General features: G+C 47.0%; 2 protein-coding genes, 2 long non-coding RNA genes and 1 pseudogene across 4 annotated transcripts; 3 read left to right on the forward strand and 2 right to left on the reverse strand.

Annotated features, from left to right (window-relative positions):
- Positions 1-6,773: 6,773 nt before the first annotated feature.
- On the reverse strand, positions 6,774-8,408 carry LOC119819444. Its single transcript, XR_005286267.1, has 2 exons — positions 8,070-8,408; positions 6,774-7,516 (listed from the first exon to the last, which is right to left on the reverse strand). It is a non-coding gene; the product is annotated as an uncharacterized LOC119819444 (long non-coding RNA).
- A 2,368-nt stretch (positions 8,409-10,776) lies between these two features.
- LOC119819013 lies at positions 10,777-14,646 on the forward strand. Its single transcript, XR_005286208.2, has 2 exons — positions 10,777-12,895; positions 14,545-14,646. It is a non-coding gene; the product is annotated as an uncharacterized LOC119819013 (long non-coding RNA).
- On the reverse strand, positions 11,261-19,487 carry LOC119819009 (serine protease inhibitor A3N-like). The gene is made up of 5 exons (XM_038336973.1): positions 19,331-19,487; positions 16,843-17,496; positions 14,835-15,108; positions 13,743-13,893; positions 11,261-12,805 (listed from the first exon to the last, which is right to left on the reverse strand). The coding sequence occupies exons 2-5, from the start codon at positions 17,477-17,479 to the stop codon at positions 12,611-12,613; spliced, it is 1,257 nt and encodes a 418-aa protein (XP_038192901.1). The 5' UTR covers positions 17,480-17,496; positions 19,331-19,487; the 3' UTR covers positions 11,261-12,610.
- Positions 19,488-37,515: 18,028 nt separating this feature from the next.
- On the forward strand, positions 37,516-45,245 carry LOC119819010 (serine protease inhibitor A3N-like). The gene is made up of 4 exons (XM_038336974.1): positions 37,516-38,124; positions 40,349-40,622; positions 41,932-42,082; positions 45,045-45,245. The coding sequence occupies exons 1-4, from the start codon at positions 37,518-37,520 to the stop codon at positions 45,243-45,245; spliced, it is 1,233 nt and encodes a 410-aa protein (XP_038192902.1). The 5' UTR covers positions 37,516-37,517.
- Positions 45,246-52,124: 6,879 nt separating this feature from the next.
- On the forward strand, positions 52,125-60,593 carry LOC119819011 (annotated as a pseudogene).
- The last annotated feature ends 10,202 nt before the right edge of the window (positions 60,594-70,795 follow it).

Consider the following 70,795-nt stretch of genomic DNA (forward strand, 5'->3'; position numbering starts at 1 on the left):
TCTGGCTAGTCTAGCTGGCCAGCTTGCCTCAGTGACCCCAGTCTCTGCCTCACGCCTCCCCATCTTTCACACAGGTTTAGGGATCTGAATTCAGCCCCCCCCCCCACTTCATGGTAAGTGCTTTTTTTCACTGAGCCATATCTCCATTCCCTGTAGGTTTTAAAAGTTGTCATTAAGGAAGGAACATCCCCAAGTACACATATCTTATCTGGTCTTGCAGATATGTTAAAAGAAAATAAATCTGTTGACTTTGGCATGTTTAGCGTGTATCTGGCATGTTACCGAGCTCTTGGTTTTAAAAGTTTTTTGATTATTCCTCTGGGCTTTCTTGACATATCATTCTGTCTGAAAGCAACATGATTCCCTCACGCCCTCAGAAATTATTGCTTTTTTTTCTTTGCTTTGTTCAGAAATGAGGGGGATGAGAATTCCAGAACAGTGTGGCCAACATATGTCGTCCCTGCCATCCTTTCCTGTTCCCAGAGAAACTGCGATGTCTGTGGTTCTCAGAGTGAAATGTGGCGTTAAGCTTGAAATTCTGCTGCTTTTTCTAATTTGACATTTTTTTTTCCTCCTAGAAATTTGAACTAAGAGTGGATACCAACCCTCGTGAGGTACCGTTGTGGAATTTGTGGTATTAACAGATTAGCTGCTATTAAGCCCTCTGCCTTCCAAGTTTCCCTACGTAGTCCTGGAGAGTGTCATCATAAATGAACTGGGTACGTCAGTGTGCTAATGCATGCCTGTTTTCCCACTTGTATTTTATCCAAGTGAAGAGAATGCATGCAGATATGTGTGTTTGCATGAGCATGTGTGACCTAGGGTCTCTGTGAGGGCCCTGACATTTGCCAGCATAGGTTGAAGCTCTGAGTAGAGGTTCAGTGAGAAGAGCCAACCAAAACCCACACACCCTCTGCTTGAACACCCAGAAGCTGTGAGTCAATGAATGGATCGCTGGATGTGGTAGTAGGCTTTGTCTTTGAGACAGGGTCTTATGTAGTGCTGGCTAGTCTTGAACTCACCTTGTAGCTGAAGTGACCTTGAACTCCTCCTCCTGCCTCCACCTTCCAAGTTCCAGGATCACAGTTTTTTTTTTTTTTTTTTTTTTTTTTTTTGTTGTTGTTTTTGAGACAGGATCTTCCCCCACAGAACCCTGGCAGGCACGAAGTAGCTATGTAGACCAGGGTGGCTTCCAACTTGGAGTTATTCCCCTGTCTCCGCTTCCCAAGTGCTGGGATGATAGGCATGCATTACTATATCCAGCTTAAAAGCTGTGTTTTGAATAGGTCAAAATCTTCCCCTGTAGCAGAGCAGGACTCCCACTGTCCTCCTCCGGCCCCCGGAGCTCACTGTGTGCTGTCTTTTATCTTTCCCTTTTGTTTTTGCAATGCCAGGTGATGCTGCAATGACTATCCTTGCATTCTATCAGGAAGCACCTGCAACAGCTGTGTTTCTGTTGTAACGGCGGGCACCTCTTCCTGTTGCATCAGTGCTGTGGCATGCAGGGACCACGGCTGAGTCCAGCTGTGGGTGTCAATTCCCCTGTAGCAGTTTGCACAGCACCTTCTAACACTGTGAAAGTCTGCCAGTAGGAAGAGTGCTTCCAGAGCAGCCCCAGCTTGGCTCTCCATGACCTGTGCCAAGCCACTCAGTGTCTCTAAAGACAGAGATGTGCCATCTAGTTCTGGCATGCAATCAATAGCACTGGCAATAACTTTATGGTTTATGGGGCCTCGGGCCTCCCTGGACTGTAGCCCATTGGAAGGCAGTCCACTCCTGCCACTAGGAGTTTCATTAAACAAGCCTGTGGTTTCTTGGAGAGCCTTTGGTCATTCACATAGGGTACCTCTGTTTAATCCTTAATGACTGTCTTTACTGGTCTCCAAGATGCTATATAAGTCTTTAAGACACTCAGGTTAGCATTATATATAAAAACCCTTTTTAGAGACAGTGGGCAGGATCTCTGAAAATATACCATCAAACATCCCATGTAATTACCAGTTGGACTTAGATTGGTAGGACGGAGTGGCTGGGGGGATTGGCAAGGGGGTTTGGTTAATGGGGAGTGGCTAAGGGAATGGTGAAACAGAAGTGTTAGCAAGGTCCAACGCAACATGAAAGGAGCTCATCTCCTGCATCAGTTAGTCCTCAAAAGAACGATGTTGCGGGCACATGGCTACCCACGCTAGCCCTCTGCAGACCACTGTCGTTTTCCATGAATCCTCTGACCTCTTCCTGGCGTGCTGCTGTTGCAGTCCAGCCACGGTACGTTTCCCTACTCTTGATGGCTTCTGCAGTGCTGGCTAGCACAGCTTGGCCTGGAGCAAGTCCACGGCCTGCACTATACTTGGCTGTACATGCCCCTGGAGCCAGCTCCTTAGTTGTGATAGACTCCAGGCTGGCACTGTGGCCCTTGTCCTTCCATTAGCCACACCTGGCTTCTGAATGAGCCCTGGGTTCAGCAACTGTTCTCTACTCCATGTGTGCAGTCTTCCAGGGGACAACTGTACAGCCCGCACTCTTCGGGGAAGATTGCCCACCCTGGGTCAGACTTAACCCTTTCACCCGTCTTCTTTCAGGGTGTCTTCTGTGAACTAGCCCACAGTCGTAGCAGCCTTCTAGAAGCTCACTGCACGGCAGTTGGCTTTCTGTAAATTCTTCCCCAGGGACTCTGGCTCCCCACAGGTCCTGTGGGATTTGCCCTCAAGTGACCCAGACTGACCCCTTTGTCTTCATCGTCCTTCTCTCCTTGCTGCACCCCTTTAGGTACACAATTTACCCGTCAGCTTCTCATTCCGATCCTCCAAAGCTGCTTCTAACTCATACAGCACAACCCACCTCAAAGCTCCGCAGCTCTCCTGAGGTCCCTGCTGAACCCACCTCCTCCCACACTCTTCCATAAGCATGGTTCTGTGTGACTCAGAGAACAGGGCATCAAATGCCGCCCCTTTCCTCTCAAAAATCTCAGGCGTGCCTGTCCTTCCCTCTGTCATCTTACAGTCTCTGATGCTGATCGGGACCTCAGCCAGTGCTAACCAAGTGTCCCCAACAACTTGTATGAGCCAATTTCCTGCACACTGCCTTGTGTTACCCAGTCTTGTCCCCGGGGTGGGGGGGTTGGATTGCACTCCTCCTCAGTTTCTCTACTTCTACAGCACTTAGATTGATCCCATTTGCCTCCGTACCCCAAAGCCACACGAGCCACTCCGTGACAGGCCTTTCATTGTTTGTTTAAAAATCTTTCCCTTAGTACGGCAGGATGGCTCAGTGGGTAAAGGCGCTTGCCATCAAGCCTGATGATCCGAGTTCAATCCCTGGGACCCACAAGGTGAAAGGTGATTCACCCATACAAGTTGTTCTGACCCGCCGCCCCCACCTTGGTATATGCACATCTGTCCCCAGCCTAATAAAAATATGTAAAGCAAAATGTTAAAGTGTTTCCCACTCCAGGCAGTTCAGGTGCTGGGTATCCTCTGATTACAGTTTCTCATGCTTGGCCATGGCTGAGAACCTGTCTACTGATTCATGGATCCCCCTTCCTGTCTATAAAAGGATGGACCCGAGGGGCGTTTCCACGCTTGGCCATTGCTGAGAACCCGTCTACTGATTCATGGATCCCCCTTCCTGTCTATAAAAGGACGGACCCGAGGGGCATCTCCTATCATGTCTACTGTGCTCTCCTCCTCCTAGCTCTCTAATTCTTCCCATGGAGTCAAATGTGTGGATCCCAGGAAGGGCCCTTCAACACAGGTCGAACGTGTGCTCTCTCCCCTGTTTGACTCCTCAGCTGTAGGAAACAGCAACCCAGCACCTCTATCTCATTCTCTTTCCATCCAGTTTACCCACAAAAGCAGAGATGAGCCCAGAGGACGCTAGTCTCATGTACCTTTCCCATGGTAATGCTTCCCTTAAACGAGCAAGTTCCCTCTGAGCAGCCATCCCAGCCCCAGCTGCACACATTACACACAACAGTGGCCACGCAGCTGCAAGGGCAGCTTACTGATGATCCAGTTGCAAAGGTCAGACTCTCGGGTACCACAACACATTCCCTAGGCCTTCCACCATTTCAAGCTCAGTCGGTAGAGCATGAGACTCTTAATTTCAGGGTTACAGGTTTGTGTTCCAAGTTGGTCACCAGATGTAGTGTGAATTCTAATTAATCTTCACAATACAAACCCAGAGTCAGATGGTAGAAGGTGAAAGCAGAAAGATCAGAGAAGCAGAGCAGCCAGCCACTAGTTCTTACCTCTATGAAATCCTCACACTTAATGGGGTATCCTATCTCTACAAGTCCTCAGACTGAATCCTGAGTGCCTGTCTTCTCCCACCTTATATTCCTCCCTCTCAGCCCAGCCATATCCCCTTCCCATCTCTGCCTCCCTAGTGCTGGGACTAAAGGTGTGAGCCACCTTTGCCTGGCTCTTCTGGGAAGAGGTAGGAACTCTGGGAAAGAATCAGAGAGCCAGAGTTTCGCCAGCTAGATGCAGAGGAAGTGAGACTCAATACTGAGTAGAGATTACAAGCCACACAGCAGAACATAGATTAATATAAACCGGTTGCATTTTAAGAGCTAGTTGGGAACAAGCCTACATTAAGGCCAAGCTTTTATCACTAATAAAAAAAAAATTCCATGCCATTGCCTGAGAGCTGATGGCACAGAGAAAGACCAGCTATGTTCCCTATTGGTTCCTAATGGGCAGCTGGAGGGAGGGCTTCCAAAACGTCCACCTTCCCCAGGCAGCCTCAGCCTGTCCCAGGCTCCTTCCATTTTAAGCTCCTTTGGGATCAGAGCTCTGGCTCCTGCCACTTTTCTGTCCCCACTCGTCTTCCCTCCCTCCCTCCTGAGTCCCCATCCTCTATCTGTTCCTGGAACACACTCAGGTCCTTGGATTAGCCAGGCTGCTCCCTGTTCAGGACATATGGTGTTTCTTCCCCAGGGCACCCTCTCCCAGGCAGTGATTTCTGTCTTTCTCTGCCACAGCTCTGGTGCGGGAGGCAGGATGAACCTGATGGAGCACTCTCCCACCTGTTGTGAGAATCCAGACCAGGTCCCCTTTTCAGGCATCTCTTGTTGTCTTAATTACAGCGCCCTTCCCTTCTACTCTGGCTCCCAGAGAGGGCCATCCTTACCCAGCTTGTCACCAAGTCTGCAGGAGGGCCAGGATAAGACCGGATTCTAGGCTATTGGCCACACACTAATACCTTCAGAGGGGCTGGGGGTGGGGAGGACAAGGTTCAGCATGTTCTGGGCTCTGACAATGTCTTGGGAGTGACTGCATGCTAAGGATGGGTATGTCGGGAGGGTGACAAGACCCTGGGCAGTGATGGTACCCAGAGGATAGTAATGCTCTAAGGGTGACAATGACTGGGGCATGATAGAGCCATGATGATGAGCTACTAAGGTCACTGAGAGGTGACAGTAACCTAGGTGGTGACAGTACTCTGAGGAGTGATGGGTGACAGTGTGCTGGAGGCAACAGTCTCTGGAGAGTTGAGCCAGCAGGAATATCCTGCCTCAGGAGCTCTGTGGAGAGCAGACCCACTCAATCAGCATGTCTGATAGCAGCTCACCCTCCAGCTGCCTCATCTTGCCTGGCTCGGGGAAGACGAAGAAGGTGCTGTTGTTGTCTGCAGGCTTTGTCTGTGGCCGTCACTGTGCGCTGCAGCTGTGGGTCACGGAAGAAGCAGTAGTGAGCTGGTTGCTTCCTCATGGGGAACGGCACAGCAAGGTGTTCATCTACAAAGAACCCCTCAGGCTCGTGGCACTCAGGCCAAAGGGATGTGTCCACATGGCCACGGGAGAAAGAAACACCACCATTTACCTTTTGGAGAAGCATGAGGGTCCTGGTCACCCTCCTTGTAGGCAGCAAGGACGAAGGAAGGCGGCCTGGCAGTGGTTGCTGAGTACATGTCTGGACGTCAGCCTGGCAGGATGACTCATTTCTGACCTGTTCTTATGGCTCAGGGGACCCTGGGGCTGAGCTTCCCATGTTTCTGTCTCCTTGCTTAATTCAATTGGTTAGTGAGGAAAGCCTGGCCCAGCAGTGTAACAATGTTAAACAGACATTGACATGCGTATATGACAGTTTAGTCCCCGGGGTGGTGTTATTGGAAGATGGTGAGGTTGGGGGGAATTTTTCAAGTCACTGAGGTTGTGCCACAGAGGGAGGTTGTGGGGGGCCCCAGTCTTTCCCCCTTCTCGTTGCCTCCTGGCTATGAATGAGGATATATATATATATATATATATATATATATATATATATATATAAATTTGCCTGTGCTATAAGTGCTGCACCCAAGGGTCTGAAGCAACAGGGCCCACTGATCAGGGTGGAAATGTTCACCTATGAGCCACGGGAACCTTTGCTCCTTGCAAGTTAACTGTCCCGGTTATGTTTTAGAGCGACAGGAAGACACAGCAACGCCCTCCCACCACCACAGTGTCTCTGGGAGGTAGTGAACGCTCAGAAAATCATGCTGCCGTGGGGCCAGCTCCTCTGAAGCAGGTGTAGATGAGGTGAGGCTCCTAGGGCCCATTTGCCAGGCCCCAGTTCCCTCATCTTTCAGGTAGAAATAACACTCTCTACCTCTTTAGGCTCAAAGAGATAGATTTGCCAGGTGTAGCGGCACATGCCTTTAGACCCAGTACTCGGGAGGCAGAGGCAGGGAATCTCTGGGAGTTAAAGGCCAGCTGGGTTTGTATAGTGATTTCCGGACTAGCAGGACTGAGTAGTGAGACTGTCTAAAAATTAAATACCCACGGAGCCAGCATGTAAGAGTTTCACTGTGGATGTAGTTGCCGGTGTGAGCTTTCTTAAACATGAGTCCCATAATTACCCACAGGTGCATACTCAAGTGACGCTTGATAGAGCAAGTAAACTCCCTTTCTCGGTGTCTAAGATTCTGCATCCTAGTGCCGGAAAAATGGCTCAGTAGGAAAAAGTACTTGCTGCACAAGCTTGAAAGTCCGAGTTCGATCCCTGAAACCTCAAAATGCCTGGTGCTTCTTTAATTCTGGCACTTCCTGGACAAGATGGGGGTGGAGACAGGAGGATCTGCTGGAAGCTCTGGGCCAGAAAGCCTGGAGTACTGCATGCAGGGGCAGAAACAAGAGACCCAGCATGACAAGGTGGGTGGTGAGAGCTGACTTCAAAAGTTGTCCTCTGACTTCCTCATGTGCCATGACAGGTACATGTGTACACACACACACACACACACACACACACACACACACACACGTCTATTATTTTAAAAAGAAAAAATCTTTCTGGGCGTGGTGACTCGCACCTATAATCCATCTCTTAGAAGGCAGAGGCAGCAGCTTAGGTTGCAGCATCTCAGGGCCCTGTCTCAAAGCAGCAAGACAATAAAATATAATTCTCTCATCTGTGAGTTGGGGACACCATTGTCAGCCTTCTCTGCTGAGATGTGCATCGCTTCTCTTGGATGACAAGGTTGAAGACAGCGCTGAGTGACTGAGACCCATGCCTGCTCCTCTTGTAAGTATGGCTGGACCCTAAAGGAACAAATCAAGAAAAACCAACACCCGCCCACTGTCTTCTCCCAAATGGCCACTAGGGGGCCTGCGAGGCTGGCTGATGATCTCAAGCCAGGTGAGAGTGGAAACAGCAAGCCTGCTTCATGGAGGGACATCAGTTTTGCTTTCTGTCCAGTGGGTGTCCTCCTCTACTCCTCTATTTAGGACCCTTCCCATTTTCACACACCCTTCCCAGGTTTTCTGGAGGAAGGGAGTTGGCACTCTGTAACTCAGGGTCCTGGGGCTGTTTATACTCAAAGTGGCAGAAACACCTGAGGAAGCGGAGCCGATCTCCCAGTGCAGGGAGCTGGGTCCTGGACTTTCCCAGCCCCTGACGTAGAACCACCCAGGATTGGTGTGAGACTTGTCTTTCAAACAGGATCCCCTTCAGCACACGCTGAAGGTGGGGAATTTGTTCTCTGCACGCGAACTCAACAAGTAGCATAGGTGAGGAGTCACCTGCCAGTGCCACTGGAGGCCTTCAAACAGAGCATGGGGACACGGCCGCCACATTTCCCGAGTTCCTTCTTACCGTCACTCAGCACAGGAGCCTCCGTTTGCTGCAGGGAGTGAGACTGGGGCACGGTGGAGGCTGACGTCGGGATGACCTCTCACCTCTGAAGAACACGTGACCCACCACAGCTGCTGTAGTATCCTGGCTGAGAGTCTCACTCTGGGCCCAGCACCTCTCCTGGGTCTGCTTCTGCATGGCAACAGGTGATCGGGCCTCCCCCAGGTCCTGAGTGGTCTGGGTGCCCAAGCCATTGAGCTTGTGCTGGTCAGTAGTAAAAAATAGCTGGGAGTTCTTCTCTGGCAACTGAATCAGCAGATCATGTACCCAGCCTGGCCCTCAGCATCAGCACCATGCAGAGGCTGAGCTGTACTGGCTGCGTGGGGTGAGGAGGTGAGGGGTGCGGAGGGGGGGGGGTCTCCAGCCAAAGCGTGGCCAAGGCCAAGGAGATGCTGGCCAGAGAGAAGAGAATGTTTTCTCCTGGAGCAGGAAGGGCCAGCTTCCTGTAGTGGCTGAAGGCAAAGTCTATGTTGCTCACAGAGACTTTGTGGCAGGGCAGAGCCAGCCGGGGCAAAGGTCCATGACATCAGAAGCTCCTGGGTCAGCCAGGGCCGGACAGTGAGGCACAGCCGTGAGTGCAGTGGTCAGCGCTTCCTCCAACCTCCATGTTCCTTGGTCTTAAAGCAACAGTGGCCTGGAGACAACAATAATGACAAGTATACACGGGTTTTGTGGGCACTGGCTCTGGGCCAGGCCCTGTACCAATGTTTCCTGGGAGACCTCACCTAATCCTGCTGGGGAAGATGTTCTTCCATCTTGATTGCACAGATGAGAAAATGGAGGCTTGGGAAAGCAGGTTAGGGTCATTAAACTAAATAGGAGATGGGGGTGGAAGCTGGACTTGACCCCAGCCTGGTGAGGCAGGAAACAATCTGCTGGAAACACACACACACACACACACACACACACACACACACACACACACACACAGTGTCTGCTGGGAGTGCCCTGGGGTCAGAGTGCACCCAAGATTTGACTCTATGGGCCACCAGGGTGCTCATGCCTCCTCCATGTCTGTCCCTGGAGTTGAGAGTGGCTAAGTCCTCTGTAATTCTTTTCACGACCCAGAAGGGGCTCCCGCTGACGTGTCCTGGATCAAAGCGGGTGGAGGGTGTCTCCTCTGATGGCTCTAGTTCCTCTTCCAGGGGACCCTCCTGTGACTCCTGTCTTTATCTGATGCAATGTCAGACCTCTTCCTCTGCCTCAGGACTTTGGCATTTGCTGTCAGCTGCTTAGAGCCCAGGTTTGTGGCCATTTGCACAGCTCAGAGACTCATGTCCACTCTGCTCATCTGGAGCTGCCCCACTCTGGCACTGGCCTTCTCCCCCTGTTTGTTTTTCCTACATGCTTCTGGGATGCTGTCTCATGTTGGTCCAGCTTTCCCAGCAAGAAGTTAAGTTCACAGGGAGGTACTCTGCTGCCTCATACACTGCTTATTTCCCAGGGCTTGGTGTCGAGCATTGCAGATTTCCCAGATGGCTCACGCCACCCAACTTTGGGGACCTCATCCCAGAGATACGGACCCCCACCTCAGATCACAGATCCCTGACCTTTCTCTGTCTCCCACTGTGATAAACGATCTTCCTCTGCTCACTCTGGGTTTGGGTTAATTATTGGCAGGCTTTGTCATCATGCCACCACAGGCCATTTCCCCGTGTGACCTTGGACAATCTGGAACTTGAACTCCAGTTCAGTGCCTGTCAAGAGAACCCCCACGTTCCAGGAAGCTAAGCCTGCTGGGAAGCCTCTCGTCAGCAAAGCCTCCTCCATGAAGAGGACCTGAATGTTCCCTTCTGTGCATGCCCATCTGCCTTGGTGAACGTCCTGGCTTGCCGATAAGACCAAGGTTTCACTCCCCTTACGTCATACGTTCATCATACATGCATGCGTGCATTCTTTCACACATTCATGCATGCATTCCTTCACTGCTGCCGTGCATCAGGACTCGAATTGTATGCAGAGGATAGGCTATGGGCCACAGCTGCTGGCCTTGCGTCTGGGGGCTGGGGCAGACACCATGGAGACCGGGGTGGTGTAGTACCTACTAGGCCAGGCTGATGACAGACCATCTCAGGTCTGGTGTCCTGCCCAGCAGTTATATTCTCTTACTTCACTGAGTCTTGTTGGTAAGGGTTCTGGTTGTGGTCATTGCATTCTCCAAGGTCCCCCAACCTCAGAGCTGAACCTGCCTCATGCAGTGAAGAGCAGTGAAAGGTTGCTCAGCTCCCCACTGAGCCCCTCCTGCAGTGTGTCACCAGCAGGCAGGACTGGAGGCATGGTAGCCCGTGTCTTCCCGACCAGTTGCCTGACAGCTGCTTCAGGGCTGGAGGTGGCTGCTCAGCGCCCTGTGAGGGGAAGGCAAAGGCAGCTATCCTGAGAGAAGAGAGCAGAGGCATAGAGGGTGGGGGTTTCCAGCAGAGAAGGATCTGCTGAGAGGAGAGGAAGGAAAGGGGCGGGGCTTCAGAGGATGTGGTGCATGCTGGAGGCCTGCAGGCAGGTTGAGTCTGCATCACTGCCCCCACCTCCCCCACCTCTCACTACCTATGGTGTACCCTATGAGGGCTGCAGCCCTTACCGTGTGTGTGTGTGTGTGTGTGTGTGTGTGTGAGAGAGAGAGAGAGAGAGAGAGAGAGAGTGTGTGTGTGTGTGTGAGTGTGTGTGAGTGTTGCTAGAGTGTGAGTGTATGAAAGTGTGTGTGTGGGTGTGGGAGTGTGTGAAAGTGTGTGAGTGTGAGTATGTATGTGTGTGTACAGGAGTGTGAGTTGTGGTGCACTGGGTCATGATCAGCAAGCTGGCTGGGCAGACCGGGCCCCACATTCACTTAAGTGAATGTTGTCTATGATCCTGTTGGGAGCTTTCTCAGCTACAACACCTCCTTGCCAGCTCACTGGTTTTGCGTCTTCACAGTGAGGAGAGTTAGAAGTGCGTTTTAATATCATTTCATCTGCTCCTTCATTGGTGACCAAGGAGGACGTCTCTAATAATGAGTTCAAGGTCAATCAGGGCAACCCAGTGAGGCCTTGTGTCCAAGCAAATATGTAAAAAGAGAGCTGAGGTGACTCAGTGTGAAGGTGTTTTCTGAGGAAGTGTGGGGCTCTGAGTTCAAGTTCCAGTGCCCTCCCCAGAAAGGCAAGCCCATCTTCTGAAGACTGTTACATAATTAATGACATTTTATTGCTGCCGTTGGTATAACTTTTGGCTTTGCTCTCACTGACAAACACTTTTAGGGTTTTCTATTATTTGAGGAAAGGCCATTGCTTGGAAACCTAACCTGCTCCAGCTCCCTTCATAGCCAACAGCTGCACTGGGAACTCACGGAGCTAAATGCCACCACGTGCTACTTCAAAATGTCTGCTGTTATGTCACATGAGTCTATATGGTAGGGGAAAGGAAATATTCTAAGAAAAAAAGAATTGTAGAATTTACTTCAAAACATTCCAGAGGGGGAAAGATAAAGAGAAGCTTCTCTCTCTGTACATAGACATATAAGAATATATGAACGCATATGTATTGAATGAGTCTGCTGATAGGTGAAAGGGTGTTCATATAACTTTTAGGTTTGTACAAATATGGTTTTAACAAGGGGGCATTTGGTCTTGCTCCTAGGCCTTCACCACAAGCCCTTTGAAGTGCAATAAGCATATAGGCCAGAGGTTCATCACACGAGTCACACAATGTGACAACCTCTCCTACCCTGTTGTCACTGGAGGCCACACCCCTGCCAACAGGAGCTGAGTGAACACTTCCTGATCACTTTCTGCGCAGATATATATTTATTGATCATCTGCTTCAAGTGCTGCATTTTGGGTAAAGAAGGAGGTGGTGTCCATCTGCGATGTGAGGTTGGTCAGTGGGGAACCTAGAAACGGCTCCTCTGCCCTAAGTACGTACACTAGGGGTAAGGAGCTGAGTTGACCAACTGACCCCATGCAGCTGCGGGATTAGGTGCTGTAACACAGTGCCAGATGTGGGCAGGGCCAGGAGCCCCTGATGGGACAGTGGCTGGCCCAGCCTGGAAGAGGATAAATGTGAGGTTGGGCTTGGTACCAAGTGGTCCCAGATTCTGGAAATAGACCCAGGGCAGCAGGTTCTCTTCTCAGTTCAGAACCTGAGGTCAACATGCTTGACCTCTAAGTGCGCATAGTCTCATGAAGGCTGAGGAACATAAAGGCTGACATAACCAGAGCCTAGAAAGGAACTGAGTCTACCTACCAGGTCCCAAGGTTTGGGCAGAGGCACATAGAGGAGAGGCAGCAAGGAGGGGTCGCAAAGACAGAGTTCAGACTCAGGAACATGAGCTAGTGCTGCCAAGAGGATGGGAACCTGACATTGTCAGTCCGTAGGACCCTGTGCATACAGTCTTATAGTTAGTGACTGCCACTGTCCAATCCAGGCATGCCTCAGTTAATCAGAGCATGGAGGCCAAAATGCACATAGAGACCCACATACAGGTTTAACCCTGGCTCCCAGGAGGAGGCATCACCATTTGGGAAGTTCTAGTCTCACTTGGGATTCATGATCTTGGCCAAAAAGAGGGCAACTTGAGTATTTGTGTCAAGGATAATCATCAGGAATGGCCTGTCTAAACTCAAAATAAATGGGTTGAATCTTCCAGACAGTAATATGATTTTCGCTCCTGTGGCAGCTGCTGCTTCTGTGCCTGTCTCAGCCACGTCCAGCACAGCCTTGTGGACCACCTGTAGGAGAAAGACATCACTCACTGGAGACCAGGGAGGGCAGCAGAGGAGATTCCTGGAGCAAGCATCGACTGCTGACCTCAGACACTGGTAGAGCCATGAGCTCTACCCCTTGGGTTTCCAGGTCTCTGCTCAGGGTGTGAGATGAGGCATGCCCTGGGTCTGCTTAATCTGTGAGAATCTGTGTTGTCCTAAACCCACCACAAATTTGAGGATGGGTATAGGTAACTCCCACCTTACTCCACAGTCAGCTTCTGAGAGGACACACAGGGAATAGCCAGGGTGCTGGCAGCCAGTGCAGGTTTCAGCATCCCTCCTGCTCCAGCCTCCTTGATTCATACAATAGCAATGCACAGGGCATGGCTTCTCTTTCCAAGACTGCCATGGTCTGCTGCTACAGATCAGAGCCCAGGGCTCTGAGTGGGCACTGGAGAGAACACTAGGCATTGCCAGGCTGTGCATCTGGGGAGGTAGCGTGAGGTCTTAAGGTGTCTCCTCCCCTATTCTTAGGATTTTCACCACAACTGCCCTTCACCCCTTGTTATTTCCTTCACTGTTACTGGTCTCTGTGCTAATCAGGCAGTTTAGGGCCAGCTGTGCAGTGAAGAAGCTGAGGCTGGAAGTGCTTTTGCCAAGCAGTGGATTGCGGGTGGCATCTGCACCACAGCACTGGTTGGTACCAGTGATGGTTGACAACCAAGCACAGGCTCCTTCCCAACAAGGCTCCTGGGTGATGTTATGTTCCAGGGATAGAGGAGGAACTGGCTTCGTGGTATCCAGCAGGAGTGTATGTATCTAGGCTGTAATCTGCCTCTCCCAGGATGAAGGGAATCTCAGAAATGCAGGCTTTCTCACACATTTGCTGTCTTCTACACACTTGGCCTTCATCATTCACATTCAGGCACCAAGGGGAACCACCCAGTGTGTCTTGTCTTACCTGAGAGACTCTCAGGTCCTTAGCCCCTGTGACCCCAGACAGGTCAGCCTGTGTGGAGAAGACTTCCCTGATGCCCAGCTGTGGAAGGATTTTCTCCAAGCTGTAGTCCGTGGAGATGGAGAACTTGGGCATGTAGAACTCGTCAATCATCCTGAGAATGGAAAGAAATATTGTAAGAGTCACTGGACTCCACTGCCCTATCAACATACTTTGTATCTAGGGAACCAGAGGCAGCCCTCTGGGGGGCAGCCTTCTTTCCATGCATGCTAGACCACTTGAATTGCTCTTTGCAATGTGTTAATTATCCATCAGTGTCTAAGAGTGTTTGCAGGGGCAGGGAGTATGGCTTGGTAACAGCTTCCTCTCCTGAGAATGCTTTCCTCTAAGACCCATAAAATGCAATCCTTCTCCTGTTCTGTGAACCCTCAGACTTCATTTAATCACCCATCTATTTCAAATTCTCCACCCTATCTGACTCCAGCTTTCCTTAATCTTGGACCCTCCCCTTCTTAATCTCACCCCTTCTCACCTTTGAACAAATCAAATAATGATTGGTTGCATTTATGTCTCCGTACTCTCTGATCCGCAATTACGAGATGAGCCCACAAGGTTAAGAGACTTCATGCTTTAGTCTTTGATATACTCTATGACTCTAAATCAGAACATGTTTCATAGTAGGCCTGCAAGTCATTCAGTACACTACTGGTGAGGAATTAGAGATGAGGGATGAGATAGATACACAGGGGAGAGTTGATTCTCAGAGCTGATCTTTCCTAAACCTCATCCCCTCTGCCTTCAATAGCCCATTCAAGATTCCCTGTGATTACAGCCTGTGATTACACAGAGGAGTCCTCAGTTCCTGCTCTAGCTGATATCATCTTGTGAACAACAACAACAACAAAAAGAAACAGAAAAATCAGGCCCCAAACTACTGAGTCAGAGAAGAAATATTCACCCCTGCTTCAACTGTTCCTGCTGATTCTCTACACATTACACTGGGTACCAGTGAGACTGTGAGGCACAGGGACACTGGGCCTCGGGCCGACAGCAGCATATGGAGCCAGAGCAGCTCTGGGTCCTGCAGACACGCACCTGGAACTCAGAGAGTCCCTCCACTTCCTCAGGGTCTCTGGCTGCAGGCTGGCTTCCACCTGTTGCATTTTGCCCTCATCAGGGAGGATGAACAGGGCGCTGGCATTGCCTCTGTACTTCAGCTCCACCACAGTGCAGGACAGCTCCTCATCCCGGAAGTAGGGTGTGGTCAGGTCCTCAAGTTTCATCATGGGCACCTCCACAGACTTCTTGTTGTTCAAGTAGAATTTGGAATCGGAAGTATCATCAGGGTCAAAGGGCGTCTTCCATTTTCCTAAAGATGAAAGGGATTAATAAATAATAATATCACCTGAGAGATTCAATGTATCCAATTTCTGCTCAGCTTCTACGCGTGTCAGCAATCAATCAATCTTCCACAACACAAAGTGTCCTTCAGGGGTGGTAAATGCTGGATTGGAAGTGGGCAAGCTCCTAGAGGTGAGAAGAGAATCCAAGCTTGGTTTGGAAAAGGGGAAATTCCAAACCAAACCCTGGTTACTTGAGTTCCTGAGCAGCTGTTAGGGTTCTGGGCATGGGGAGTCTAACAGAGCCATGAGAGGGAAGTGGTGACATTGCATTGTGGGGACAGTCGAGGACCCCTTCTTCCTCAGGAGGAACCATGTCTAAAAGGCATTGGCTTCTGGGGAAGGTTTTAGAGGAAACAGGACAAAAGAGACTGAATTCTCCCACCCCATGAGCAATCCCTGAGTTCACAGATAGTAGGTTAATGTGAGTAATATGTCCTCGGCTCACACAGGGGCTATGGCCACCTCCGCAGATATCCCGTCCCGACTTATCCTAGATTCCTAGTTTATGTCCCCATTACTAACACAGCCCACAGGACTTGGTACTGAAACAATCTCTTGGGCTGGGATCTAGAAGCCTGAACAAGCATCCCCACCTCACAGACAAGCAGTCTTGGTTCTTGGTCCTGGGCTTAGAGAGACCACCCAGCCATCCTTCAGGCTGTCATTCTGCTTCCACCATTCCCAGCTCACAGCAGCTGGGCAGCCAACTTGTCCTCATGTCCTCTGTCCTCCTTGTCCCTGTTTCTGCCCATGGCCACCTTGATTTTCTGCCCACAGTCTCACAGCCTGTCCTGGACTATCTGTAATCTAACCCCTGATCAACCCCAGTCTGATTACATTACAACTTCTGTCAAACACCAGTTCTGGGCTGTCACCTTGGGCCCTGGTCTCTATCGGGCAGGGTGTTGTGGGTGTAGGCTCTGGATGTCCCCTCACTATCCTTAGCCATTCCATCTCCAGCTGTGTCTCCCAGCTCCCTTGCACCCAATCTCTTCAGACTTGCTGGCCCTGCCATGTGTCTTGGGGATTCTGACCTTCAGGCTGTTGGGCTAGTTAGTTTACAGAAGCAAAATTCCCCGAAGCCGCCATGCACTAAACATGGCCTGGCTGACACTGACCTGTCGTTAGTCTCCTGCATTCCTGCTTTCCTATCCCAGGTCCAGCTCATTCCCAAAATGGTCCTACATAGGAATTGCCCACGGGCCTCTTCAGGGCTTATGGCCATGCTACTTTCCCTCTTAAGTGTGGGCAGGCACCCTCCTTAGGTCACAGAGACCCCAGCACACCTGGACCCTCTTAGGAACAGGCTCTCCAGCAGGGATGGACACATTCTACAGGACCATGTTAGAGATGCTGGAGTGGGCAGAATGAGGGACCTGTCTCTGCACGGAGAAATCACAGCTTCTGCACACTCAGGAAGGACTGGACTCGGGAGCTATGCATTCTGCTATTGAGTAAGTTTAAGTCTCAGCCAAACTCAGCACTCTTACACTGAGACCTGAGGGCTTCTGATGAGCGTGTGCCAGGAAACACAACTATATCCATAAATCCTAGGGGAGAAGTAGGGGCTGTGGGTAGAGAGATGTGAGTCACCCCTGCCTCCAAGGTGTGAGCCCCTCCTTTCCAGGGATCAGCATAACAATCCAAGGTTCCCCGTTAATATCTTTACCCTCCACTCCCCACCCTGTGCCCATCCTCACCTTTAAAGTAGATGTAGTTCACCAGCACCATTACTGTATCCTTATCTAGCCCTGAGATCAGTTCCTTGATCTTCCCCTGGGTCTGTTTCCTCACATAGTCATTGATGAGCATTTTGGCCTCATGAGGCTTCAGGAAGTCAGTCATGGAGGCCTCGGCCTGGTACAGTGTCCTTGTCTTCTCCTTGAACTCTGCCAGGATCTGCAGGCGCTTTTCAACAAACATGGTGCTGCCTATGCTGATCTGCAGCTCCTCATTTGGCTGGCTGAGCATGAGGAGGAGCTGTCCAAATCCCCGGTGGATGTTTTCCTCAGGGGTCTCTGTGAGATTGAACTTGAGACCTTCTAGAATCTCTTGCAGAGTGTTGTTGTTTGCTCCCAGGGACAGGACGGCCAAGGCAGCTGAGATGCTGAGTGGGGAGAAGACGATGTTTTTATTTGGTTTCTTCAAAGCCAGCTCCTTGTAGAGGCTGAAGGCGAAGTCAGTGTTGATGGAGGCCAGTGTTAGACTGTCCACTCCTGTCCCATTGATTTGGTTTTCCTGAAGTTCAGAATTACTTCCTGGTGTGCCTTCTTGTTGGGAGATGACAGCAGGGCAGATCACCACCATCAAGAGCCCCAGCATTACACGGAGGACCATCTTCTCTGTTCTCCAGGCTGAAAAGCAAAGCTCCTTTGAGTCTGGTGCCCTGAGAATCTCTGTGTCCTCCGACGGGGCTGCATTGTGTCCCTGCTCTGCTGCCCCTGCTGCCTCCTTGAAGGTGCATGGGAGGTGCTCTGGCCCCACACATGGCAGCACCAAGTCATGTGCTCCCTGTCATCAGCACTAGAAAAAGTGCTGCTGCAGGAACCAATCTCCCCACAGAGAACCAAGATCCAGAGTGGGGCGTGGACATCCCCGCTCACAGAGCAAGCCAGAAGTGCAGCAGGGGTGTGGGGTGGGCTGAGCCCTGTCTGAATCAGAATGCCTTCTCTCATTCTCTCTCTGCAGAAAGATGCATTAAACGGGAACCCTCGTTTTATGCACTCTCCCACACCACACTTAGGGCCCTTTCAGCAGCAGTTGGCAGAGGAACTAACAGATCCTCTTGGTGAGTCTGGGAACACCCAAGTTCCTTGACTGAATCTCGTGCATGAAGCTGGGCCTGGGGAGGAATAATTGATAGACAGCTCTGCAGACATCTGGTGTGGTGCCACAGCTGTGGCACTTCTGGAACAGGAGGAAGAAGGACAAACAGAGAAGGTTCTTTTATTGCTGCCAGGGAAAACAGGGTGGTTTGCACCTCAGGCTTGGAAGGCCTTCTGGTGGGAAGAAGGATGACACCTGGACCAGATTTGGTTTTGGCTCTTGGCATGGTTGTGTGGTAGCAAGCAAATGGGTGGGCCTCTTTGGGCAGCCTGGTGAGTGACCAAGTTCCATTGGCAATTGTTTGACTTATTATGGGGATATCAGGTGTTAGTTGGAGGGAATGTCTAGAGGGCTACCCTTCCCTTTACCCCTGGAGTGGGGCCACGGGCATCCTAAAGGATTACAGTAGAAGACTTGTGATCACAGTAAACACAGGCACCCACCTTTACCCTCTGTCCCTTTGCGCAGGTGTCCAAAGGTGAAAGGTGACGGTAAAGACATAGAAGGAAGAGGAAGAAGGGGAGGGAGGAGACAGAGGAGGGCTGGAGGAATCAAGGAGTGAGAGAGTGGAAGAAAGAGGGGCAGCAAGATAGGAGGAAGGAGGGCCAGAAAGGGAGGAGGAGCCAAATGGAAGGTGGAGGGGAGAGAAGACCAGAAGAACACAGAGGACATTGGAGGGGCAGAGGAGGGAAGGCTGGAGCTGAGCTGCTTGTCCCCAGGGCTGTTGCTCTCCTGCCGAGGAGCCAGGGACCTCAGTTAGTTGGTTGCCTTTACTCCTTGTTTACTTCCGACTGATGCAAGCAATTTCTTTGGAGAAGCTCTGCACACTATTTGTGTCAGAATTGTTTTCAGAGAAAGGGGCGGCTCCATGTGTGCAGCAGGAGGCCTGGCTCAGTGGCTGAGCTACTGCTTTCTCCCTTCCTTAGTTGAGGCTGAAGACCCTCTGCTCGGCCATGGAACCTACAAGGGAAGTGGGTTCCTGACGCCCAGGCATCTCCTGTCAACTGTAAGCAAGGTGGGGAAGGCACCTCCTCCAGAGGGACTTTCCTGTCCCTCCTTAGCTCCTTCAGCCCCAAGCAAGATAGACAAGGTCTCAGTACTTCCTCCCTGTGGAGTGCAGAAAGGAGCAGGTGCCATTCTGTCTACAGGAGCAGTGTTCATTTTGCGTGCACCTTCCATAAACATGAAGACCCAGACTGGGGAGACGATTTATGTGCATCCCAGAAATGGCCCCTGATTCCACTTCAGTGACCCAGTAACAAAATCACCCCTCCTCCAAACCAAGACTCCAGGTCATCACCAGAACCACACAGTCCTGGGAAGGTGCTTCCTCTGTTCCCAGGTAGGAATCCTTGGCATTACCTGAGAGCTGATGCCCACTGCCAGCTTCTGGGACAACTGAGTTCTGATGTTGGTCGTTGCTGCCTTCCTACTGCTTAGTTCTGTCCACTGCACACTGATGCCTATTTATTCCCACCATGGACTCCTCCCTCTTCTTGGGAAATGCTGGCACGTACAAGCTGTGTTGTGTGCCCAGAAATGGGCAGATAGAATGATTTCTGGTAAAGTGCATTTCAGACTTCTGCTAGCAGAACCACCTGACAGGAAATTGCCCAAAAGTGTTGTAAACAAGCTTACCGAATGTCCAGGGCATTCAGGAACAATGAGAGTGTGCAAATCCCTGCCCCACTCCTCACCAGGTAGGGCTCCAGCTAACATTTATTTGTTTTTTGTTTTTTTTTGTTTTTGTTTTGGTTTTTGAGACAGGTTTTCCCTGTAGTTTCTAGAGCCTGTCCTGGAACTAGCTCTTGTAGACCAGGCTGGCCTCGAACTCAGAGATCCGCCTGTCTCTGCCTCCCGAGTGCTGGGATCCAGCTAACATTTATTCTGTATTTCTAAGTCACTTTGAAAAGAACACAACAACTCTGTGTCTACGCTCCCTGATTTCTTTAGGGGAACTCACACATTAATAAACACCGGCCTCAATGCTGCCGAACCAAATCTGCATCTGTGTAAACCTTCCTGTCTGGAAGCAATAGACATTTTCTCAGCAGAGACTCGCTGTGTCCTCTTTGTCATTAGACTATGAAGGGAAGTTTCCTTGTGGCACTGAAGGGAAACCCCTAAAAGGATTCTGTGTCTGCAGAACCTGGGTGACTGATTTGAATTTCAATACTGGAAAGAGATGGGAATATTGCAGGACCAGAGGTTCATTGCCTTCTCGTGGGCTAAGTGCTGCCTCTCTGGAACAGCCGTGTTTGCCTCCCTGTGTGTCAGAACTCAGTCCCATGACAATAGACTGTATTAACTTAAAGACATCTTACAAACACTAAGAATGGCAGCAGACAGCATCTTCAGCCCGCTGAGAAGCTTCCTCATCTTGATGCACCTGTCTCTCTGAGGTTCTCACTCCTGCATTTTCAACTTGCCTTGATTTGTGACTTTCTTTGTTTGGATTAGCTACGAAGTTCTTGTGAAACTGCTTCTGTGTTGGAACAGGAAACTGGGTAACCTAAATCTGTGTTCTCAGATTGCTTATCACACACAATGGCTCTAGAAGAAAGTATCTCCTAGTCTCTTTAGTTTCAGAGCTGTTTTTTTTTTGTTGTCAACAGTGGGTTAGGGACTCTGTAGGCAGGAATTTGATCCAAAGGTGCTTTCCAAAAAATGGAGGTGCTGCTCCTAACAAGATGGATTTTGGTTGAGTAAAAAAGAGGCCTAATGCAGGATATCCATGTACGAGAAAGGTCATCTGTGGTGCATTTCTGTTTACCAGGAGCCATGCAAACCTTCCCCTAAATGTCAGCTACCTTAGGCAAGGGCATCCAGTTCCCCTCAGTCTACACAGACTCAATCAGTTCAAAGCTCCCTACCCGGCTGTCATACTAATTCTGTTTACTTTTCTGTCATTTATCTCCTCCACGGGTGCCTGTTGAGTCTTTAAACTTCATTCTCAAACTTCACAACAAGGTCTCAATCCGCTGGACTGCTCTCAACATTTTTATCTGCTATGTGCCCACAGAACATCACACCGAGTTCCCAACACCCAGTTCTTTTTCTAGCCCAAGATCCAATGTCCTTCTATAATCTTTTCCAAAACAAGTCAGGTCTGTCCCAGGAATACCCCGGTACACTGGTTCCATCCCGTGTTGCTTAGGATTTTCCATGTTTGTGATGAAACCACTAAGTCAAGAAGCAAGTGGAGGAGGAGAGGGTTTATTGGCCTCTAACCTCCAGATTGCGGTTCATCACTGAAGTTAGGAGAAGATCTCAAAATGGAAAGAACCCGAAGGCAGGAGCGGAATCAGAGGTCCTGGAGGGGTGCTGCTTACTGGCTTCCCCTGCCTTGCTCAGTTTGTTTTCTGACAGAACCACCATCCCAGGGAAGCAACCACCAACAGTGGGGTGGGCCCTCCTTCATCAAAATCTAATTAAGAAAATTCCTTAAAGCCACATCTTATGCAATCATCTTCTAGATTAAGGTCTCCTTCTTTAATTTGGTTGTCTGTTGGCATAAGACCAGGCTGTACAGGGCCCAAGAACAAAGTAGTCTTGGTGATTGGGATGAGGGTTATGCATAGGTTTGAAAACATGGACCATCAGTCAGCAAGGCTTACTTGGCTACATCTGCCACTGAATGCCAGATCTGCCTGCAAAACATAGACCAACATTGAGCCCCAGATAGCTCACTATTTTCTTAGGTAACTAGCCAGTGAGCTGTTGGCAAGTTAACCACATTTGACCACTTCCTTCTTGAATAGGAGAATAGTTTGTCCTTACTGGATGTGGTGGTTGTCCCCAATAGACTCCTGTGTTTGAATGCTTGGCTCACAGGGGTGACACTATTAAGAGGGGTGGCCTTATTACAGTTGTTGTGGCATTGTTGGAGGAAGTCTATCTCCATTCACTTCCTGCTGCCTTCAGATCAAGATGTAGAAATCTCAGCTTCTTTCCAGCATTCTGCCTGAATGCTGCCCTACTTCCCTGCCATCCTGATAATAGACTCTGAACTGCAAGCCAAGTCCAGTTAAATATTCTCCATCATAAGAGTTTCTGTGGTCATTGTATCTACTCATAGAAATAGAATCCCAATCTAAGACACTGGAGTAGCTACTTATTCTGGTTATGGGTTTGCCTTTTCTGTGTAGACTGCTTCTGCCAAAACCAATTATCCGTAGACTTACAGAAGGTCTTAACAACTATAATGTTATTCCACATAATATTGATTCTGATCAAGGAACTCATTTCAGAGCCAGAGAAATATGAATCCACCGATCTTACCATGTTCCCCACTGTCCTGATGTAGTTGGTCTGATAGAGAGACAGAATGCCCTTTAGAAGACGCAGTTACAGAGCCAATTATGTGGCAACAGTACAGAGGGCTGGAGTAGCATTCTCTTGAGGGTGATAAATGTTTCAAATAATTGTCCAATATGTAGTATGGTGTCCCCCACAGCCAGGACCCACAGGTCCAGGAGCGAATACTGGAAAGGCAGGGTTCCACTCACTATCGCCCTTGTGATCTACATGAAGATTTTTGAATCCTATTCCCATGACCTACATTCTGCTGACCTAGAAGTTGTGGATGTAGGGGAAGAATCATTCCTGCCAGGAGGCACAACGAACATTCCACTGAACTGAAAATTCTGACTTCTATCTGGTCACTTTGTGGTTCAGATGCCTTTTACTTAACAGTCTAAAAATGGAGGAACTGTGTTAGGTGTGTAGGGGGCGAGGTTGATTAATAAATAACCAGAACAGCTCTATTCAAAAGATTTTAATAATTGAGTGAAAACTTACATGACCAAAGATCCCGCGAACACCAGGAGCACAGGGAACCAAAGAGGAGGAGCCAAGCACACCTGGATGTTTTTATAGGCTATGTGTGCCCTGGGGGCAACAATATACAGCACACAATTGGCTGAAGTCCCCCATCATAGGTGGAGTTATTGGTCCAGATAACCAAGCAGAATTGGATTGCTTCTCCACAGTGGAGGGGAGAAAGACTGTGTCTAGAGTCCTGTGATCCTTTAGGGAGTCTCTTTGTGTTAGCATGTCCTGAGATTAGAGTCATGGGAAACTACAGCAAGCTAATCCAGGTAGGATCACAAAGGGAATGTAGGCATGGGTCACTTCTCCAGGACAGAACAAAGGCCGGGTGAGGGGCTCGCTGAGTGTGCAAGAAATACAGATTGGCAACAGAGGAGCATTGTGAAGGCTGTGTGACCAGTTCCGGAATGAGAATTATGATTGACTCGAGTGTTTCTGTTATCTTTCGGTTAAATATGTATTTGTACAGATACTTGTGCTTGCTTTCATCCATTTCTCTATCATTTAATGTAATATCAACTCAAAGAATACCAGTGGGTATAATATTTAGTTAAGCATATGAAAAGAATGACTCTCAAGGGAATTAAGAATGCATTTCTAGTCAGATCAAGGATAGTTATATCATGGTAGGTATGATTATGACATATTAAAAATACTGTATTTGCAGTTGTACATGGGATAGTTAAGCCAGGTAATACACAGCTAAGACCTGAGTATTGCCTTCAATCAGAGGTTAAGCTTGAATTAAGGAGACCTGATATGTGTTGAGGTGGACTTGGATGCTGACCGTGCAAAGGAATCATACTCACTTGTTCCTTGATTGGGGACTGGAATGAATGGCTAAACGAGGATTCAACTGTCTCTCACTCCCAATCTCTGAGATTGTTCTTCTCGTGAAGAGGAGGAAATGATATAATGAGACAAGAAGACCCTGTGGAACTTAGTTTACTATCTTAACTTTCCAACAAATCTCCCTACTGTTGTGGTGACCTCGGAGAACAAATCAACCTCCGAATGATTTTTAAATTAGACCCACTAGTCAAAGTGACCAAAAATCTTATTGACCCAAAAACTTTGATCAACAGACTAAGTTACCCACGGATAACAGCACAATCCTATTCAAGAGTCCATATGGATGATTAGGGTTTACAACCTCAGTGTTGGATCAGGACATCCCAATGGTGTAACAGCTATTAATGGTAAAAGTCCTACGTGATCTGAGTTCAGACCGGAGTAATCCAGGTGGCTTTCTAACTATTAACTATTTCTCCCAGTACAAAAGTGCAGGAGAAATGGGGCTTCATTAACAATAGCGCCCCCAAACTAATATATAAAGTTATCTCAATTTAGTAAGTTTGTATAACCATCACCCTAGACAAGGGTATAATTAGAGTGGCAGAGTCAGGAAATTACATAAGACTTAAAACCTTGATTCCAGAGATTCAAATCCTCTCCCTAATAGTGTGTTTCATTAACATCCTAACCCTCCAATTCTAGTACTAATTGCCATGTCATTCCTTACTTTAGTAGAATGGAAAATCTTAGCCTATATACAATTATGGAAAGGAGCAAACATTGTAGGACCTTACGGAACTTTTCAACCATTTGCAGAATCAATAAAACTGTTCATTAAAAAACCCCTAGCCACTGCCACAATTCTATTCCTTATTGCACCTGCTTCATCCCTCTTACTAGCCGTAAGCCTATGAATTTTACTGTCTATACCTCACCCCCAGTCAACTTAAACTTAGGAGTTCTATTTATTTTAGCCACATCAAGCAAATCAGTTTACTCCATTTTATGACTGAGGTGAGCATCCAACTCCAAATACTCTATATTTAGAGTACTACGAGCATAGCTCAAACAATCTCATATGAAGTAACAATAGCAATCATTCTGCTATCTGTACTTCTAATAAATGGATGTTTCTCAATCCAGTTATTACTATATACACAAGTAATGTCTACGGCTGAGTATCAGATCTGCAGCAGCAGAGACCAACGCTGAGCTCAAGGTAGGACCTTAATTCTCCTGGAAATCTAGACAACAATCTAGAAGCGGGTTGGATATATTGGGTCTCTTTCTCTGTGAGAAGAACAATGCCTTTTCCTTATTGGAGTAGATAATTATTCTGGTTATGTATTTGCCTTTCCTGAATGCATTACTTCTGTGAAAACCATCATCCATAGACTTGCCTAACTTACCTAACGTACCACGGTCATGTTATTTCACACAATATTGCTTCTGACCTAGGAACTCACTTTACACGCAGAGAATTGCAGCAGGGTGCCCCGATCAAGAAATTCATTAGCTTTACCATGCTCCCTACCATTCTGAAGCAGCTATCCTGATAGAAAGATGGAACGCCTTTTTGAAGACACAGTTGCTTTGCCAATTGTTTGGCAGCATGCTGGAGGGCTGGGGCAGGGTTTTCCAGAAGGTGGTATATGCTTTGAACCATTGTCTAATTCATAGCATGGTTTCCCCTGTAGCCAGGATCCATAAGTCCAGTAGTTAAGAGGTGAAAAGGGTTATGTTTCTATTCATTCTCATCCCTAGTGACATACTATGAAGATATCTGATTATTTTCCTTTATCTTACTTCCTGTTGGCCTAGAAACTAGTTCTAGAGATTGGGTTACTCCTGCCAAGAAGTACAACATTCCTCTGAATTGAAAGCTCAGACTTGCCTGGCAGTTTGGATTTCTGATGTCTTTTATCTAACAGTTTCATAATGGAATGACTGCGTTGGGTGGAGCAATTGTTCCTGATTACCAAGCAGAATTCTATTGCTTGTCCACAGTGGAGGGGAGAAAGATTATGTCTGGAAGTCATGTGATCCTTTAGGACATCTCTTTGTGTTACTACATCTTGAGATTAAAGGTAGGAAAATTCAAGAAACCAATCAGACAGAATGACAAAGAGCATGAAGGCCTGGGTCATATCTGCAGGAAAGAGGGGAGACCTGGTGAGGTGTTGGCTGAGTGTGCAGGGAATACAAAGGGAGCAAAGGAGGATGACAGTTACCAATGCCAGCAAAGGTGTTTGCAGAAATGAGGATTATTATTAACATGAGGGTTTCTGTTCTTTTCTGGTTAAGAATGTGTTTGTACAGATATTTGTGTTTTCTTTTTTCAATTTATCCATCACAGAGTGTAAGATTAATTAAGAGAATATCAGTGGATATAATATTCAAGTTTTAGATACTTAAACAATGCTTCTCAAGAAACATGGTCACCTATTATAATGTTAGTCGTGGATCTGTGTGAATGAATAATTGTTGTAATATGACCTTGTTAAATATATAATGCATCTGCAATATCCATGTAACAGTTAAACTTTCTGAGACATAGCTAAGACCTGATTATAGTAGTACCATAAGCAGAAATTAAGAATAATTTAGAGACATTTGATAGCATTTTAAGTTGAAAAGGGGTGAAGTTGTGATGGGTTTGTGGATTAAAGTTACCTTTACTCAAGCCGGGCGGTGGTGGTGCACGCCTTTAATCCCAGCACTCGGGAGGCAGAGGCAGGCGGATCTCTGTGAGTTCGAGGCCAGCCTGGTCTACAAGAGCTAGTTCCAGGACAGGCTCTAAAAAAAAAGCTGCAGAGAAACCCTGTCTCAAAAAACCAAAAAAAAAAAGAAAAAAAAAGTTACCTTTACTCCAATTGGAATTAACTGAAACCCTTGCGCTGGGTACAACTATGAGAAAAAAAATTTAAATTATTTAGAGTAACAAGAGATACTTTTAATCTGAATCTTTTGAGATGGGAAGATTCACCTTCATTCTGGGGCACACTTTCTGCAGGCGGCCTATCTAAAGGACATGGAGGGATGCCTGCTTTCTTAGCCTGCTTGCTCTCGCTCTCACTGGCAAGTCCACTCCTTCCCTGGCATCGGAGCCACTTCTTCAAGATTCCAGCACCTACTGAAGACCAGGTGAGACTTCTCGGCTTGTGGAATAAACAACTACTTGATTCCTGACTCTTCCATTGGAAGACAGGTATTTTGAACTAATTGGAGCAGTGTTTTTAAATCGTTTCAATAAATTCCCTTTAGGTAGAGATTTATCCTATAACATTTGTTCTTATACTGAATCCTAATAATGACACAGTGTTCAGACCCAGCTCAGGGCAGCCTGAGATGTCTTTAGGACCAGGCACCTTAGATTCCTGGTCTGAACTAGGACGGATGGACGGACGCAGCAGCGGCGTGCCAGTGCTCCTGAAGCACATGAGGAGGTGACCTCAGGGACTTGATTGAACATAGTGAAATTGTGGGGACACAGCTGCTTCCAATACATGGGTCCTCTTCTTCTCGCTTGATGACCCCCATGGGTGGTACCTTATTGCTCAAGGGGGAAATCTTGTGTGAGAGTTCAGGCTTTAATTGTCTGCAACCACATGTCCACTTGCTCAGTGTGTGTCTCAGGAGCCTTGAGACTCAAGCATGTCTCAAATTGTACCTACAAATTTCTCTCTGTGTGCAGGCCTCCAGCAGTGTTTCAGGACTGATGGAGTCTCAGTGGACAATCAACACACTAACTCAAATGAACCTTGGCTTCTTCTTGTCCCCTATCTAGGCACAAAACCAGCTCATCCTTGAGCTGAAATCGCCCCACTTTCACTCCAGATGTGGCCTCCTAATTCCTGTAGCTGCCCTTTGTGTAGGTCCCCACATTTGCCCAGAGCGGTTTGAGGATCCCAGGACAGGAACAGTGATTCACCCCTCCAGAGCTCCCTGTCATTCTGAGTCAATTCAGGATTCTCCTAGGGTCAGGTTCTTTGCCATCTGGTGATTGTTTTTCTTTTCCTAACCACCCAATTATTCTTAGAATACCTCCATTGCTATGTGCCCTGCCCAAAGCATTTTTCTGGCCATCTGACCACCTTCTCATCCTCCTCTGACTCAGCACTGAGGTTATATGATCCTTAGACTCATTTGGGTGCTCTCTGGGAAGCATCCAAAGCCTTGTTTCATGTTTCACCTGCCCATCACCATGGTGTTGCCTTGGGCTACAAATATTAGCTTGGGGCAGACTGTTCCTGTGCCGTCAGGACTCTCGGGAGAACATCCTGTCAGTCATAATGTCGAGCTGTGATGTTATGGGAAAGTGACTAAGCTTCTCTGTGCTTTAGTTTCCTCATCCAAAGAAGGGACAGATGTTATCATATATGTCAGAGGTTCATCACATGAGTTACACATGAGTTACACAATGTGACAACCTCTCCTACCCTGTTGTCACTGGAGGCCACATCCCTGCCAACAGGAGCTGAGTGAACACTGCCTGATCACTTTCTGTGCAGATATATATTTATTGATCATTTGCTCCAAGTGCTGCATTTGGGTAAAGAAGGAGGTGGTGTCCATCTGCGATGTGAGGTTGGTCAGTGGGGAACTTTGAAAATGGCTCCTCTGTCCTAAGTAGGTACACTAGGGGGAAAGGAGCTGAGCTGACCAACTGAGTCCATGCAGCTGCGGGAATGGGTGCTGTAACACAGTGCCAGATGTGGGCAGGGCCAGGAGCCCCTGACGGGACAGTGGGTGGCAGCGCCTGGAAGGGGATAGTGTGAGGCAGGAACTGGGCACCAAGTGTTCCCAGATTCTCTAAATAGACTCAGCCAGCAGTTTCCCTGCTCAGTCCTGGGGCTGAGGTCCCCATGGATGCCTACGTGCTTGCATATTTCCTTCCAGCCTGTGCAAGCTGAAGGCAGACAGAACCACAGCCTAGATAGGGACTGTAACTACCTGCCAGGCTCCACGCTGGGTGGCGGTAGATTCAGGAGCAGCAGCAGGGAGGAGCCACAGAGACAGAGATCAGACTCAGGAACATGAGCTAGTGCTGCATGAGGACAGGAACCTGACACTGACTGTCCACAGGACCCTGTGCATGGTTGAGTCATAAAGTCGCTGTCCTGTCCAATCCAGGCACAGCACAGCCAATCAGAGCATGGGAGAGCCAACATATACATAGAGACCCAAATACAGACTTAATCTCGGCTCCCAGGAGGACCCCTCACCAATGGGAAGTTCTAGTTTCCCTTGGGATTTGAGATTTTAGCCATAAAGAGTGAAGTCTGAGTATCTGTGTCAGAGATAATCATGAGGAATGGCCTGTTGAAAATCACGTTCAAAGGATTCCTAATTAGAGCCGATCCTTTCATCAACATTCCTGTGGCAGCTGCTGCTTCTGTGCCTGTCTCAGCCACGCCCAGCACAGCCTTGTGGACCACCTGTAGGAGAAAGACATCACTCACTGGAGACCAGTTAGGGCAGGAGAGGAGATTCCTGGAGCAAGCATCGACTGCTGGGCTCAGCTGCTCGTGTACTTGTTCCTATCATGAGCTCTACCCCTGTTACCAACCAAGCTCTGCTCAGGGTGTGAGATGAGGCACATGCTGGGTCTACTCAATCTCTGAGAATCTCTGCTGCTCTCAAACCCATTACACACTGAGGATGGGTGGAGGCAACACCAGTCCTTACTCCACTTACTCAGGAGACTCACAGGGATCAGCCAGGGTGTTAGCAACCAGAGCAGACTTCAGTATCCTTCCTGCTCCAGGCTTTTTGGGGGCATACAATTGCAGTGTACATGGCATGGCTTCTCTTTTCCAGAGTACCATGGCCTGCTAGTACAGATATGAGGCTAGGGCTCTGAGTGGTCACCGGACGGAACACTAGGCATTGCCAGGCTGTGTATGTGGGGAGGTAGTGTGTCGTCCTAGGGCACCTCCTCTCCTATCCTTACGCAATTCATCATAAATTCTATACATCTTTTGTTATTTCTTTTACTCCTATCATTCTGTGTGCTGATCAGGAAGTTCTGGGTAGCTCTGAGGTGAAAAAGTTGAGATTGGAAGTAGTTCACCCTGCAGTCGATTGTGGGTGGCATCCATACTACAGCACAGGTTAATATGAACAAGCAAAGGCTCTTCCTTGCCCTGGGCTCCTGGGTGAGATTTTCTTCAGGGCATATAGGAGGGACTGTCTGCATGGCATCTCCTGGGAGTATCTAAGCTGTAATTCAGGATGAGGGCATCTCAGAGATGCAGGCTTTCTCTCACATTTGTCATCTTTCACACGCATGGCCACACCATCCACATTCAGGCACCAATGACAGTCACCCAGTGTGTCTTATCTTACCTGAGAGACACTCAGTTCCCTAAACCCTGTGATCCCAGACAGGTCAGCCTGTGTGGAGAACTTCCCTGATGCCCAGCTGTGGAAGGATGTCCTGCAGGCTGCAGTCAGTGGAGACGGAGAACTTGGGCAGGGAGAGCTCATGGTTCTTTCTGCAAAGTAAAAGAAATGCAAGAGTCACTGAAGTGTGTTCCCCTCGAACCACTTTGTACCTTGGGCAGCTCTCTGCATAAGGCCCTCTTACCAAAGCAAAGCCCTCTTTCCATCCATGATTTCATCACATGATTTTGATTTCCTATTGCATTAAATTATCCATCCTGCTGGATGGTCAACGAGGATTTGTATCAACTTTTTCGTTACCAAAAATGCTTTTCTCCCAGATCACAAAATGCAGTCCTTGCCCTGTCGTGTGGACCCTCAGACTTCATTTAATAACTCTCCAATTTAAGATTGCATCCCTCATCTGACTCTAACTTTCCTTAGCCTTGGATCCTCCCCTACTTAATCTCACTGGGTCTCACCTTTTAACAAGTCAAACAATGATCAGCTGCACTTCCACCTCCCCACTCTCTCTCCTTCAATTACAAGATGGGTCCACAGGGTAAGAAATCTTGTGTTTTAGTCTCTGACATACTCTCTGGATTTAAATCAGAACACAGCACACAGTAGGTCTTCATGTCGTCCTTGTACTGATGGCGAATGAATGAGTGATGAGGGGATGTGATGTCTGCACAGGGCGGAGCTGATTCTCAGAGCTGACCTCCTCTCACCCTCACTCCCCTCTGCCTTCCAACACCCATGAAAGATTCCGTGTAATTACAGCCTGGTAGACACAGAGGAATCCTCAGCACCTGTTCTAGTTGATGTCATCTCATGAACAACAAAAATGACAGGAAACGCTGTCCCCACACTACAGAGCCAGCAGAGGAACATTCACCTCAGCTCCACTTGTCCCTGCTGACTCTGCACTCATTACACTGAGGGCTCATTAGACTCTGAGGTACAGGGACACGGCTTCAGGACAACAATAGAATGGGGAGCCAGACTAGGTCCGGGTCCTGCAGACACGCACCTGGGCGTCAGAGAGTCCCTCCACTTCCTCAGGGTCTCTGGCTGCAGGCTGGCTTCCACCTGCTGCATCCTGCCTAGGTCAGGGAGGATGAACAGGGCACTGGCATTTCCTCTGTACTTCAGCTCCACCACAGTGCAGGACAGCTCCTCATCCCAGAAGTAGGGTGTGGTCAGAAACTTAACTTTCATCATGGGCACCTCCACAGTCCTCTCATTGTCCAAGAAGAAGTCAGTCTAAAATGTGAAATCAGGGTCGAAGGGTGTCTTCCATTTCCCTAAATGTGGAGCAGGTCATCAATTGTAACATCAGCAGAGAGACCCCACCTCCACCCCATTTCTGCCCAATTCCCCAGTCTTGACAGTCTTCCACAATCCATCTGTCAGAACAGTGAGTTCCCTTCTGGTTACATAATCTAGGTTAGAAAAAACATTGGCAGATGCAGAACTGTGAATGAGAAGTGATCCGTAGGCTGGGAAAGGGAACTCATAACCAAAGCTTCCCTCCTTGAGGTAGCTGAGAAACAGTCGGGGTTTGAGGCTGGGTGTGTACCACAGACTTAGAGTGCAGGTGCTGAGACTGGGGCGCCTGGGGGTGTCGGGGACCCCTTCTTCCTTAGGGGGACCCATGTCTAGGCGGCAGTTCCTTGTGGACAGGTTTTAAGGGAAACAGGACAAGGGAGACTGTGTTCTCCTACACCATGGTCTGACGATGGTGCCGTCAGTGTGAACCACCTTAGTGGGAGTCAGTGCCCAGATCCATGGATGGGTTTAGATGGAAGCCTGTGACATCTGCAACTTCCCACAGCTGGATTATCAGTTGCCCATAGCTAGCTGACAAACACATGGGTAATGAGTCCTCTTCTCCTCCATGATCTATGTTCTCCTCTATGAATCAAAATTATCCTGCTCAGACTTGTCCCACCTCCCAAGTGCATGTGCCCATCTGTAATACATCCTTGGGGACTTGGTACTGGGACAGTTTCTTTGGGTCAGGATCCAGCAGATAAACATACATCTCCACTCACAGGCAAGCTGCCTCTGAACTTGGATCTTTGGCCAGCAGAGGGAGCCACATCCTGCATTCTCACCCTTCAGGCCATCAGTCTGCTTCCATGTACAGAGGAGTGACCCGTTAGTGGATGTCTTAGGTAGATCTCCTACTTCTGTGATGAAAGAAATACCAAGGCTAGAATGGAAGTCGGGGAGGAGAGAATTTCTCTGTCTTACACTTCCACAGCAGTTTTTAATCATTGCAAGAACTTAAGGCAGGAACCCAAACAGGGCAGCATTCTGAAGTCAGGAGCTGATGTTGAGGCCATGGAGGGTGCTTCCTATTGGCTAACAGGGCTTGCTCAGCCTGCTTTCATACAGAACCAGGGACCACCAACCAAAAGATCCCATCAGTCACCATGGGCATTGCCCTCCCCTTCCATAACTAATTAAGAAATTACAGGCTGGTCTTCAGCCTCCACTATGGAGTCATTTTCTCAACTGAGGTGCCCTCCACTCAGATGACCATAGATTGTGTGTAATGTTGATGTAAACCCAGCCAATACACAGAGAGCTTTGAATCAAATCTCGGTGTTTATGCAAAAACCACAGCTCTAAACTAAAGAGACTAAGAGATACTTTCTTCTAGAGCCATTGTGTATGATAAACAATCTGAGAACACAGATTTAGGTTAACCAATTTACTATGCCAAGAGTAAGCAGTTTCACAAGAACTTTATAGCTTAAACAAATGAAGAAAGTCACAAATCAAGGCAAGTTCAAAATGCAGGAGTGAGGTTCTATCTCAATAATGGGTCATAGATAGGAAATGTCTTCTAGCAAACTTTGGAAGTCATTAAGAGTCTGCAATCGATCTTTGCTATTTGCACATTTTGAGGTCTAATTTTTATAAACCAATTTTATAGGTTAAATAATTAATAGACTCTCATTTTGCATTTTTCAGGAGCAATTTGTAATCCTCAACAAGATAAAATTATCTTTACTTCTTCAAATATTCTTTCTAGAGTATCTATATTTGAATCATATAGTAAAATGCCATCCATGTAATGGTAAACCATAGATTCTGTGAAATGCTTATGTATCATTTCCAATGACTGTCTTACAAAATATTGGCACAAGGTAGGAATATTTTACTTTTCTTGTGGGTGAAACTTCCATTGATACCTTTTGGCAGGTTGAGAATTTAAATAAACAACAGTAAGAGGCCATTCTTTAGGCAAGAGAGAAGACAAAGAAATTCCAGATTGGAGTGAGAACAATGGCACAATCACCTTATTAACAGCTCTTAAATATGTTACCGTTCTCCATTTTCCACATTTCTTTTTATCAACAAATATAGAAGAATTCCAAGGGCTGGTTGATTCTTTGATATGTGGAGCCTTTAGTTCTTTCTGTACTAGCTGTTCTAAAGTCTGCTATGCCTAAAAATGTATACATCCCAGGTAGGTCATATACCTCTTTTAGAATCCCCTCCATAGTAGAAATGAAAGGGCTTTGAAATTCCTGGGTGGTGAGAGCATCTGCCATTATCAAATGACTTCATCTTCATTAAAACCCTGGTTCAAAAGAGAATTTTAAGGTGTAATGGCAATGTGGGCCAGCAGGCAGCACAGTTATACAGCTAAAGCTGTCCAGAGATGCTGGAGATCTGGGCTTCCTTGTTCCAGTGTTGCTACCCTATGGATTTCTGAAGCAGAACTCAAAACCAAACTGAAAGGATTTTTGTTAAAGACATGTTGGTCAGAGCAGCTGTGTAGCAGGTGCACGTGGGCCATGGGAGTCATGGGTAGCCACATGGGAGACATGTAAAGGGTTGCCTGCAAGCCACGGAATCCAAGGGAGCCACAGAAAGATGCAGGGTAAGCACAAGAAGCTATATGGGTGCTATGCGTGGTGGCAGCATGTTGTGGTAAACCATGGGTGGACAGGTAGGCCGGGAGAGGAAGCTAAGTAAGGGTGGTGCTAATCTTTTCTTCAAAATTCAGGTAGTTAGATTTGGGTCAGGCTCTGGCCTGTACTAGTGGCTAAGAAGCATCAGGCAATTTTTTTTATGAACTTGTGCCACAAATATTGGGTCCCAGATATAGCATGATTAATAAAACTAAAGGTCAGAAAAGCAAAACAGCCAGTCACTGGCTCTTATCTCTACCTCAGTCTGAAATGGCCATCCAGTCTCTAGGAATCTCAGGAGACTTTGTGTAAGAGCTGTCTCCCCACATCTTATATTCCTCCCTAGGACTGGGATTAAAGGCATGCACCTCTACCACCTGACTTCTATTTCAAACTAGGGTGGCTGCTGGGATTACAGGTGTGTGTCACCACTGCCTGGTCTGTACAGCTGAACCAATGGGGCTGCTTTACTCTCTGTTCTTCAATCAAACTTAATTTATTAAAATACAAAAGAAATATTACATTAACAGGAGAATAAAGAGGGGCAGGGCCAGCAGAAGCAATTGATTGGCACACAAGAGTGTCAAAATTCAGCACTTTAGATCAGTTACAGAGGATAGGGCCCCTTCGAAGGCCTCCTGTGCTCTCTCTCTGGCTACAGAACCAGTGTGGCGAGAAACAAAGGTTTATTGGGGATTAAACTCTCAAGGCTGCCATCTCTCTCTAGGGTGGCAGAGAAAAGAAGCAAAATGGCAGAAAAGAAAACATATTTTGATATGACAGCAGGGTAGCAATCTTTGAGTTGATTCAGATTTTCTCAGCTGAAAGGGGGCTGGGTGCTCTCGGTGAGGTAGTTGGCATTTGTGGGAAGTTTAGGGTGACTCCTGGCAAGCAGAAGTGCACCATCGGTGATCTGCTTCTCTGGGACACAGATACTTTAAGCCAGAGAAAATTCTTGTTAGGACCAGCACCTCCATTTTGGGGACAGAAGCTTTAGCAGAGTCTCTAACCCCACTGTTGAAGAAGACACCACAGCTCTCATCCTGAAGAAAATAACAAAGACTTTATTAGAGCCATTTGAATGACAGTGATCTAAAACACAGAATTCCGTTACCCCCAATTCCATGTTCCACAAGGAAATAGTTCATGAAAACTTTGTTTCTCTACAAAACAAAGAAAGTCACAAGTAAAGACAAGTTTATAATGCAGGGGTGGAGATGCAGAGATGCAGGTGCATCAAAATGGGGAAGTTTCTTTATGGGCTCTAGATGCTGTCTGCTGGCATTCTTAGCTTTGGATTAAAGCTAGTTGGCTATAAAGTAGTAGACTCTATAGTCACAAGGTTGAGTTCTTACATGGAATTAGACAAACATGGGTGTTATAGAAAGGCAGCACTTAGCCCAGGAGAAGGCAATTAGCCTCTGGTCCTGCAATGTTCCCATCTCTCTCCAGTACTGAAATTCAGATCAGCCAGCCAGGCTTTGGATCAGGAAGTGGTTCTCTCTAGGGAGGGCTTCTAAATGCACATTACTAGAAAGCATCCCATCAGTCCACTTCCAGACAGAGCACAGAGCACAGCTCGTATGTGTCAGCATTTCCTACGAAGAGGGAGGAGTCCCTGCTGGGGATAAGTAGGCATCAGCGTGCAGTGGACAGAACAACACACCAGGCAGCAGCAACTGGGAACATCAGGACTCAGCCATCACAGACACTGGCAGCGGGCATCAGCTCTGCAGGTGATTCCCAAGAATCTTGCTCTCAGAGGACATAAGAGAAGACGTCCCAGGTCTGTAGGTCTGTGTGGTACTGGTGATGGTGTGGAGCCTTGGGTTGGATGGGGGAGGAGTTGATCCTGAGGCACTGGAATAGGATCAGGGAACATTTCTTGGGTACTTAAAAATCTTTTCTTCAGTTTTGGTCTTCCTGTCTATGGAAGATGGAGGAGGAACCATGGGCTCTGCTCCTGAAGAGGGAATGGAGCCTGCTCCTTCCCACCCTCCACAGGTGTTTTGAGACCTTGACTAGCCCGGGTGCTGCTGTAGGAAGCAGAAGGAGACAGGAAATTTACAGAGTTTCTATGGGGGAGGTGGAATCATTGCCATGCTTATAGCAGACAGTAAAAGTCTTGGGGTCAGAAACCTCACTGTCAGAGAAGATTCCCATGGTCGAGAAAAGGGGCCTCACCCTCTCCTAATACAGCTCAGCCACTGAGCCAAGTCTGCCACACAAACAGACTAGCCTGTTTTCTGTAGAATTAATTTTGACTTAAAACATTGTTGAATGTTTTCTAAAGAACGAATTGCATCAATCTGAGAGGAAACACAAGGTAAGGACAGCTGAAGTCTCTGTCTCCCTGCAGTCATGTTACATGCCTGGGGGCATGTGGATCTGCTCCATCACCTCCCTCCTCTGCTTACTCTATTCTCCTATATTATCACAGTCTTCTCTCCCTTACATCTGTCTCTTGGCTCCTTCATCTGATCCCCTCCCTCCTCCTCTTCTCCTGCCTCCTCTTCCTTCTGCTTTCCCACTCCTTCATCCTTTCCCAACTGTGCCCTCTCTCCTCCGTTCTTCTCTCTCACCTTCCCATTCCTCTAGCATCTACTGTCTCCTCTGAAGTCATTTACAAAGTAGACAGAAGCTAAAGGTGGGTGGGAGTGTTTACCATGAAATAGTCTTTATGATGCCTATGTCCCCAGTCCAAGGACATATGTAGAGATGGCCATCAGGACATTCCCTACAAATACCCACAATGCCCATAAGAAGCTACTCTTTTACTGATAATGTACCCGGGGTGAGGGATCATGCTGCCAGGGAGGCCCACCCATTTCTTGACACCACACATTCATCTTGATAGCCAAAATGAAATCTGGTCCAGGTAGCAGAGACATGGGCACCATTCATTTTTCTTCCCGTCTGGAGAACTTCCAAGCTGAGATACAAACCACAACATGTATCCTGGCATGACTGTAAGATCCTCACTATCCCCATCCTTCTGATGCCTGTTCTCAGGGGCCCAAGGCTCTGGTGCTGCACAAGATGTCTCCAGTGCTGTGCTCATTTAACCCCACACACTCCCAAGTACTTGCACTGAGATTCAATTCAGGGCTGTGAGATTTCTAAGACATGTTTGTTTGAGGTTGTGGTGGGTTCTGTGCTATATAGCTGGTCTAAGTTTTATTCCCTGAGTCCTGACTAGAGGTTGGTGATGAGTTAGGGGGTCACAGTGCCAAGGAAGAGGTCCCCTGCTTTCTAATGAGCCCTTAAGCCAAGCCAGAAGAGAACAGATGACATTCAGATTACACAAGCCTTGAGCCCATCCCTAGGTCTTCTCTTGCTTACACTGTGACCCTGGCCAATTCCTTCATCTCTCTTGGCATTGGTTCTCCATTAGGAAAACTGGTTACAGCAACAGCACTTCTTCCTGTAGTGAAAAGGAGCAGAGGATGTGGCACTGCCATCTGAGGGGGCAGGGCACCTCCCATGCACAATTGCAAAGGCAGCAAAGGGACACAGTGCAGGCCAGGTGGGAGGACTTGGAGGTGGTCAGGGATTACGAGGCCATCACAGACAAAAGGATCTTTCTTTTCAACCAGGAGACCAGAGTGATGGCTGGAAACTCCCCCGCTGTCCTCTGCCAGCCAGATGGCACCTTGGGAAGGGACAGTGCAATCCAGGAAAACCAAAGTAATGGGACACGAGTGGACAGTCTAACACTGGCCTCCATCAACACTGACTTCGCCTTCAGCCTCTACAAGGAGCTGGTTTTGAAGAATCCAGATGAAAACATCGTCTTCTCTCCACTCAGCATCTCAGCTGCCTTGGCTGTCCTCTCCCTGGGAGCAAGTAACAACACGCTGCAAGAGATTCTAGAAGGTCTCAAGTTCAGTCTCACAGAGACCCCTGAGGCAGACATCCACCGGGGCTTTGGGCAGCTCCTCCTCATGCTCAGTCAGCCAAATGAGGAGCTGCAGATCAGCATAGGTAGCACCATGTTTGTTGAAAAGCGCCTACAGATCCTGGCAGAGTTCAAGGAGAAGGCAAGGGCGCTGTACCAGGCCGAGGCCTCAAGTGTGGACTTCCAGCAGCCTCATGAGGCCACAAAGCTCATCAATGACTACGTGAGGAATCAGACCCAGGGGAAGATTAAGCAACTGATCTCAGACCTAGATGAGAGCATATTAATGGTGCTGGTGAACTACATTTACTTTAAAGGTGAGGATGGGCTCTGTTTTGGGGGTGGTTAGAAAGGGTGTTGGCTGTGAACCTTGTGTTCATACACTGAGCACTGGAAAGGAGGGGCTCATGGCCTTAAGAACACAGGTGCCTAACTTCTTATTGCTAGCAGCTCTTACTTTTCCTTTGGGATTTTTTAAATATAGGTGTTGGTCCCGGTACATACACCAGAGGACCCCTTTTCAGTTTTCAGTCTGAGAGAGCTAAATTTGGCTGTGACGTAAACTTCCTGACTAGCTGAGTACAGAGACCACGTGTCCACTCCTATCTGAGTGTGCAGAAGTCAGGGCTTCTCCCTGCAGAGACGGTGTCTCTGTCAGGGTTCTACTGCTGTGATGGGACCACATGTCTACAGTAACCCCTATAAAGGAGAACACTTAGTTGGGGAGGGTCACTTACAGCTCATGGCCTCAGTCCATTATTATCATGGTGGATTATGGGAGTGTGCAGGCAGACATGGCCCTGGTGCAGTGTCTGGGTGTCCTACATCTTGCAGGCAAGGGAAAGGAAGGGAGACTCTGGGCGGTACCTTGAGCACTTATGAGACCTCAAAGCCTGCCTCACAGTTCCTCCACAAGACTACACCTGACTACACCTGCTCTAAAAGAGCCGCATGTCCTAATAGTGACACTCCCTATGAGCTTGTGGGGGCCAATTGCATTCAAACTACCACAGAAGGGGTCCCTCACTCAGCCCACTCCAGCATGTCTAATGGGCTCCTACAGAGTCCATAAGCCAGAGAAACTCCTTCTCTAGAAGGATCCAGGTGCTCTGGGGACTTCCTGACCTAAGGAGCCTGGCCATCCCAGCCTTGAGGGGAAAGCAACATAGTTGACAATTATCTAAGTGACCTGTGGGGAATTTCTCTACTTTTTCTCCTCTGAGGCTTTTATGTCACGCTGGACATGGAAAAGCAAGGACAGAGGAGAAGCCATTAGTGAGAGGGAAGTGGACAGCCAGCCAGTGGTCTGTATTTAGTGTCTGACTGCTTTGTGGAATTTTAGTTTGTAAAATTAGGAGCCCAGGCAGCCTGCGGGGTCACAGTGCTGAAGACACACTCCCAGGAAATGAATCTGGGGTTGAGATTTGGGACGCTAGGCTGAAATTACTTAGGGTAATTTCATCCACACCATCCAGAATCCACACCCACAAAACCCTGTGTGATAGACCAAGGAGTGAGGTATCGGCCCCACAGGACGAGGCCCGATGAAAATACTGATATGACTAGACCTGCTGTGGATTTGGAACCCTGGACAGAGGAGGTGAGGATCTGAGACCATAGACAGAAAACCAATCAGCTGTGGACAGAGGAAGGTAGAGGATGGGAGTCCAGGCCGATCCCAGAGCTCCTGCAGTCTGAAGGACGGGAAGCAGAGGGGTGGCTGAAGGATGAAGCTACAGGGCCTGGCTCTCTGCTGGTCACAGGACTCCTGCTCCAAGGCCGCTTGACTGTGAGGTAGGGATGTGTATTTTTGCTGCTGCATCCTGAGCCCAAGAACTGTCAAAGTATCAAGTCTTCTAGGATGTAATGCAGATTGTCATATGTACTAGAATTTGGGCCAACCTGAGTAGCATAATTTTGATTCATGGAAGTGCACACAGCCCACATTGGAGAAGAGGACTCCTTGCCCATGTCTTCGCCATCTAAGTATGGGATTGTGATAATCCAACATCGAGAAGGTGCAGATGTCATGATCTTCAGTCTAAACCAACTCATGGCTCTGGGCACTGGCTTCCATTAAGTTGGTTCGCAATGAAGGGCCCCATCAACAGATCAGGGTGTTGGAGAACACAGTCTCTCTAGTCCTGTTTCCCTAAAACCTGTCCCAAAGTGACCACCTTCTAGACATGGTTCCTCCTAAGGAGCAGTGATCCTCATCTCTCTGCAGGCTCCAGATCCATCATTTTCAATCTCACTTCTCTATGACACAGCCCAGCCTCAGATCCCTGCCTGTTTCTCAAACATCTCATGGAGGGAAGCTTTGCTTATGAGATCTCTCTCCACACTAAGCCTGTGGATCACTTCTCATTCCTAGTTCTGCATCTACCAAGCTTTTGAGTAATCTTGATTAAACAACCAGAAAGGGACACTCTGTGGCTGAATATGGATTGATTACTGTCAAGAGATAGGAACAGGGCAAAAATAGGGTGGTGGTGGAGTCTCTCTGATGATGTTACAACTGATGACCTGTTCCACATTTAGGGAAATGGATGACCCCCTTTAACCCTGATTCCACATTTGAGTCTGACTTCTACTTGGACAACAAGACGACTGTGAAGGTGCCCATGATGAAACGTAATTTTCTGAGCACACCCTACTTCCGGGATGAGGAGCTGTCCTGCACTGTGGTGGAGCTGAAGTACACAGGAAATGCCAGTGCCCTGTTCATCCTACCTGACGAGGGCAGGATGCAGCAGGTGGAAGCCAGCCTTCAGCCAGAGACCCTGAGGAAGTGGAGGGACTCTCTGATGCCCAGGTGCGTGTCCTCTGGAACCAGAGCTGGCCTGGCTCTGTGTAGTGAGGAGCTGCGGGCCGCTTCCTGCCGCCCGGCTCTCGGCTGCCTGGCTAGCTTAGCCCCAGAAATAACAACACTCAAACTGTATTCATTTAAACACTGCCTGGCCCATTAGTTTCAGCCTCTTACATCTTGATTAACCCATATCTAATAATCTGTGTAGCACCAAGAAGTGGTGCCTTACTGGGAAGATTCTAGCGTACATCCATCTTGGGCCAGAGCTTCATCGCATCTGACCCAGAGAGCAGAGGCATGGCGATTTATTATCTTCCCTTCCCAGCATCCTGTTCTGTCTACTCTGCCCACCTAAGGGCTGGCCAATCAAATGAGCCAGGCAGTTTCTTTATTAACCAATGAAATCAACTGAAACAGAAGACCCTCCCATATCAGCTCTGCATCCTGCTATGGCCTGAGGCCCAGTGTCCCTGTACCTCAGAGTCACACAAGCACCCTGTGTGAGGATTAGAAAGTCAGCAGAGACAGGTCTCAGAGAGGAGGTGAATTTTTCTCTGCTGACTTGGTAGTTTGGGACTTGATTTTAATTTCATTCTTTTGTTGTTCACAAGATGACATCGGCTAGAGGAGACACTGATTTTCCTGTGTGTCTTCCAGGCTGTAATTGCACAGAATCTTGCATGGGTGTTGGAAGGCAGCGGGGAGTGAGGGTGGGAGGAGGTCAGCCCTGAGAACCAGCTCCGCCCTGTGCAGACATCACATCCCCTCGTCACTCACTCATTCTCCATCACGGATGACGATGGGAAGACTCCTGTGTGCTCTGCTCTGATTGATACCCCGAGACTAAAGCACCAAGTTTCTTAGCCTTGCGTACTCACCTTGTAATTGAGAATGAGAGAGTGGGGATGTGGAAATGCATCTAGTCATGATTCAATTGTTAAAAGGTGAGAAGGGGTGACATTAAGAAGGGGATAACCAAGGATAGGGAAATCTAGAGTCAGGTGGGGTGTGCATTTTTAAATAGGTGGATCATTAAATGACGTCTGAGTCCACACAACAGGGGAAGGACTGCATTTTGTGGATCTGGGAGCAAAGCATATTCAGTGGGGGAACAGCTGGTACCAAGTCCCATTGCCTCTCCAGCACTCATGGATAATTAATGCAATAGAAAAATAAAGTCTTGGGATGTAGATAGGGATGGAAAGAGGGCTTCTCTCCAGTGAGAGGGCCTTCTGTGGAAAGCTGCCCCAGCTACAGTGTGGTTTAAGGGGAACACACAGTTCAGTGACTCTCACATTTCTCTCTCCATTCTCAGCTTAATTGATGAGCTCTATGTGCCCAAGTTTTCCATCTCCACGGACTACAGCCTGGAGGGCATCCTTCAACAGCTGGGCATCAAGGAAATCTTCTCCACACAGGCTGACCTGTCTGGGATCACAGGGGCCAAGGACCTGAGTGTTTCTCGGGTAAGCCAATACACACTGGGTGGTTCTCATTGGTGCCTGAATGTGAATGGTGAGGGCCATGTGTATGAGGGGGGCAGCAAGCGTGTGAGAAAGCCCGTATTTCTGAGATTCCCTCATCCTTAGAGAGATGATTACAACCTCGATACTCCTACTGAATACCATGCAGCCAGTTCCTGCTTTATTCCCTGAAAAAAAAAAACACCTCACCCAGGAGCCCAGGGCAGGGAAGAACCTGTGCTAGGTCTTCGAGCATTACTGGCCACAGCCAGTGCTGTAGTGCAGATGCCTCCCACAATCCACTGTCAGGCAAAGCAGTTCCAGCCTCAGCTTCTTTTTTTTTGTGGGAAGAATTATTTATTTATGTTTTATTGCTGTATAAATAATACCACTCAAAATTTCTACTTCCTCTCCTCCTCAAATTTCCCTAACCCTCCCCCTTTCTCCTTCTCCCTCCACCTCCAGTCCTAAGAGAGGGCAGAGTACCTTGCCCTGTGAGAAGTCCAAGGCCCTCCCCACTCCATCCAGGCTTAGAAAGGTTTGCATCCAAATAGACTAAGATCCCAAAAAGCCAGTACATGCAGAAGAGACAAATCCCAGTGCCATTATCATTGGCTTCTCAGTCAGCCCTCATTGTCAGCCACATTTATAGGGTCCAGTTTTTCCCATGCTCATTCTGTCCCACTCCAGCTGGCTTTGGTGACCTCCCATTAATCAGACACACTGTCTCAATGGGTGGACCAACCCCTCACAGTCCTGATTTGCTCATATTCTCCCTCCTTCCACTCTTCAACTCAACCTTGGGATCTCAGTCCAGCGCTCAGATGTGGGTCTCTGTCTCTATCTCCATCTGTCACTGGACAAAGGTTTTATGGAGATATTCAAGATAGTCATCAGTCTGACTAAGGGACAAAGCCAGTTCAGGCACTCTCTCTTCCAATGCCCAGGGTCCAAGCTGGAAACATCCCTGTGGACACCTGGGAACCCCTCTAGAGCATAGCCTCTTGCCAACCACAAAATTAAGATATCCCTAAATTAAAGATATCTTCTCTGCTCTCACATCTGTCCTTCCTTCATCTTAACCATCCCACTCCCCAAAGCTCTCTTCAATCCCCCTTCTCCCTTCTCTCTACCCCTCTCACATTTCCCCCACCTCATCCCAGCCCCATTCTCCCAACTTTTGCCTGGTGATCTTGTCTGCTTCCAATTTTCAGGAGGATCTATATATGTTTTTCTTTGGGTTCACCTTATTTAGCTTCTCTAGGATCACGAACTATAGGCTCAATGCCTATAGTTTATGGCTAGAATGCACTGAGTGAGTACATACCATATTTATATTTGTGGGTCTGGGTTATCTCACTCAGAATAGTGTTTTCTATTTCCATCCATTTCGATGCAAAATTCAAGATGCCATTGTTTTTTACCGCTGAGTAGTACTCTTATGTGTAGATGTGCCAGACTTTCTTTATCCATTCTTCTATTGAGGGGCATCTTATTTGTTTTCAGGTTCTATCTATTACAAATAATGCTGCTATGAACATAGTTAAACAAATGCTTTTGTAGTATGATTGACCATCTCTTGGGTATATTATCAAGATTGGTATTGCTCGATCCTGAAGTAGGTTGACTCCCAATTTTCTGAAAAACTGCCACACTGATTTCCAAAGTGGTTGCACAAGTTTGCATTTCCACCAAAAATGGATGAGTGTTCCGCTTACTCCACATCTTTTTCAGCATAAGCTATCATTGGTGCTTATGATTTTAGCCATTCTGACAGGTAGAAGTTGGTATCTCAAAGTTGTTTTGATTTCCTTTTCCTGATTGCTAATGAAGTTGAATATGTCCTCAAGTATCTTTTGGCCATTTGAAATTTTTCTGTTGAGAATTCTCTGTTCAGTTGAGTACACCATTTTTAATTGGGTTATATATAATTTTATTGTCTTGTTTCTTGAGATTTTTATATATTTTGGAGATCAGACCTTTGTCTGATGTGGGGTTGGTAAAGATCTTCTTCCAGTCAGTAGGTTGCCTTTTTGTCTGAATGACAGTGTCCTTTGCTTTACAGAAGCTTCTCAGTTTCAGGAGGTCACATATATTCACTGTTGCTCTTATTGTCTGTGCTACTGGGGTTATACGTAGGAACTGGACTCCTGTGCCCATGTATTGCAGTCTACTTCCCAATTTCTCTTCTATCAGGTTCAGTGTGGTCACATTTATATTCAGGCCTTCAATCCATTTGGACTTGAGTTTTGGGCATGGTCATAGATATGGATCTACTTTCATTCTTTAACAAATGGTTCGGGCATAACTGGTTGTCAACCTGTAGAAGAATGAAAACAGGCTCAGCTTCTTCACTGCAGAGCTGGCCTGCTACTTCTTGACTAACACAGAATAGCCACAGTAAAGAAAACAGCAAGGGTTGACTGGCAATTGTGACAAAAAGCTTAAGAATAGGGGAGAAAATGCCTTAGGACCTCACACTACATTCCCAGAGCACAGCTTGGCAATGCCTTGTGTTCTGACCATTGGCTTCTCTTGAGTGCTGAGTGAAAATCTGTAGCAGCAGGGCATGGCAGTCTGGAAAAGAGAAGCCATGCCATATGCATTGCTATTGTATGTCCTAAGGATGGTGGAGCAGAAGGGTGCTGAAGGCAGCACTGCCTGCCGGTGCCTAGCTGTTCCCTGTGGGTCTCCTGAGATGCTGCCTGTGGAGTAAAGTGGGAATTACGTACACCCAACCTCCAGCTTGTGGTGGGTTTAGGACAACACAGATTCTCAGAGACTGAGCATTCCCAGGGTGTGCCTCATCTCACACCCTGAGCAGAGACTTGGAAACCCTAGGGGTAGAGCTCATGGCAGGAACAAACAAGCTCACCAGTGGCTGAGGCCAGCAGTCGATGCTTGCTCCAGGAATCTCCTCTCCTGCTCTTCGTGGTCTCCAGTGAGTGATGTCTTTCTCCTACAGGTGGTCCACAAAGCTGTGCTGGACGTGACTGAGACAGGCACAGAAGCAGCAGCTGCCACCGGAATGAGGTTGATGGGATCGGCTCTAATTTTGGAACCTCTGGAAGTGCATTTCAACAGGCCGTTCCTCATGACAATCTCTGACACAGAAACTCAAACTTCACTCTTCATGGCCAAAGTCACAAATCCCAATGAAAACTAGAATTTCCGAAGTGGTGAGGCTTCCTCCTGGGAGCCAGGGATTAAGCCTGTATGTGGGTCTCTGTGTGCATTTTGGTCTCCATGCTCTGATTGGCTGAGGCGTGCCTGGATTGGACAGTGGCAGTGACTAACTGTATGACTCAACCATGCACGGGGTCCTGTGGACAGTCAGTGTCAGGTTCCTGTCCTCATGCAGCACTAGCTCATGCTCCTGAGCCTGAACTCTGTCTTTGTGACCCCTCCCTGCTGCCTCTCCTCTATGTGTCTCTGCCCAAAGCTTGGGTCATGGCAGGTAGACTCAGTTTCTATCTAGGCTCTGGTCATGTCGGTCTTCATGTTCCTCAGCCTTCATGGAACTATGCACACTTAGAGGTCAACCATGTGGACCTCAGGACCAAGACTTAGAAGGGAAACAACCACCCTGAATCAATTCCAGCATCTGTGACCACTTGGTGTTCAGTTTCTAACTCACCCTTTTTCTCTTTCAGGCTCTGCCAAACCCTGTCCCTTGAAGGGTCTCCTGGTCCTGCACACATCCCGCAGTGTTGGCGCACTTGCTCCTGCAGCTGCCTGGAGCTGGTTTGTTGGACCAGTTCCTTTCCACCAGTATACCTGTTAGTATTTAGGTATCTTTACTGGCCTGACCTTGGGGTACACAGCCTCAGCCACTAAGAGCACCTCCTGTGTGATAGCCATGTTTCCTTTTAAAAAGGCCCTGCCACTTTGTGTGTGTGTGTGTGTGTGTGTGTTTTCTTCTCTCTGTGCATGCTTCTCTGCCCCTCTTTTCTCTTCTACTGCTCCTGTCTCCAGAGGCTGGTCTTCCCCTCCCCTCCCCCTTTTTTCATTCCCAATCACTTTCCCCCAATAAATCCCCCACACATCTGAGCTCTGTCACATGGTGTCTTTCTTTCTCACACTGCTTTTTAAAATTACAACATTTTAAAGTCATTGGCGCATGTGTCCAGAGCCTTACAGCAGCCACACAGCACATGATGTAGTGACATATGGCCATAGGCTGGCTAGGCCCTTGCCTGAGTGCTGACAGGTGCCTCTTGCTGGGTGACATGAGGCAGGCTGGTATAATGTCTGAACGTTAACATTCCCACATTTTGCTTACTATAAAAAGGTAGGGAAATGAAAGGAAATAGCACGTGGAACAGGGATGGGGGCACTAACTTCTCAAGACTACATCTAGCTGACTTGGGGCATGGGAATCTTAGGGGAACCTGAGAAAGTTGGGGAGCTGGCCACGTCCTGGAGTAGCTGGCTGTGTCTCTGCTCTCCCGGCTCTGGGGAACCATCCAGTGTCTCTTGGACCTGGCCAGATGCTGTTTGAGGTGGATTCAAATCAACTTCCTGGAACATCCAGGCACATTTGAGAGACTCTGTGCCTCCAGCCCCGTGGCTAGTGGTTGGTGGTCCTGGAACGACACTACACCTATCTGGTTTGATTAGAGAAAGGAAACTGATGAAGTGCAGTGTGCTTAGTAGAAACAGGAGACCGTGAAGCAGCCTAGGGGAGGGAGGGGTCTACTGAAGTAGGTAAGGTTGTTCCCCACCCCAACAATAGGGAGACAGTGTAGTGCAAAGCGGCGGGGCTGTGTCCCGCCACCCGCCGCCGGCTAGCTTTACCCAAAATAATTACACGGAAACTGTATTCTTTTAAAACACTGCCTGGCCCATTATCTGTAGCCTCTTATTGGCTGATTGTCACATCTTGCTTTAACCCATATTTAGTTATCTGGGTAGCACCTCGAGGTGTGGCTTACCAGGAGAGATCTTAACCTGCGTCCATCTCGGAGAGGAGCAGCATGGAGACTCCTATGGCGAATGCCTGAAGCGTCTCCCCCACTCTACTTCCTTGTTCCCACAATTCTGTTCTGTCTACTCCACCTACCTAATTTTCTCTTAAAGGGCCAAGGCAGTTTTCTTTATTAATAAACCAATGAAAGAAACATAGACAGATAACTCTCCTCCATCATTTCCCCTTTTTCTGTTTAAACAAAAAAGAAAGGCTTTAACATACATAGTAAAATTACATGTAACAAAACAGTTATCAAGCAAGAATTACAGTTACAATATTTAAATCTATTTTATCTTTTATCATAACTAAGGAAAGCTATAACTATCTATTTATTCTTCAACTCCATCAAAGACTCCAGAAGGATATAATGCTACCTAAGTAAACAAGAAATAAGTAACTTATAAAACTCTAGAAATGACAGAGACAACTCGCTGCCTGGACAGTCACCCAAAGTTCCTCTGTACCGTTGGGGCATCCATCTTCGGGCTTCAGGCCCACAGTATCCAGCAGACATTTCCATGAAGCAGAAAAATTCCAAAGACAGTTCAGTCACTTTCTGCTGTGTCCTGCAGAACGTCTCGCAGACTCTTTCACGAATCAGGAACCCCGAAAGACCATCTCACCTTTAGGCAAGTTCAGCAGTCCTCTCTCTGCGGGTTCTTTGTGTCCAGTTTATGCAACAGTCCAGCCAAGAGCAGTTTCTTGCCCAAATGGCTAACAAACTCCATAAGTAGCCTCTTCGATGCCCATCTTCCTCTTGAAGTAGATTGGTGCTGCCAGGAGCAGACGTGTCTCATTGTCATGAAAAACCCTAAGTTATTAAAACATTAATTGCCATATTCTGCAGTCTTTGAAAGATATGAAGAATGTCTATCTAACTGAAATATATCTCTACATATCTAGAAAATCTAATAACATGACTACAAGCTTAACTATTATTTATGATTATCCATTAACAACCTATATTTCCTAATTATACATTACAGTTTTTAAAATGAACTACAATCACAATAGCTTAATCAAGATCAGAAATACATATACATATAACAAAATTGACCTTAAAATCTATACCAATGCAAATTCATATCTATATCATCTCCCCCTTTAAATGTAAAAGAACATTTATAAGCAATATTTGGGAAAATGGGCGCAGTTTTTTCTCTCCAAACTGCTTCCTGCTGAATGGGGGCGCTGTTATTTAGGTCTTTCATGGTATAACCTGTGTGCTAGGTTCCTCTCAGTTGGCAGTTGAGTGAAGTAATTTTTTGAAGATGTTCACAGCAACCTTTCAGGAGGGCGTGGTCTATCATACCATATTGGGATAGAAGCAATCCACAGAGTCTCGTCCTCTGTGAAAACAAAAGAAGAAACTCTTTTCCAAAGCATCATGTTCTTAGATCCAAATCCTGAAGTCATACCGTTAAGATGTCCATTCTGGTCTAGCCTGGCAGCCCATATAATGAAATGTCTCTCTGTACTTAGCTCCTTTACAGTCAAAAAAATCAAAGAAAACACAACAAAATACATAATCCAGACTCTCTGTGAATTTTCCATTTTTACGTGGCTTATTTTTACTCTATCACTTTACTTCTTTTAATCTATAACTATCTGTACTCTGTCTCTTTAAAGACTTTAACCTTTTTTTTTTTAAGGCATTAACTTTATTCTCTATATTTTCTTTTTCTCTCTTTTAAGCCTACGTGAGCCATTTAAAGGCCTTCTATGTCTGAATCTTTTCTATTGTGAATCTGTAATTTTTTACTATCCAGGAGCATTTCTTAAAAGGTTAAGCACTTCTTAAAAACTTAAGTTGCGCCACTTATAGGTAATACGGTACTGCCTGTTTACAGCCAAGTCTAAACCTTAACTGCGCTGTTATCATGGTAATTACGATAGTTCCTGCCTGAGGTCAGCACAATTCAGCATGGTGGAGCAGAGCCAAAGCCGCTCCTGCCTCAGTCATTTGGTGCCCCTGAGCCGCACACAGTTCCAAGCACACAGCAGTCCACATTAGAGCTGCACTCAGCAGTTTAATTTTGATACTGAGCGTGCAGCACAGAAACTCTTTTAATCCAAGTTACAGCCAAATCTGACGCGCAGTCTGAAAACATCTCTCTCTCTATGGCGGCAGAAATCCGCCATGCTCTCCCGCTCGCCTAAGCCTGATTCCGCCATCTGCTCAGGTGCAGGAAGGGAGCAGTGAGCCATTGGCATGGTCTCAGAGAACTTTCTTTCCGATCCCAAGCGGGCAAGGTTTTTAAGTGGATTTAGTCACCACGTTGGAGCGCCAATCTGTAGTGTGAAGCGGCAGGGCTGTGTCCCACCACCCGCCGGCCGCCGGCTAGCTTTACACCCGAAATAATTACACGGAAACTGTATTCTTTTAAAACACTGCCTGGCCCATTATCTGTAGCCTCTTATTGGCTGATTGTCACATCTTGCTTTAACCCATATTTAGTTATCTGGGTAGCACCTCGAGGTGTGGCTTACCAGGAGAGATCTTAACCTGCGTCCATCTCGGAGAGGAGCAGCATGGAGACTCCTATGGCGAATGCCTGAAGCGTCTCCCCCACTCTACTTCCTTGTTCCCACAATTCTGTTCTGTCTACTCCACCTACCTAATTTTCTCTTAAAGGGCCAAGGCAGTTTTCTTTATTAATAAACCAATGAAAGAAACATAGACAGATAACTCTCCTCCATCAGAGACAGGAAGTGAGAGAGCCTTAGAGAAGAGCCCTGAGGAATGCCAGCAAGTGGAGTTGAAGAGTGCAGTTCGGTCTGGGACGAGCCCATGACTGAGCAAGTGAGTAAGAGAGAGGAAGGGGAAGAAAGACAGCCTTGAAAAGACAACAGTAAAGAGCTTCCACGTGAGGAAGTGAGAGAGCCTTAGAGAGGAGCCTGGAAGTATCCCACAAGCAGGAGGATTCCAATGGCATAGGAACAAAGGCACAGGGTGGGATGCAGTCAGTGATGGAGGGACAGAGGCTCTATCTGAGGATGTCCCCACAGAGAAAGAGACTTCTCAGAAAGTTGAGCTGAATCACAGAGGACAGGCATCCCTCTTCAGAGGATGGGTTGATTAGGAGTGCATAGGAGAGCTGCCTGATGAACAGAAGGATTTTTGATCAACAGGGTCCAGTAGTAGAAAAAAAGGAGAGATGTCAGACTGCAGTGATGTAATCAGAGAGACACACACAGAGGAGGCAGCTCCAAAATGACACTTCAACAAGTAATGGTGGACAGACAGGTGGGCGGAGCTGAGAATGTGGATGGAATGATAGGGTTTCTATTGCTGTGGTGAAACATCAGGACCAGTGACAAAGTTGGGGAGAAACGGGTTCCTTTGGCATCCTGTGCCACAGCAATGCGCATCATTGACGGAAGTCAGGACAGGAACTCGAAGAGTTAACAGCCCTGGAGACTGAAACGGGTGCAGAGGTCATGCAGTGGTGCTCTTCACTGGCTTGTCCACATGACCCGCTCAGCCTGCTCACTTTTAGAACCCAGAACAACCAGTCCGGGGATGGCACCACCGACAATGGGCTGGGACTCCCACATCAATCACTACTGAAGTAAATGCTCTCCATGCTGGGCTACTGCCCCCAACACTTAGGGATATTTTCTCAGTTGAGATTCCCTCCTCTAAGATGACGATGGCTTGTGTCAAGTTGTCATCAATTTAGACAACACAGTAGGGTAGAGAAATAGCTGGAGAGGCAGAGTCTAAAATTTGGAGTAGAATAAGGTAGGGAGTGAAGAGCCAGCAGAAGCAAGGGATCCACATCCAGGAAGGCCAGAAACAAGAACCTCGCTTCAGTTAGGGTGGAAGGATTCCTTCCAAAAGTGCCTAATGTTTTCTCCCCTGTTTCAGCAACAAATGGAAGCCAAGAAGCAGTGAAATCCTCAAACTAGACAACTCTGTGGGCAGAAAGAAAGATTTATTGTGAACCATACTGTCAAGTCTTCACTTTCTCAGGGGGCAGAGAAAAGGAGCAAATCAGAAAGAAAGGCAGATGTTTAAGGACAGCAGGGACGGTATCTCTGAGAGATTCACCCTGACTGGATTAAAGGGAAACTGGATGCTCTTGCTGAGGTAGCAGATGGTTGTGCCAAGGTTAGGGTGGCTTCTGGAAACAGAAAAGCACCATGGGTCATTTGCCTTTCTGGCACTGAGACCTGCCTTTAGGCCTCTGTTTGTACAGGCAAAATCCTTCTTGTTAGGACCAGCACCTTCATTTGGGGGACTTTGTCTTTGCACCTAACCCTGCTTGCTGAGTCTCTATTCACACTGTTGACACATAACACACACTTGTCATCATCAAGAGACTAAGAAATACTTCATGCTGGAGCCATTCTGAATGCGAATGATCCGAGAGCAGAGACTTAGGCTCCCCAAATTCCGTGTTCCAGTGTGAGAGCAGACTCATAAAACTGTTATAGCATAACTACACAAAGAAATTCACAAGTCAAAGCAAGTTTGAGATGCAGTCGTGGGAACCTCAGAGAGGCAGGCACATCAAGATGGAGAGCTTCTCTGCAGGCTAAAGATACTCTCTGCTGGCAGTCTTAGCTTTTGGATTGAAGCTTATTGTCTATAAACTAATAGAATCTATTGTCACGGGGTTTAGTGCCTACACACAGGGAGGCAAACAGGGCTGTTGCAGAGAGGCAGCACTTAGCCTCTGGTCCTGCAATGTTCCCATCTCTCTCCAGTACTGAAATTCAGATCAGCCTGCCAGGCTCTACAGACAAAGAATCCTTTCAGGGGTTTCCCTTCAGTGCCAGACAAAGCAGCTTCCCTTCATAAGTCTGATGCCAAAGAGGGCAGAGTGAGTCTCTATTGAGAATATTTCCATTGCTGCCAGAGAGGACAGTTACACAGACGCAGATTGGATTTGTCTTTTTGCCTCTGACTGCTCCCCAGGGGCAAACTGAACTTTGAACCATTGCAGAAAAAGAAGCTGTGACCCTGAAATCCAGCTGCAGCTGCCTTATTGATTGGAACACGGTGACAGGTGTTTCTGCTATCTAGAATCTCTAAATTCATGTTAAGAGAAATCATCCTGCCTGCCAACTTCCAGTCTGATCACAGAGCGCACCTTGTATGTGTCAGCATTTCCTAAGAGGTGATAGGTGCCCTGGTGGGGATAAGTAGACCTGAGTGTGCATGGGAGACCAGCACCCCAGGAGGGAAGCAACCCCCAACACTGGACTCCACTGTCACAGATACTGGCAGCTCTGCAGGTAATGCCCATGATTCCTTCTCCTTGGGGACAGTGGAAGGTGCTTTTCCAGGACTGCAATACTGGCAGTGACCTGAAGTCTTGGTTTGAAGGAGGGTGAGGAGTTTTCCTGGGTCACTGGGTTGGAGTCAGGGGACATTTCTGGGTGCATATAAATCTTATTATCGGTCTAAGTCTTTCTGTCTATGGAAGATGCTGGTGCCATGGGCTCTTCTCCTGGAGACTGAATGGAGCCTGCTCCTTCTCACCCTCCACAGAGGGGAAGTATTGAGACCTGGAGTAGCCTGGGTGCTGCTGTCATAGCTGTGATGAGACAGGATCGATGCAGAGTACCCCTGTGGGAGGTGGCAGTCCTGCCATGCTTGTAGCTGACAGCAGATGCCTTGGTATCAGGAACCTCACTTCCCCAGCAGAACTCATGGTCAAGAAGAGGAGCTCCGCCCTTTTATAGCCATGAAAAGAAGACAAGAGCTTAGCCACACAGCGTCTCCTGCACAAACAGACTAGCTGGTTTGTTGTGAAATAATTTTGAGGTGAAATACAATTGAATGATTTTTCAAAGAAGTGGAAGCCTCAATCTGACAGGAAACACATGGTAGAGGCTGGTGAAGAACCAGACCCTTCTGCAGTCATGTGACAGCTCTGGGAACTTCTGGCTCAGCTCCAACCACCTCCCTCCCCTGCTGTCTCCATTCTCCTCTTAGGTTCTTCTAGTCTTCTCTCCCCTCCACCTGCCCCTTGGCTCCCTCATCTGACCCCTCCCTCCTGCACCTCTTCTCCTGCCCCCTCTTCACTCCACTTTCTCACTTCCAATTCATTTCCCCATCTTGTCTTCTCTCCCCGCTATCCATCTTCGCCATCATCCCTTTCCTCTAGAATCTCTAGTTCTCTTCTGAACTCACCTATAGAGGAGACAGAGGCAAAAGTTGGGCACCAATGTTTACCATGATCACAAACTTTCAAATGTGGTCTTTTAGGATGCTTGCCGCTCCTACTCCACAGGTGTGTGAAGGAGATTGCCCTCTGAGCATTCCCCCCAAATGCTCCCAATTACCATAATAAGCCTGAGACTTTCACTAATGTGTCCTGGGCCACTCACCAGGCTGCGCTGAGATGACATCCATTTGCTTGATAACACACAGCCATCCTGACAGCCAAAATGAAATATGGTTCAAGAGGCAGATAATAAGAAGTCATTCCTTTTTCTTGTTCCTAGGAGGTCTTTCAAGCTCAGACCAAACCACCATGTGGAATCCTGAAGGGCTGAACGTGCAAAATCCTATTGGCCCTTCTAAATCTCAAGAGAGCTATGACTCTGGTATTGCATTGACTGTCTACAGGGTTTCCACCCAATTAGATCATCCATGCCCAGAAACATGAACCAGATACAGCCCAGGGTGGTGAGACATCATAGGCAGGCAATCTGGAAGGTTGGTTTGGGTGGCCCATTTGCTACTGATCTAATTAGAGGATCTCTCACTGGGTCCTGAATCGATGTTGGTGATTCCAAGTAGGACATAATTGCAAATTAAGAGTATTTCATGTTTCTGATGAGTCCATATACCAAGGAAGAAAAAGAAAGAAGAAAGTAAGATTATACAAGTGTTTTGCTAATCCCCAGGTTCTTCTTTTCTTTCCTTTGTAACTCTGGCATGCCCCTTTGTTTCTATGGATCCTAACACTCTATTAGGAAATTGACTACTATGGCATTAATTTATCCTGTGGTAACAGGGTGCATGGGATATGGTGCTACCATTTGAGTCGCCAGAGCATCTCCTACAGATAGCCCCAAAGGCAGAAAGGGGAAACAGAGCAGGGACATCATGCAGGCCAGGCAGGAGGACTAGGAGATGATCAGGACACTACCTGGCCCTCCCAGACTCAAAAGCTCTTCCTTTTCAGCCAGGAAAACAGAGAGGATGGCCATCCTTCTAGCTCTTGTACTTTTGATTGCTAGGTTCTGCCCTGCTGTTCTCTGCCAACCAGATAGCACTTTAGAAAATAACGCCGAACTTTAGGAAACCAAAACAACACAAGTAAAGTGGACAGTCTAACACTGGCCTTCATCAACACCGACTTTGCCTTCAGCCCCTACAAGGAGCTGGTTTTGAGGTATCCAGATATAAACATCATTTTCTCCCCACTCAGCATCTCAGCTGCCTTGGCCGTCCTGTCCCAGAGAGCAAGCAACAACAAGGTTGGGTCCTGGTTTATGGTGGTTGGAGAGGGTGTTGGCTTTGCACCCTGTGTTCATACACCGAGCACTGGAAAGGAGAGGCTCATGACCTTGCAGACATGGGTGCCTTACCTCTGATTACTAACAGGCCTTACTTCTCCTTTGACATCTTTTGGCTATAGATGTGATTCCCGACACATACTCCACATATGAGGTCTCAGTCTAAGAGAGATGAATTTGACTTTGACTTAAACTTACTATCTGAATATATAGACCACGTTTCCAGTCCTATCTGACTGTGCAGAAGTCCTGTCTTCTCTCTGCAGACAAAGTATCTTGGTCAGTGTTTTATTGCTGTGAAGAGATACCATAACCACAGCTACTCTTATAAAGGAAAACATTTAATCGGGTGGTGGGCTTACTTACAGGTCAGAGGTTCAGTCCATTATCATCATGATGGGGCATGTCAGTGTGCAGGCAGACATGGCTCTGGAGTGGTACCTGAGAGGCCCACATCTTGTAAGCAACAGAAAGTGGTCAGAGACTCTAGGTGGTATCTTGAGCATTTATGAGACTTCAAAGCCTCCTTCCACAATGACATGCTTCCTCCAACAAGACCAAACTTACTCTAACAAAGTCACAGCTCCTAATAATTCCACTCCATGTGAGCTTATGAGGGCCAATTGCATTCAATCTACACAGAAGGAGTCCCTCACTCAGCCCACTCTGCCATGTCTAATACTCTCCTACACGGTCCATCTTCTAGAGAATCTCATCCCTAAGAGGATCCAGGTCCTTCCTGACCTAAGGAGCCTGGCTACACCAATCTTAAAGGGAAAGTAGCATGGTTCACAATTACTGTGGGGAGTTTCTTTGCTGTGCCTCTCCCCTGAGCCCTTTCTGTAAGGCTGGACCTGGTCATGGAAAAGCAAGGACTGAGGAGAAGCCATCAGTGAGAGGGAGGTGTCAGCCAGGCAGTGGTCTGTGTTTAGTGTCTGACCGCTTCGTGATATTTTAGTCTGTTAAATTAGGAATCCAGGCACTCTGTGCGGTCACAGTGCTGAAGACACACTCATGGGACAGGGGGACAAGAAAGTTTGGAGTCTATGCTGGAACTGCTGCGGGTAACGGTTAGTAGGGAGACATCCAAGGAGTGGGGCAACAGCCCACACAATGATGCCTGGTAAAAAGCTCCATGAGACTAGACCTGGGATGGATTTGGGACTCTGAACTTTGGATAGTCCAGGGCAGGTGGAGTGCTACCTCTGGGTCTATCGACAGAAAACCAATTAACCATGAACAGAGGAGGACAGGTGGACAGAGGATAAACTCCAGGATGGCTCTAGAGCAGTTGTGCTCTGAAAAGATGGGAAAGAGAAGGATTACCTGAAGAGGGCTGTCCCTCTGCTGGACACAGGACGCAAGCTCCAAGGCTGCTTGGCTTTGAGGTGAGGATGTATGTTTATGTGCTGGATCCTGATCCCAATTGATTGTCAAAGTACCAAGGCCCCCTCTCCACCCAGGGTGTATTGCAGATAGTCACATGTACTTGGGATGTAGTGGAAGTCTGAGTAGGATATTTGTGATTAATGGAGATGAACATAGCCCACGTGGGAGAAGAGGACTCATTACCCCTGTCTTCGTCAACCAATTATGAGATCCTGGTAATCCAACTCAGGGAAATTGCAAATCGCATGAGCTTGAGTCCAAACCCACTCATGGCTCTGGGCATTGACTTTTATTAACGTGGACAAATAATCATAAAAACCCAGAGACTGATTTTGGGGTTCAAGCTGAAGATCAGAAAAGAAAAGCAGCTAACTGCTAGAGAGTTTTTATCTCCATGACATTTTCAGACTCAAAGAGAGCGAGTTCCTATCTCATTGCGTTTTATATTCCTTTCTAATGGTGGTATTAAAGGCAAGCACCACCACCACCCAGACTCTATTGCTAACTGGTGTGGCTGCTTGGATTAAAGGTGTGCACCACCGCTGCCTGACCTATGGCTATCTTTGTACTCTGATCTTCATGTAAGCTTTATTTATTAACACACAAGCATTGACAGATCACAGAGTGAGAGAATAGAGTCTCTCTTCTCCTGTTTCCCTAAAACCTGTCCCACCAGGGACTGCCTTCTAGACATGGCTCCTCCTGAGGAGAAGGGGTCCCCAACTCTCCCCAGGCCCCAGTCTCAGCACCTGCACTCTAAGTCTTTGTACCCCAACCTCAGATCCCTGTTTCTCAGCTTTGTACACACCCCAACCTCAGACCCCTGTTTCTCAGCTTTGTACACACCCCAGCCTCAGACCCCTGTTTCTCAGCTTTGTACACACCCCAGCCTCAGATCCCTGTTTCTCAGCTTTGTACACACCCCAGCCTCAGATCCCTGTTTCTCAGCTTTGTACACACCCCAGCCTCAGATCCCTGTTTCTCAGCTTTGTACACACCCCAGCCTCAGATCCCTGTTTCTCAGCTTTGTACACACCCCAGCCTCAGATCCCTGTTTCTCAGCTTTGTACACACCCCAACCTCAGATCCCTGTTTCTCAGCTTTGTACACACCCCAACCTCAGATCCCTGTTTCTCAGCTTTGTACACACCCCAACCTCAGATCCCTGTTTCTCAGCTTTGTACACACCCCAACCTCAGATCCCTGTTTCTCAGCTTTGGTTTGAGTTCCCTTTCCAAGCCTGCGATCACTTCTCATTCACAGTTCTGCATCTGCCAATGTTTTTCCTAGCCTAAATTATGTAACCAGAATGGAACTAGGTGTTGTGACAGATGGATTGTAGAAGACTTTCAAGATTGAGGAATGGGGCAAAAAACGGGTTGGAGGTTGCTGGTTTACAAGCTGATGACCTGCTCCACATTTAGGGAAATGGAGGATGCCCTTCCCTTTCATCCTCAGCGAACACGTGAGTCTAACTTCTATTTGGACAACAAGAGGACAGTGAAGGTGCCCATGATGCACAATCTGTTTCGAACCACACCCTACTTCCGGGATGAGGAGCTGTCCTGCACTGTGGTGGAGCTGAAGTACACAGGCAATGCCAGTGCCCTGTTCATCCTCCCTGACAAGGACAGGATACAGCAGGTTGAAACCAGCCTGCAGCCGGAGACCCTGAGGAAGTGGAAGGACTCTCTGAGGCCCAGGTGTGTGTCCTCTGGAACCAGAGCTGGCCTGGGTCCCTATCCTACTGTCAGCCTGAGGCCAGAGTCCCTGTACCTCAAAACCTCACTAGCAACCAGTGTAATGAGTGGAGAGTCGGCAGGGACCGCCAGACTGGGGGTGGATTTACCTTTGCTGTCTCTGTAGTGTGGGGACTGTGTTTTCAGTCATTTAGTTTTTCTCAAGATGACGTCAGCTAGAACAGGAGCTGAGGATTCCTCTGTGTCTACCAGGCTATAATTACAGGGAATCCTGCAAGGGTGTTGGAGGGCAGGAGTGAGGTTGACATGAAATCAGCTCTGAGAATCAGCTCTGCCCTGTGAAGCCATCTTGTCCCCTCTTCACCCATTCACTCACCAGTGTGCAATGATGACTTGAAGACCTACTCTGTGCCTTGTTCTGTTTAAACCCAGAGAGTATATCAGAGACTAAAGCACAAAATTTCCTACCCTTGTGGGCTCATCGTGCAACTGAGGAAGAGACACTAGGAAGACAGAAATGCAACTAATCATTATTTGATTTGTTAAAAGGTGATGGGGAGTGAGAATAGGAAGGTCTAAGGCTAAAAAAAAAAACAGGGGTCAGACGTGGTGTGCAACTTTAAATAGGCGAAAGGGGAAGGACTGCATTTGTGGATCTGTGAGCAAAGCATTTTTGGAAAGGATCCAGCTGGTACCAGGCCTCGTTGCCTCTCCAGCACTGATGGATAATTAATGCCACAGGAAAAGCAAATGATGTGATGGCGGCACTAATGGAAAGAGTACTTCTCCCCAGGGAGTGGCGGTGTGCAGAGCTGCCCTGCTGCAGTGTGCTTTGAAAGGTTTTGAAAGTTTGAAACATACAGTTCCGTGACTATACATTTGTCTCTCCATTCTCAGGAAAATTGATGAGCTCTCCATGCCCAGGTTCTCCATTTCCACTGCCTACAGCCTGGAGAGATTCCTTCCACAGCTGGGCATCAGGGAACTCTTCTCCACACAGGTTGACCTGTCTGGGATCACAGGGGCCAAGGACCTGAGCGTCTCTCAGGTAAGCCAAGACACACTGGGTTGTTTTCATTGGTGAAAGTGGATGGTTAAGGCCAGGTGTGTGTGTGTGTGTGTGTGTGTGTGTGTGTGTGTGTGTGTGTGTGTGTGTGTGTGTGTGTGTGGAGGGGAGATGGCAATTGTGTGAGAAAGCCTGCATTTCTAAGATTCCCTCATCCTGGGAGAGCCAGGTTACAGCCTAGATACATATACTCCTGCTGGATACCATGCAGCCAATTCTCCTCTATCCTGTGAACATAACCTCAGCCAGGAGCCTTGGTGGGAAGGAGGCTGTGCTTGGCCTTCGGTCATCAATCCCACCAACCAGCTTTGTGGTGTGAATGCCTCCCACTATCCACTGCAGGGCAAAGCCTTCCAGTCTGAGCTTCTTCGCTCACAGCCACGCCAGCACTTCTGGACTAGCACACAGAACTGGAGCAGTAAAGGAAATAACAACTCATGAATGCAGTTGATATGAAAAACTTAAGAATAGGAGAGAAGATGCCTTAGGACCTCACGTTACATTACCAGATGCACATCATGGCAATGCCTAGTGTTCTGTGTTCTGTGCAGTGCCCACTCAGAGCCCCAGGCTCTAATCTGTACCTGCAGATCATGGCAGTCTAGGAAAGAGAGGTTGTGCCCTGGTGCATTGCTGTTGTATGTCCCAAGGCGACTGAAGCTGGCAGGATGCTGAAGCCTGCGCTGGCTGCTAGCACACTGGCTGCTCCCTGTGGTTTTCCTGAGAAGCTGCCTGTGGAGCAAGGACTGACATTGTCTATACCCATCCTCCACTGTGTAGTGGGTTTGAGAGCAGCAGAGATTCTCAGAGACTGAGCAGACCCAGCACGTGCCTCATCTCACACCCTGAGCTGAGATTGGTTGACACCAGGGGTAGAAGTCATAATAGGAACAAGTTCATGATCAGCTGAGGTCAGCAGTCGATGCTTGTTCAAGCAATCACTTCTGTTGTGCTCCGTGGTCTCCAGTGAGTGATGTCTTTCTCCTACAGGTGGTCCACAAGGCTGTGCTGGACGTGGCTGAGACAGGCACAGAAGCAGCAGCTGCCACGGGAATGATGATGATGGGATCGGCTCTAATTAGGAATCCTTTGAGCATGAATTTCAACAGGCCATTTCTCGTGATTATCTCTGACACAAATACTCAGACTTCACTCTTTATGGCCAAAGTCACAAATCACAAGGGAAGCTAGAACTTCCCAAGTGGTGAGGCTTCCTCCTGGGAACCAGGGATTAAGTCTGTATGTGGGTCTCTGTGTGCATTTTGGCCTCCATGCTCTGAGTGGAGAGGGCCAGTGACTAACTGTATAACTCACATATGCACAGGGTCGTGTGGACAGACAGTGTAACACTCCCCCTCCTCTTTGTAGTACAAGCTCATGTTTCTGAGACTGAACTTTGACTCTGTGGCCCCTCTCTCCTGTGTGTGCCTCCACCCAAAGCCTGGGCCCTGGCAGGAAGGCTCAGGCCCTATCTGCACTATGGTTATAACTGCCTTTAGCTTCCACAAGCTTCGTGGGATTATTTAAACTTTTAGCCCCATTTTGTGGACCTCAGGCCCAGGACTGAGAAGGTAACCTGCTGCCCTCTCTGTGTTTCCAGCATCTGAGACCAGTGTGGACCCAGTTCCTGCCTTAAACTTTTCCTCACCCAGGCTCTGCCTCCTAGTGTTCTTTCAGGGGCTCCTGGGCCTGCCCATATCCGGCCCTGTGGAGGAGACCTGTTACTGTTTCTGCATGGAGTCGATTGTTCAGCTCAGCTCCTTTCTCCTACTCTACCTACTTGGGGCATAGAAGACTTTTCCTAGGTTCCCCACTGGCCAACATTACACAAAAGATGAACACCTCCTTTTCCTTACCCAAAATACAGGGCTTTCACAAAATGCAATAAATGCATAACTGCACAGAAATTGACCAGGCTGTGTTCACTCAGCTCTGATTGGCAGAGGTGTGGCTCTAGTGACAACAGAGTCTAGAAATTGTCACTTACAGTCTGTGAATTCTGTGATGGATCACTAACCTACATGTTACTATCAGTTTCTTTCATGGAGGAGGAAACTGAAGAACAGAGAAGCTTAGTCATTTTCCCATGACGTCACAGCTAGACATTGTGACTGGCGGGATGTTATTCCAAATCCTCACGCCTGAGGAAGAGCCTTTCCCAAACCAGGGTTCTGTGTCTGAGGCGTCATCTTGGTGGTGGGCAGGTGGAACATAAAACAAGCTCTGGATGCTTCACAGAGAGCACACAAATGAGTCTAACGATCATGTGACCTCTGTGCTGACATCAGAAGAGGATTGGTGGTTAGATGACCAAAAAGGTGCTTTTGGCAGGGCACATTGCAATGCAGGCATTTCTAAGAATCCTGGGTGTTTACCAAAAGAAACAGTCAACAGATAGCAAAGAGCCTGGTCCTGTGAGGGTCCTCAGTGACTCAGAACTACAGGGAGCTGTGGAGAGGTGAATCACTGTTCCTGTTTTGGGACCATTGTAACTCCTTCTAAGACAGCTGTTCTTGGAAGATGTAGGGTTGTCACTGAGGACAGTTACAGGAACACCTCGAGAGGAGAGTGGGTGATTCAGCTCAGTGATGAGTTGGTTTTGTGCCTAGACAGAGGACAAGAGGAGACCAAGGTGCATTTGGGATGGGTACTTGGTGTCCCTGGAGCCTATGTGATCCCTGAAACACTGCTGGAGGCCTGCACAGAGAGGGAAAGCTGTACATTCAATTTGAGACATTCTTGACTCTCAAGGCTCCTAAGAACACACATTGAGCAGGTGGACATGGGGTTTCAGAGAATTACAGCCTTGGGGGATCACACACAGAATTTCTTTTCCAAGTGAGCACTGAGCTACCAATCCATGAGGAGTATGGAGTGATATGAAGGGTCCCATGAATTTAAAAGCAGCGATGTACCAACAATTCCTATATGTGCAACAGTCAACTAAGGCCCTGAGGTGGCCTATGCATGCCCTCCATGGGCACTGGCATGCCTCAGCTGCATCCCTCCATCCTTTCTGGCTTCTGTCCAGGTTTCTAAGGAGCCTGGTGCTGCATACATTTCATGCTGACTATGAGCTTGGTCCTGAAGCAGTGGAAGAAATCTGAGTCCAGCTCTTAAGTGAGTCTAGAATACAGATACCAGGGTTTCACTTTTGTCCGTTCTAAGAGGGCTCCCCAGGACTTCACAAGCAACTATTGTTCTGGTGATGAACCCCTACAGTGACAGCCTTGCAATAAAGATAGCAGACTGTGGATGGGGAAGGAGCATGTTTCCAGTAGTGACATTTGCTCCAAACTAAAGCCAGGAAAAAGTGTTAACCGTGACCCACCCAATGCGAGGGTCTCCAAGGGGCAGCCACTATGAACTTGCAGATCACAGACCAACACCAGAGTCTTTTGAGGGGTTGCTGAGCTGCTGTCCAGCTGGCTGCCTCCATGTGTTTTCTGTTGTTACTGAGGACCACTGAGCAGACAGTATATAGAGGGGGTGTCAGTTAGCCTTTTATCACTGGGGCAGCACAGCTGAGGAAACCCACTGAGGGGAGCAAAGGCTTGGACTGAATCATAGTTTCAGAGTTAAGGTCAGGGTCTGCTGGCTTCTTTACTTGGAGCCTGAGGCAAGTCAAGCTTTGTGCATCAAAGATATTATCAAGAGGATGAGAGTTTCATGCATGAGTAGGTGGGTAAATCACTGGTCCCACTATGCCCCGATACCTAAGAAAAATGTCAAGAGTGGTCCCATGAACTTGTGGTTGTAGCTTTTGGGAGGCAGAGGCAGGTGGATACCTGGAACTCAATGGCCAGTCAACATAGGTAATTCGGTGACTTCCAAGCCTATATAGAAACTTTATCCTAAAACCAAGGTGGTAGATGAATTACAGTTGACATTAACCTCTGACCTTCATATCAATGTGAATATGGATGTGTACCTATTCACTTATACACACAAATAACCAAATCATGTAAGTGTTCAAGTAGAAAAATAAGTGGGCTGGGAGCCAGATTAATGGTGGAATACTTGCTTGGGTTATATATGTGGAGTTTTGTGGGTCCAGTACTGTGAGAATGAGGAGACAACCCTAGGATGGGTGGATGCAGCTCAGCATCTGTACCTTGAATTCTGATGAACTCAACCATTTGGATGACAAAGCCATCCTTCACACTACCAGGAAGGCAGTATGTTTCTTCAGTTCTTACATTAGAGTGTCCTCAGAGTCAGGCTGGGTATGGCTCAGCAGGGCCCAAAGCTGTGTTGATCAAAAGGAAGGACACCATCCAACCAGTAGGATCACACTCCTGGCTTGACTCGGCATTAGCTTGTGGATGACACTGAGATCCTGCAGAATCAGCAGTCAACAATGGAGCCCACCTCAGCAGGTGCTGGTGAGGGTGCAACAGCGTCTTAGGCATGAAGGACTGTTGACTGAGTTTTCTGTACTGCCTGGTTCCCACAATTGTTAAGTCCCAAAGAAATCACACATAGGTCTTCATTAGTTATAAACTGATTGGCCTATTAGCTCAGGCTTCTTATTAACTCTTATATTAGCCCATTATTCTTTCCTATGTTAGGCACATGGCTCCGTACCTTATTCAGCAAGGCAGTCACATCTTGCTTCTTCTGTGAGCAGGTCAGGACTACACAAACAGCTTTCCTCTTCCCAGAATTCTCCTGTTCTTATTGACCTGCCTCTAATTCCTGCCTGGTTGTCCCACATATACTTCCTGCCTGAATAGTGGCCAATCAGCATTTATTTAAAATATAATTGACAGAATATAGACCAATGTCCCATACCACTTCCCCCTCTTTAAAAAAAAGCAAAAACAAGAACTCTGAATCTAAATCCTTTGTTTAGCTTTTCTCCTGATCATTAGCCATAACAACTTGTAACCAACATTATAAACAAAGGAAAATATCCAAAGTCCATTTTGGGGGAATGTGGGCATAGTATTCCAGGTTACTTCTGGCTGGTTGGGGGTGCTGATAATCTTATGGGGACCTAAAGAAAATTTAGAATTATGATCAAGTCCAGACTGGACTATCCTGTGAGGCTTGATCATCTCAGGCAGCACCTTGACTCTGTTCTGGATGTAGAACTCAGACATCTGTGCCCTCTGTTCCTACCGGAGATTTCTCAGGTGGTCTTCCTTGATCAAGTCTGATTTTTCTTAACTCAGAATAAATCCATAGCTTCTCATTTTCTGTGGAAACAAAAGAAAAACCTCTTCTCCAAAGTAACCCATTTTTTACTTCATTTTTGAAGTGAAGGTATTTTCAAAATACCTATCTTGGATTAATTCAGCAGCATTTATAAGCAAATATCTTTTAGCATCTGTTGGTACTTCTTCAGCATTCAAACAATTGAAAGAGAACATAATAACATACAGTATCCAGACTCTCATTTTTCATCTTTACATGCTTTATTTTAACCTCTGTTTCTTTTATTTTTACTTTTAATTTTTGACTTTTTAAGACAGGTTCTCTGTATATCTTTGGCTGTCCTAGAACTCCCTCTGTAAATCAAGCTGTCCTTGAACTCACAGAGTTCTGCCTGCCTGTGTCTCCCAAGTGTTGGGATCAAAGGTATGTGCTGCCACACCCAACTCCTCTCTTTTTTTCTTTTTTCTCCCAGGTCTACATATATTTTTAAACACGCAGTAAACCATTTAGAGGTTTATTTTTTATCATATTTGGATCTATCTTTACTGTATCTCTCTCTCTTTTTCTGACCACATGAGTCTTTAATTTGCTAAGCAACATGGGTAGGATTAATGCCATGTCTTTGACAACTATCCAGCCCATTTCTTAGCTTTCAGAGATTCCAGCCTCATGGCGGAGGAACTGGCTGTAGTCATGTTTATTGCCACAACTCTATGGCATTTCAAGGTCCCTGCCAGCAAGCATGCTGCAACAGTCTACTCACAAACCACACTCAAATGCTCTCTCTGTAGCCAGATCTCCTGCCTGAAAGAGTCAGAGTTTGTGCTGGCAGGACGGCCCAGAAATCTGGCATTTTAAAATGGCTGAAAACCAAAATCATGCAGTCAGCTTTTCATCAACACCATTTAAGTGTTTCATGGCAGGACCTCTTAAAAGAGCTGCAAGGTTTTATAGCTAAAGCTGAGACAGGAAGCCTCTCTTAAATGAGACTGCTTGCCTCTAGCAAGCAGAGCCCACCTGAGAAAATGCTGCTATCAATAAGCCATGCTTAACTCAATTCTTTTCTGTCTAGAATAACCTCCCAAGCTCTCTCAGGCTTTTAAGTAGATTTGGTCAGCCCCATGTTGGAATGTCATTCTGTTGAATGAGGTTTCTGTACTGCCTGGTTCCCACAATTGTTAAGTCCCAAAGAAATCACACAGAGGTCTTACATTAGTTATAAACTGATTGTCCTGTTAGCTCAGTCTTCTTATTAACTCTTTTTTTTTTGAGACAGGGTTTCCCTGTAGTCTCTAGAGCCTGTCCTGGAACTAGTTCTTGTAGACCAGGCTGGCCTCGAACTCAGAGATCCGCCTGCTTCTGCCTCCAGAGTGCTGGGATTAAAGGCATGTGCCACCACCGCCCAGCTTCTTATTAACTCTTATAACTTATATTAGCCCATTATTCTTGCACATTGCTAGGTACCTTATTCAGTGAAAGGCAGTCACATCTTTCTTCTTCTGTAGCCAGGTCAGGACTGCACAAACAGCTTTCCTCTTTCCAGAATTCTCCTGTTTTCATTTGCTGTGAGGATGGGCCCACTTGTTAGTCCTAGCCGCCTGGCTAATTTATCCCCAAAATAATCACATACAAATTGTATTCATTAAAACACTGGTTGGCCATTAGCTCAATCTTCTTATTGGCTAACTCTTACATATTAGTTTAACCCATTTCTATTAATCTGTATATCACCATGAGGTTGTGGCATCCTGGGAAAGATTCAGCATGTCTGACCTGGAAGCTACATGGTGGCTCTCTGTCTGTTTTTTTTCTCCCAGCATTCATTTCTATTTTTCCCACCTACCTAAGTTCTGCCCTATCAAAAGGCCAAGGCAGTTTCTTTATTCATTAACCAATGAAAGCAACATATAAACAGAAGGACCTCCTATAGCATTTCCCCTTTTCTGTTTAAACAAAAATGAAGGCTTTAACATAGTAAAATTACATATAACAAAACAGTTATCAAGCAAGAATTATAGTTACAATATTTACATCTATGTTATCTTTTATTGTAACTAAGGAAAACTATAACTATAAATACTCAACTCCCATCAAAGACTCCAGAAGGATATAATATTACCTAAGTAAACAGGAAGAACATTGTAAGCAGCTTCCAAAACTCTAGAATTGACAGAGACATCGCACTGTCTGGACAGTCACCCAAAGTTCTTCTGTACCATTGCAGCATCCATCTTCAGCCTACAGGCCCATAGTATCCAGCAGACTTTTCCATGAAGCAGGAAATTTCAAAGACAGTTCAGTCACTTTCTTCTGTGTTTGCAGAATGTCTTACAGAGAATTTGTGGGCCCAGGTGTTTGTGTGAATTCTTGGGGTCATGAGGAAAGTAGCTGAGACCATGCCTTTGGCTTAGCTCTTCCTGCCTGGGCAGGCAGCGGGATCAGGTCTACTAGGCTTAGGCAGTCAGGAGAGCATGGCAGATTCCTGTTGCATACAGAGAAATGTTTCCAGGCTGTGCTGTGCTCTGCGTGGCAGATTTGACTGTAACTCAGATAAAAGGGGTTTATTGCTGCACACTCATTCTCCATGTTGGACTGCTGCGCATGGTTCCTACATGGTGGCCACAGAGCTAACACTGGTGGTGCTTCAACCATTTTGAAATTGGAGAGAAGTGGAGTTAACATCTAGAGCAGCTGCAACAAAGCTGCTTAATGTTTTAAAAGCTCTTTTAGACAGTAGAGAATTACAGACAATGCAATGAGGACAGATTCAGACATAAAAGACCTAAAAATGGGTCAAACTGCTGAATAAATGTATATAGGCTTGAGAGAGAAAAGTAAAAAGAGTATAGAGAGTCATAAAATAAAGTTAATGCCTTTAAAAAGGGTAAAGTCTTTAAAGAAACAGAGTAAAGTAATAGCATAAAAACAAGCCATGTAAAGATGGAAAATTCACAGAGAGTCTGGATTCTATGTATTATTGTGTTTTCTTTGAATATTTTGACTGTGAAGGAGCTAAGTACAGAGAGACATTTCATTGTATGGGCTGCTAAGCTAAACCAGCATGTATATTATAAAGGTATCTTGACTTCAGAATTAGGGTATAAAAACATGTTGCTTGGGAACATAGGTTCTTCTTTTATTTTCACAGAAGATGAGAACTTGTGGATTGCTTCTAGACCAACATGATATGATCGACCATGCCCTCCTGTAAGGTCGCTGTGAACCCCCTCAAAAAAAGACTTCACACAACTGCTGACTGAGATGAACCTAGCACACTGGATACACTATGAAAGATCTGATGAATAGCGCCCCCAATCAGCATGAAGCAGTATGGATAATTCTACGCCCATATTCCCAAATATTGTTTCTAAATGTTCTTTTACATTTAAAGGGGGAAAAGATATAGATATGCTATATAGAGATTTGCATTAGTATAAATCTTGGATTATTGATGCAAATTTAAGATCAATCTTGTTATATGTATATTTCTGCCCTTGATTAAGGTATTGTGTTTGTGTAGTTTGTTTAAAAATGTAATGTAAGCCGGGCGGTGGTGGTGCACGCCTTTAATCCCAGCACTCGGGAGGCAGAGGCAGGCAGATCTCTGTGAGTTCAAGGCCAGCCTGGTCTACAAGAGCTAGTTCCAGGACACGCTCTAAAAAACTGCAGAGAAACCCTGTCTCGAAAAACCAAAAAAAAAATGTAATGTATAATTAAGAATATAGGTTAATAGATAATCATCTATAATAGTCAAGCTTGTAGTCATGTTAGTTAGATTTTATAGGTATATAGAGATATATTTCACTTAGACAGGTATTCTTCAAATCTTTCAGAGATGTTCAGAATATGGCATTTAAATGTTTTAATAACTTAGGATTTTCATGACAATGAGACACATCTGCTCTTGGAAACACCAAGGTAGGAAGGGTTTTGAGGGACCTGGGAAAGAACTGGCAGAGATGAGGCTGTACATACCTATAATACCAACACTAGCATGGCTAAGACAGGAAGAGCAGGAGTGAGGACAGTCTCGGAATGTTCCTTGTTTTCCTTGCTGATGGGTCCTATACACGACTGAAGCAATTTGAATGGAGAAGGGTTAGTTTCTGCTCTTGAGTTCTTGGCAGGACAGGCAGGGTAGCAGGCCAAGATTCAATCTAAGCCTTCAAGGAAGATGCACGTCCCATCTAAAGACTCCGAAATCTTTGTCAAACTAATGAAAGTTAAATCCCTCTAGCTCATAGTTTTAGTCCAAAGTTAGCCACTGGTCTCCCAAAGCAGCATCACCAACTTGAGGGCAAGAAGTCAAAACCCTGAGCTTCTGGAGATCATTTCACATTTTAACTATAGACCTTCACTGCATAGCAAGAGTCTATATCCTAAAACAAAATGGAACAAAACCAGTGGGGAGGAGGGGAAGGTGAATCTGCCTTTCATAACTCAAGCCTGTGTCACCTCCCTGTTTGCTGCACACATTCTATCCATGAGAGGACAGTGATAACTGATGCAATCACAGAAAAACCACAACTGCAGTGGAGTCTGCTGGGCTCATTGATGAAAACCTCTTCATTGTGCTGAGTGGAACATTGCTTTATAGAACTAAATTATCCTGGCTTATGACTTAGTCCCCACAAGTACTCATTCATCATTGAACATATGAAGAAAATGGACCATTAAGTTTCAGCTGCTAGGGTTCTCCAGAGGAGTAAAAGTTATACCAGAAATGTTTGAACAGAAAAAAGAACTTATCAGAATGGCTTAAAAGCTGTGGTTCAATCAGTACAAAAATGGCTGTCTACCAGTGGAAGGTCCCAGGATGCTGTAGTTGATCACTCCACAAGTCTAGATGTCTCTCCTGGTCTTCAGTATATGCTGGGATCCCTGAAGAAGTCGTCTCTAATGACAGTGAAGGAATGGACTGCCAGGAAGCATGAGATCAAGAAGGCAAAGAGAGCAAACTTCCTTCTTCCATGTCCTTCATTTAGGATGCCAGCAGAAGGTGTGGCCCAAATCAAAGATGTGTCTGTCCACTTCAAAAGTTCCAGTATCAATGTCCTCTCCCTATTTAAAATTATTATTTAAGAAATGGTTCTTGACAGCTATAGCCTGATGCTTAAGTTTTACTTAATTCCAAATGAATCAAGTTGACAATCAAGAATAGTCATCCCAAGTCCACCACTTGTCGCCTCGACAGATATCCTGTCTCCTTAATGCATACTTAACTTCTTATTGAAGGCAATACTCAGGTTTTAGATATGTTTTATGTGGCTTAACTATCCCATGTACAATTGCAAATACAATATATTTTTACATCAAAATCACACCTAGCATGATGACTGTCCTGTATCTGACCAGAAATTCATTCTTAATTTTATAATAGGTAGTAATGACCCTTGAGAGTCATTCTCTTCATATGTCTAACTCAAATATTATATCCACTGGTATTCTTTGAATTGATATTACATTGCATGATAAAGAAACTGATGAAAGCAAGCACAAGTATCAGTACAAATACATATTTAACCAAAATATAACAGAAACACTTGAGTCAATCACAATTCTCATTCTGGAAATGGTCACACAGCCTTCGCAATGCTCCTCTGTTGCCCACTCTGTATTTCTTACAAACTCAGCAAGCACCTCACCTGGTCTTTGTTCTGTCCTGGAGAAGTGACCCATGCCTACATTCCCTTTGTGATCCTTCTTGTATTAGGTTTCTGTAGTTTACCATGACTCTATTTTCAGGACATGGTAACACAAAGAGACTCCCTAAAGGATCACATGACTCTAGACACAATCTTTCTCCTCTCCACTGTGTAAAAGCAATCCAATTCTGCTTGATTATCTGGACCAATCACTCCACCTAACACAGTTCCTCCATTCTTAGACTGTTGGATAAAAGGAATCTTAACCCCAAAGCTTTCTCCCTTCCCTACATAAGGCTGAAAACCCTCTGTTTGGCCATGGGACCTACAAGGGATGTGGGTTCCTGATGCCCAGGCATCTCCTGTCAACTGTAAGCAAGGTGGGGAAGGCACCTCCTCCAGAGGGACTTTCCTGTTCCTCCTTAGCTCCTCCAGCCCCAAGCAAGATAGACAAGGTCTCAGTACTTCCTCCCTGTGGAGTGCAGAAAGGAGTAGGCTCCATTCTGTCTACAGGAGCAGTGTTCATTGTGCCTGCATCTTCCATAAACATGAAGACCCAGACTGGGGAGAAGATTTATGTGCATCCCCGAAATGTCCCCTGATTCCACTTCAATAACCCAGGAACAACTCATTACCCATCCTCCAAATCAAGACTTCAGGTCATCACCAGAATCACACAGTCTTGAGAAAGTCCTTCCTGTGTTCCCAGAGGATAGTAATCCTTGGCATTACCCGAGAGCTGATGCCCACTGCCAGCATCTGGGATAACTGAGTTCTGGATGTTCATCTTTGCTTCCTTCTTCTGTATTGTTCTGTCCACTGAACACTGATGCCTATTTATCCCTACCATGGATTCCTCCTTCTTCTTGGGAAATGCTGGCACATACAAACTGTTCTCTGTGCTCAGATTGGAATGGGCAGATAGAATGATTTCTGGTAAGGTGCATTTCAGGTCTCTGCTAGCAGAACCACCTAATGGGAAATTGCCCAAAAGTGTTGTAAACAAGCTTTCTGGATCCCCTGGGCATCTCAGGAGCAATAAGAGTGTGCAAATCCCTGCCCCACTTGTCACCAGGAAGGGCTGCAGCTAACATTTGTTCTGTATTTCGAAGTTACTTAAGAAAGAACAAAACTCTGTGTCCATGCACTCTGATTTCTTTAGGGAAACTCACACGCTAATAAACACCAGCCTCAATGCTGACAAAGCAAACCTGCGTCCTGTCCTGTCTGGCAGCAGTAGACATTTTCTTAACAGAGACTCGCTGTGTCCTCTTTGGCATCAGAATTCTGAAGGGAAGCTGCCTTGTC

This window comes from Arvicola amphibius, chromosome 7 (assembly GCF_903992535.2).
Source record: "Arvicola amphibius chromosome 7, mArvAmp1.2, whole genome shotgun sequence".
In the NCBI taxonomy this organism is placed as follows: domain Eukaryota; kingdom Metazoa; phylum Chordata; class Mammalia; order Rodentia; family Cricetidae; genus Arvicola; species Arvicola amphibius.

Bases quoted from the DNA above. Each gene is read 5' to 3' on its own strand.
- LOC119819010 (XM_038336974.1), top strand. From the start codon at position 37,518: ATGGCTGGAAACTCCCCCGCTGTCCTCTGCCAGCCAGATGGCACCTTG. The intron at 40,623-41,931 runs GTGCGTGTCCTC...CTCCATTCTCAG, and splicing joins AGGGACTCTCTGATGCCCAG to CTTAATTGATGAGCTCTATG. The intron at 42,083-45,044 runs GTAAGCCAATAC...TTTCTCCTACAG, and splicing joins AGGACCTGAGTGTTTCTCGG to GTGGTCCACAAAGCTGTGCT.
- LOC119819009 (XM_038336973.1), bottom strand. From the start codon at position 17,479: ATGGTCCTCCGTGTAATGCTGGGGCTCTTGATGGTGGTGATCTGCCCT. The intron at 15,109-16,842 runs GTGAGGATGGGC...TTTCATCTTTAG, and splicing joins GAACTACATCTACTTTAAAG to GAAAATGGAAGACGCCCTTT. The intron at 12,806-13,742 runs GTAAGACAAGAC...TTTCTCCTACAG, and splicing joins AGGACCTGAGAGTCTCTCAG to GTGGTCCACAAGGCTGTGCT.